Raw genomic sequence first — 68,909 nt, 5'->3', positions numbered from 1 at the left:
CATCTTTCTAACCCCAGTCTGTGTCTGGACCCATGCCCTCAGACTGCGCCCTCACACCTCCCCTAGATATTGTTGTGTCTGCCCCTAGGCCTGGTCTTTGCACTTTGCTCCTGTGCTGCGCAGGCTTTATGGGCCTCATCCCTACTTGATTTTCCTATTCCAGTTGGTTCTGGGGACTCCAGTGAACCCGCTCCTTTAATTTCCTCCTCGGTTGCCCGGGTGTCAGGGGACCCTGAAGCTTTAAGGATTGTTGCGGCCACTGTCAGCACGACTGCAAGGGCCGCAGTGCAGCGGGGCCCGGCCCGACCGGCAGCCGGGTACCTCCTCAAAGGTGGAAGCAAGAGAGAGATTTCCCGGGCTTGCCTGTCTGCAAAATGTCAATCTCACAAAGGTGGATGCAGCTTTTTAAATGCTTTAATAGGTAGTCAGTTCCCACAGCTAGCCAGCTCTTGGATTTTGCTTGGCACAGGGGCAGCTCTCGCTTAGCAGCTCCTCTCAGTAAAATCATTTCCATGGGGGGCTTCTTCCCTGCTCACCAAATAGCAATTCATGCAAAAGCAGCACAAACTGTTCTTCCTGTCCTCCTATCTTTGCCAGAGAGTGCCTTTCAAAGGGATAATAATTGGGAGCGAGGGGGTTTACATTTTCCATTGCAAAGGAGCCTCCTGCCTCCCTTAGCAGGCCCCTGTCTTTCAAACGAAGACACACACGGTCTCCTTTTGCACCTTCACTTGGCCCCAGCCACTCCTGATCATTTGAAGGAGCGGCTCAGAAGAAGGGGCTGCAATCCCGCAAGGCCTGGGCTGCTCCAGGCCGCTCCTGGTGCCTTGGGCTGTTGAAGGGGTGCCGGGGTGGCCTTTGTGACACAGGCACAGGGTGCTGGGGTGGCCTTTGTGACACAGGCACGGGGTGCCGGGGTGGCCTTTGTGACACAGGCACGGGGTGCCAGGGTGCCCTTTGTGACACAGGCACGGGGTGCCAGGGTGGCCTTTGTGACACAGGCACGGGGTGCTGTGATGGCCTTTGTGACACAGGCACGGGGTGCTGGGGTGGCCTTTGTGACACAGGCACGGTGCGTCAGGGCCCGTGGTGACGCGGGACCTTGCGGTGCCCAAAGTCCATTGTGACATGGCAGAGCCCCGCCCCGGCTGGGGGGTATATAAAGGGCTTGTGGGGCCTGGGTCAGTCCCAGGACAGTGGCTGTGTCCAGGTACCTGTGTGCACCAGAGGACTGCAGGCACGGAGGAGGAGAAGGCGAAGCCCAAGTCCCAGCCCCCCAGGCCCTGGCCCGGCTCACAGAGAGCCCAGGCCTTGAGGGAGCAGCAGGAGGAGGCTGAGAGGGCAAGCAGAGGGAGGAGAGGAGCCGTGGAGTCCTGTGCTGAGGAAGAGCCAGAGCCAGAGCTCTGCCGAGGAGAAATGAACAAGTTCCAGCAAGGGACTCCAGGGGAAGCCTGCACTGAGCCACAGCTGTCCCCAGGAGAAGCCCAGAGCTGCCAGGAGCTCTCTGAGTGGGATGAAGGCCTTGAGCAAGAGCTGGTCCAAGTATGGGGGAGCTACTGGCATTTGCGGGACTGGGATGAGGGCAGGGAGCAAGAGCCCTCCCCAGTTGTCTCCGAGTGGGGCGAGTGCAGGGAGCAGGAGCCGTGGCAGGCGGACAGCGATCACTGTCAGGAATTCTCAGATTGGGAAGAATCTCCTGAGCAGCGGCTGTCCCCAGGAGAAGGCACGAGCCGCCGGGCACTCTTGGACTGGGAAGCTTGCCGCAAGCAAGAGCTGTCCCAGGATGGCCAGGAGGTGACTGGAGGCAAAGCAAAGAGAAAATCCTCCAGGTCCAGCTGGGATGATGACAGTGATGGAGAGCTGGCTCAGGACAGCAGGGAATACTGCGACATCCTGTGCAGCCAGCTCAAGGCCTGGCAGCAGGAGGACGATGACTGGGATGAGGTGAGCGTCCTGGAGCTGCACGAGGAAGGAGAAGAGGCCAGGCAGCAGAGACTGGCAGATTTAGCCCAGGAGGGAATCCTGCTGCCTGTCCCTCGAGAAGCTTGGGTGGAGTGCCAGGAGCCCAAGCTGTGCCCACAAGAGCAACTGTGTGCCGGGCCTGGCCCTCTGGCAGCCCAAGCCACGGTGGAAGATGTCTCTTCTCCTGGGCAGCTGCTTCCCCACAGGAAAGGCCGCTCACTCTTGAGGTGGGCGCTGCAGGTGCTGCGGGGGCTGCGGGGGCTGCAGGGGCTGCGGGGGCTGTTCCGCTGCCCCTGCCTGGCGGCACAGCCACAGGATCAGTGCCCGCTGCCAGCAGTGCAGGGCTGCAGATGGCGGCTGCCCTGCGGCCTGCCCGGCGCCCCGAGGGAGCCGCACGGGCTGCCCCGGCCTGCGCTGGCCCTGTGGGCCGAGCCGGCCCCAGCCGCTCTGCAGCACCCCTGGGGCAGCTCCCCGAGGGCACACGGCAGCCCAAAGCGGCACCCGAAGGGGGACCCTCGCTGCCGAGGCTCAGCGCCGCATCCCGGCCCATCGTCCGGCCACGAAGGCACCTGGAAAGTCATCGGCTCCCAGCGGCAGCCTGGCACCGCCAGCGGCACCCCTGCACCGGGTCCCCGAGGGCCACAGCCACACGGCTCTTGGCCCTTTGCAGGGACACTGGCTCCAGCTCCTCCCTGCTGGACTCCAAGGCCATTTCCTCTCCTCCGGAAAGGACTCCATGCTGATCCTGGGGCACTTTGGCCATGAGGAATGGACACAGACAGGAGGTGTTGCTCCCAGGACACGACGGCGGCCTGCTGGACTGCAACACACACAGTTCTAACAAAAGAAAAGAAAGTTGTGTTTAGAAAGTAGTAGTAGGAAAGAAAAAAACCCCAACCCCCAACACCCCACCCCCCCACTAAAACCTGCATAAGACCCTCCAGAAACCAAAAAATGATAAAGAATAAGAATAGGAATATTAGGAAGAAGAGGTAGAAGCTGAAGTAGATGAAGACATAGTAGTACTTAAAACATGGAAAATTAAGAATAAGAATAAAATGTTGGAGTCTGGAATACAGAGTGTGTGCCCTTGTTTCTGATACTTAGTTATAAGATCCAGGTATAGGTTCCCCCAGGCAGGGCAGGTCCCTGGGTGTTGCCCCTGGCCCAGATAGTTTTCAGATGGGAAAAACTATCAGAGGTAAGGTTTTAGAAGACAAAATGTCTTCCCTGCTGACAGCACCGTAAGGAATAGCTGCAGGGCAGAGTTTAAAAACAGAGGTTGTCTTGACCTCTCTATGGCCTTGCATGGTGCTCAGCATGATAGATCAGGGGAAAAAATATTATAGTGGTGTGGCAGCAGCCTCAGGGAGACAAAGAGTTAACATTGTCCCACCCCAAACCCCTTGAGAAGGGCGGCCCAGGAGTTCTGATTGGGTTTGCGTCCCTGAGGGGTTCTCCCTTGGTGTGCTTCTACTGCTCCCTGACCCTGAACTCCACCCTCAAAGGTGGAAACCCTCGGGGGTTCTGTCCCTCAAAAACCCCTGCTGTGCCTCTGTTCAGAGCTCTCTGTTCTGGACCTGACTTTGTTCCCATGCTGAATAAATGGTTTCATGAACGGGAGCCCGTCTCGGTTGGTGTTTGATGCTGGTTCCCAGAATCCTGCTGCTTCTCTGGACGAGATCCTGGAGTTGCGGACTGCAATAGCAGGGTATTGGATGAAATACACAAATTGACACATTGGGGGATGCAGGATCTATGTGACCACTCCTTGAGGGAGAACATCTGCATAGGGGTTTATGATATAGCAAAGGCCATCACTCAGGGCTGTGTAACGTGTCAAAGGGTAAACCAACGAGTGATGACGAAACCCGTACCAGGGGGGAGGGAACTAGCGGAGAGACCCTTCCAAAATGTGCAAATTGATTTCACAGAAATGCCTCTAGCACAGGGATACAAACACCTGCTAGTGATCGTAGATCACCTGACCCATTGGCCAGAGGCTTTTCCCACTTGGAATGAAACAGCGAGAGTAGTAGTCAAAATACTTTTGGAACATATTGTCCCCAGGTATGGGTTAATCAATAACATAGACTCGGACCAAGGCCCCCATTTCACTGCCTGTGTCCTCCAGGAAACCACTGAAGCCCTGGGGATAAAGTGGAGGTTACACACCCCATGGCATCCCCAGAGCTCCGGTCGGGTAGAACGCATGAATAAGACCATAAAAACGACCTTAACCAAGCTGACTCTGGAGAGTAAATTAGATTGGATAAAATGTTTCCCTTTGGCTTTATTACATATAAGAACCCGACCTTGAGCAGATTTAGGGGTATCCCCCTATGAAATGTTATTTGGACTCCCCTTCCTAATTACTCCTTACAGCACTGCCCAGTATACTGAAGGGGAGGAAACCTCAAGGAGGTATTTGGAAACTGTTGTTAAAACTTTAGAAAACCTCAGGAAAAAAGGGTATCTCCCTCAAACTCCTCCCTTTGAGGTAGACACACACCATATTAACCCCGGGGATTGGGTATTGGTAAAATCTTGGGCTAACTCTCCTCTCACTCCAAAGTTTGAAGGACCCTACCAATTTCAACTCACCACACATACGGCTGTGAGAACCCGGGAAAAAGGGTGGACACACGTGACTCGAGTTAAAGGACCAGTGGCACCACCAGATGGGGAAGTAAACTCTGAAAAAGATCCCTCTAACTGGACTGTTGTCCCCAACACCAAGGACTTGAAAATAACCTTAAGAAGGAAACCCAGAGACTAAAGTCCCCAACCAGGAACTGGAATTACAACAGTTGTTGTTAAGTGTTCTCTTGGCTGCAATATTTGTGGTTAAGTGTTTCTTTAAAGTTTGTGAACTAATGTTAAAGTGTTTTCCAGTTGTGCTTAACTTGTAACTATATTATTATTATTATTATTTTAAAAAGTAAAATAACCCTCCCCTCCCCCCCGAATAAGGCTCCAATTTCCTAGCCAAGACTATATCCCTCCCTGGGCAACTTTTCCCAAGACCAAAACCGACAACAGTAAAAAGGAGAAGGACAAAAAAAATAATAAAGCTGTAAGCCTTGGACCCAGACTCCCAAAAAAGTGTGAGGAAAACCCCAAGAGGCAAGACCAGGGGAGATCAAACATGGTTCCTGCTGACCTCTTGGGAGTCACGGACAGGAGGGAGCCTAAAAGGATCATCACAAGGCTCATCAAGGTCTGGTGATAGCAATGCACCTCACCAATGCCATGGGGACAGACTCTTGCATGAAATGTTATTATCCCTTGTATGATGGGGAAAATCTAGGGTCCCTGGTAAGGGTCCACACAAATTTGAGTCCTTCTTGTTATAACAAATCACAATTAGAAGAATGCCAAGAAAACGGAAAAACATATTGGATTACCAGAAATACAGCCACTTTTAGAGAATGTCTTTTGGGAGACTGTCCCATGAGGGATACTTGGCTGTGCTTTGAAAAGAACGAACCAGTAAAAGGTGAACCTGATGTGGTAAAGGAGAAAAGAGTGGACATGAGCGTGGGAAATGAAGAATAGGAAAATTTGAGTGGGAAGAACTTGTTCATTGATTCAGCTGAAAAGATCAGCAAGGAATTAAATATAACTGATTGTTGGGTATGTGGGAGTACTAAAATGTCTGATATTTGGCCCTGGGAGGGAATTAGCTTAAAACCTCGAGAAATTTTAAGCATAAAACGAACTGGGGAAAACCAAAGAACACCAGGGTATAGGAGAAGGGAAAAATGGGAATTAAAGGCTAAGGTAATTGGGGAAGACTGTATTCTACAAACTGGAAAAAGATATAGAACCCTGGTGGGGCGGATGGCATGCAAAAGATATCTTATAATGAAGAATCTAGGAATTAAATGAGTTCCCCAAGAGCCCAACCAATATTGGTCCTTAGACAAGAGGGAAAAAGGGTGCATTCATCATGAAGGATATAACCTTTACGAATGTGCAGAAAAGGGGATCAATCCCTTCTGGGGAATTAGAAGCCTATCAAAGCATTGTTTTATAAATGCAAAGGCAATTTCGGGTTATATAAAAGAGAAATTTATTATAAAACAATAATAAATTCGAACAACGAGAAAAAACAACAATAAAATAAGCAGCGCAGCGCTGGGTGGACAGGGTCTATACACAAGGTATAGGTGCTCCCAAATCCACGCCTGAGAGTCACTTGGCCTGGGTTTTTATAGGAAGTTTGTGTCCCGAGGCCAAATTCCAAGCAGGCACCCTTCGCTAAGAGGTTCTTGATTGTTCGAAGAATAGATTTCCTGGCACCGGAGAATAGAGTCAATAGACGCTGGGCAGAGGCTCCTCATATGTAAAGAGGTCCAGGATGTCTTTTTGATATCATTTTGGTCCGGGCCATTAGGGTGGAGTGGTGGGACCCATCCTGGAGCCGATGGCTTATCTCAGCTGGCTCCTCTTCCTTTGTCTAGTTTTTTTTCCACTTCTCCAACACAGGCGGGCAGGGCGGAGGAGCTCAGGTCCGGCGATATCTCGTCCGGGCCCGTTCTTTTGTTTGTTCCATGGCCTGGGCTGATGTGCCTGCTTGTGATCGTTATCTGGGGGTTTGGCTGCAATCTGTTGCCTCACGGAGGAGAATCACGACCAGATCCGGAGAAGGACTTATTCCCACTACATGTTGTATTTTATGCCATTGGAATCACATATATATATATTTTATTTATACCCTTTACGAATTTTTACTCATAGATTAATTTATTACAGCATAGTATTAAAACAAAAACTACTTTAGTTTGTATAACCCAAAGACTGCAAAAGATAGCTGGAGATGCCCCCTACATTCAGAAACTATCTTACCCAGATGAAGACAGCAGTGACCAGAACTCTGGGGGAGGAATTTATTGCATTTCTGTTATCAGGGAATGTAAATCTCGTTGGCGCCAAGAAGATTGATCTATTGGGAAGGGGGCAAGAGAAAACTAAACAGAAGAACACCAAAGATCCTAAGAAGAATGTATGAATATGCATGAGAATTTATGGATATGTAGTAGGATTCTGTTTTTAAGGGACAATCCTTTGTTAGTAAGGTGTGCTCTCTTGGCTGAATGCAGAGACACCTGGCCGTATCTATGTACTTTATTTTTAGCTCCGAATCATCTTTTTATTAAACCTTTAAATTCTATAAGAAAAATATGTGAACCTCATTTTTCACAACACTGAGCTGTTTGGCCGGACATCTGAAGCTGCAGAGGCGCTCCTGTAGAGAAAGAAAGTGGCTGAGGCCCCCAGCTGCCGCTGGCACACAGGGACCCTCCTGCACAGCAGGGCCCAGAGCTGCCAAGGCTCCCCAGCACGGCTGGAGCTGCTGGCACAGCTTGGCCCAGCTGGACAGCTGCCCCTCAAGGCCCTGGAGAGCAGGGGATGGCTCTGGGCAGGGTCCCTGGCCAGGAGCGGGCCCCAGAGCACCTCTGCCTTACAAGGGCAATCTCGTCCCCGCTCTTTCTCCTGCCCACCTTGCTTTGCCTCTGCCCGCTGCTCCTGGGGCTGCTCTTGGCCAGGCAGCCTCAGTGGCAGCCAGCACTGGCTGCAGCCCCAGCGGGCTCCCCAGGACAAGGCCCAGCAATTAAGAGGCCAATGAAAGCCCTGGGCAGCAGCAGAACTCTCAGCAGAGTGTTTTGGGCAACCAAGGACTATCCACAGGTCTACAGCAGCTTCACTGGGAATGTTTCTATTCTACAATAACTTTCAAAAGAAGCTGTTTGAGGGAAAAATGAACGAAACACTCACCGTTTTGTCTTCCAGACATACCAGATTCCAACACAGCATAAAATGAAGACAAGCACCAAACAAAGCAGGCCTGCCATTAATTCTAGCCAACAGCGTGTTCCCTGACAGAAACCTCTTCCGATGCCCTTCTGGGAATTGGGAACACGTGTTGTGCCAGCTGCATCTGTGGGAGCAATGGGCAGCGTGAGGCCTGTGCTGTGCTCCACGGCTGAGCTGGCAGCACGGTGGGTATGTCCAGGATATTCCCTGTTTCCCCCAGAGCTGGGGCCTGCAGGCACCTTGCCAGCCCTTGGCACAGGCTGTGCCACCCAATAAAACCCAGAAAGCTGAGAGGAGAACCCAGGGACAGCACAGCTGCTTGGGCAGTGGCTCCTTCCAGGGACACGGTCCAAACCCATCCCTGAGCAGCCACTGCCACCCCTGACCCTCCCTGCTCTGTGACAGCTCCTCCAGCCCAAGGGGACAGAGCCAGGCCCTGTCAGGGGCCAGTGCAGCCCCTGCCCAGTTGGGAGCCAGGGCTGGCTGTGGCTCTGGGGTCATGGCAGGGCTCCCACTCGGGGCTGCTCCTGTGTCTTGGGCCTCTGGATGCTTAGGGCCAGCTCCAGGAGCAGCTGCAGTGGGATGGACATTGGTGCAGGAATCCCGATTCCAGGGACTGGGAATGAGCTCCAGAGGCCTGGAAGCCGAGGCACCTCCAGCTTTGGCTGCTGCCAGGCAGTGCAAGGAGAGGCCCTGTGGGAAGAGCTGCTGGCACACAGCCCCACCAAGGGCTGAGCCCAGCACAGCAATTACCTCCTGTGCCTGGGCCCGTGCCTGCAATTGCCTCCCTTCCTTCAGGAAATGCCGCCTTCCATAGAGCCTCTCTGTCCATCCCTTGAGAAAGGAAGAGGCACAGCTGGATCAGATGGAACCATTACATAGCAGGGAAGTGGCCTCTTCAGGAGGCAGTGCTTGTCAAAGACATGGAAGAGGATCAGGAAAAGGCCCAGGCTCTCTCTTGTCCAAACCACCACCTCTCCTGATCTGCTCAGAGACCAGGAAGTTGCAGAGGATCTCAAGGTGTGCATGGGCCATGGTGCAGTTTGGGTTCCCTGTCTGCTGATGCCAAATGCCTTCCTGCAGAGGCTGGGCAGAAACTGCATCCAGGCCAGGCTGGGAAACAGCCCTGCAGGGCTTGAAAGCAGCAGCAGGGCAGCGAGGCTGCCATGGATCCCTTCCCATGGTGCAGGGCATGGCATGTCCAGAAAAAAACCCTGACTGCTGAGTCTCAGGAAAGGCTGAAAGACATGGACCCACCACGCCCTTTGAGCAGTTCCTTCTCTATTTCTTTCAGGATGTGGTGTGACTCAAGTGATTCTTTCTGTCCTGTGGCTCTGTTCTTCCCTCTCAGAGGACCTTAATAAAAAATAGTTCCATTTCCCAGGAATGGATCCCAGAAAAGCAATGCTCAGCCTGTGGGTACGGCAGGGACACACCACTCACCCCTGCGAAGGGAGCCGGGCTTGCGGGCAGTGATCAGCAAAGGAGCTGGGAAAGTCCTCGCTGCAGACACACCTGTAACTCAACAGCCACAGAAGCTTCTGTCACCTGGTTCCTACCAGGTTGTCAATGATTATTCCTCGATGGGACACTGAGAACATACCTGCAGGAGGCTCCAAGGGCTTCAAAACTTTATCCAGCCAATCTAATGGAGAATCCTTCCTGGGAACCTCATCTGGAAGGGAGCACAGATCAGAACCATTCCATGGTGTGCTGGGATCGCCCTTCGGCCTTAGGGAACTGGGCACTGCCAGGGCGTTGGGTAAGACCATGGGAGCCAAATGTCAGTGGACATGGAGAAAGCTGTAGAGGGGCCTGGAATGCTCTGGGCTGGCTCCTGGTCACTCTCAACACTCTTCCCATGCCCTGTGCAACATCCCTCAAGGGTGGGCACTCCCCAGCAGCAGAGATGGCAGCTCAAGCCTCAGCAGGGCTCAGGCCCAGAGGCACAGCAATTACCTCCTGGGACTGTGCCTGGCATGGCCTCCCTTCCTGCAGCAGAGGCTGCCCATGAGCCACTGCTTCCTCCGGGAAACGCTGCCTTCAGCGCAGCCTCACCATCCACTTCTGCAGAAAGGGACAGCTGGATCAGATGGCAGCATTCCCCACTGGGTGAGGTGGCATCTTCAGGAGGCAATGCTTGCCAAAGCCTTGGTTAAGGACCAGGATATCATATAAATTTTTAGGATTGGCCAGGGCCCTCCTTTCTCCAAACCAACACCATTTCTGATCTACCCAGAGACCAGGGAATCCTACAAGACCTCAGGGTGGGCATGGCCTGTGCTGCCGTTTGGGCTCCCCGTCAGCTGATGCCAAATGCCTTCCTGCAGAGGCTGGGGAGAAGCTGCAGCCAGGCCAGGCTGGGAAACAGCCCTGCAGGGCTTGAAAGCAGCAGCAGGGCAGCAAGGCTGCCATGGATCCCTTCCTGCTGGGTTGGGCACTGCGTGTCCAGATATGCAGAGAAAGCCCCTGGCCGCTGAGTCTCAGGAGAAGGCTGAGGGACATGGACCCACCTTGTCCTTCCTGCAGAATTTTCTTCAGCATTTGCCTCATGGGTTTGGATGGCTCATGGGGTTTCATAACTCCTGTAGCTTTGGTATTGCCTCTTGGAGGACCTTAGAGCAAAATAATTCCATTTCCCAGGAATGGATCCCAGAATGCCAATGCTCAGCCTGTGGGGTCAGGAGGGACACACCACTCACCCCTGTGATGGGAGCCAGGCTTGTGTGCAGCAACCAACCCAGGAGCTGGGAGAGTCCTCCCTGCAGACACACCTGTAACTCAACAGCCACAGAAGCTTCTGTCATCTCTTCTGATCTGAACAGGCAGCACTGAGCCTCAGGAGTGGTGAGAGGATCACGCAGGGTGAGGGCACACACGTGCACGGCTCTGTCCTGGCACCTGCAGCGATGCTCTCCTGGCCAAGCCTTGGGCTCTGAGCTGGCAGCTCTCCCAGGGGGAAAGGCCTTCACCTACCCTCACCATCTTCCAGAGCCTCGGTCCTGGGTGTGGGGTGGGAAGCCAGATCACCTTCAGCAAGAGGCTTGGCTGAAAAAAAAGGTAGGACAGAACAGCTCCCGTGGCTCTGTAGGAGACCCTCAGGCTCCCTGGGGCTGGCAAAGGAGCCATGCAAGGCACAGCCCCGGGACACAGCCCTGGGCCCGGCCCCTTCCCTCTCTGCTCCTCTCCGTGGCTGCACAGAGCACACGGAAGGAGACACTGGCATTGCACACGGGAAGAAGATTGACAGCTAAATGCTCCTTCCTCCCACTGGTAGTGACCTGTGGGATCCCTCAGGGCTCTAGAAGGGAGCAGGGCGAGATTTCCAGAACCCATCAAGCCTGAGATTATGTTAAGAGATATGGCAAATGCTCTTGCCACCTTGTCATTTTGTGTTCTGTCAGTAAAGGGAATAGAAGAACTTGCCTCCAGCATTCTCCAAGATATTCAAAGTATCATTCAGTAGCACTTCCAAATAATTGAGGTTGCGTTCCAAATCTAGAAGGGAGCACAGATCAGAACTGTTTCCATGGTGTGCTGAGATCCCCTTCTACCTTAGGGAACGGGGCAGTGCAAGGGAGTCGCGCTAAGGCTGTGGGTGCCAGATGTCAGTGGACATGGCCACAGCTGCAGAGGGGCCTGGGGGCTCTGGGCTGGCTCCTGGTCACTCTCCACCCTCTTTGCAGGCCCTGTGCAGCATTCCTGGGAGAGGTGGCTGGAGCAGCCCAGGCCCCACTGGGGCCCTCTCTCTGCCACAGCTGAAAGAATTGTAAAAGCAATGGGGAAGAACTACAGCAGGCAGTGCCACAACTGTCCCTCAGGCCCTCCCTCCCTCCTGCCCACGTTCTGCTGGGACAGCTCTCCCATCCCATAGGGACTGGGCCAGGCTCTTTCAGGATACAGTGGAGCCTTGCCCTCCCCCTCTGCCTATTCCCCACCATGGGCACCCCTTTGCAGCTGCCGCCAGGATTTGGGACCTGTCTCCCATGGAGGGACCCCAGCAGGACTGCTCAGTAGCCAAGTGCCCTGAGCCTGCTGGGGATAATTCCACTGGGCTGTGCTGGTCTTGTCCGGGCTGTGCCTGCACTGCCCAGCAGCAGAGATGGCAGCTCAAGCCTCAGCAGGGCTCAGGCCCAGGGGCACAGCAATTACCTCCTGGGTCTGTGCCTGGCATGGCCTCCCTTCCTGCAGCAGAGGCTGCCCATGAGCCACTGCTTCCTCCAGGAAACGCTGCCTTCAGCACAGCCTCTCCTTCCGTCTCTGGAGAAAGGAAGAGGGATACATGCATCAGATGGGGCTGTTTGTTCCCCAACATGAAGGTGGCATCTTCAGGAGGCAATAGTTGTCAAAGATATGGGTAAGTTTCAGGAAGGCATCCAAACTTTGGAGCCAGGCCAGCCACATCTACCACAAGACTGGGAAACTGCAGGGGATTTCAGGGTGTGCATGGCCCATGGTGCAGTTTGGGCTCCCTGTCAGCTGATGCCAAATGCCTTCCTGCAGAGGCTGGGGAGAAGCTGCAGCCAGGCCAGGCTGAGAAACAGCCCTGCAGGCTGGGAAGGCAGCAGAGGGGCAGTGAGGCTGCCATGGATCCCTTCCTGCTGTGCCGGGCACGGCGTGTCCAGATGTGCAGAGAAAGCCCCCGGCTGCTGAGTGTCAGGAGAAGGCTGAGGGACGTGGACCCACCACGGCGTCTCTCCAGATCACTCAGCCTCTTGTCTCCTGTAGGTTTGTTCCTCCCTCTAGGAGGACCTTAACAGAAAGTATTTCCATTTCAGATGAATGGATCCCACAGAACCAGGGCTCAGCCTGTGGGATCAGCAGGGACACACCACTCACCCCTGTGATGGGAGCTGGGCTTGCTTGCAGCCACCAGAAAAGGAGCTTGAAATGTCCTCGCTGCAGACACACCTGTAACTCAACAGCCACAGCAGCTTCTGTCACCTGGTTCGTGACAGGTTGTCAGTGTTTATTCCTTGTTGCGACAGTGAGAACGTACCTGCATGGGGCTCCAGAGGCAGAAAATCTTCATGAAGCCAAGCTGCCTGAGAAGCCTTCCTACCACCCTCATCTGGAAGGAAGCACAGATCAGAACCATTCCATGCTGTGCTGGGACCCCCTTCTACCTTAGGGAACTGGGCACTGCAAGGGGCTCAGGTAAGGCTGTGGGTGTCAGATGTCAATGGACATGGCCAAAGCTGCAGAGGGGCCTGGGGAGCTCTGGGCTGGCTCTGGTCACTCTCCACCCTCTTTGCAGGCCCTGTGCAACATCCCTGGAAGGGCAGTGGGACCAGCCCAGGGCCCCTGAGGCCTCTGTCCCTCCCATAGAGAAAACCCTCCCTAAAGCCCTGGGGAAAACCATCCCCAACACTTCCCAGGGAGAAGGGAGCACTGTCCTGGGAAAGGGGACCGAGGCTGCCAGCTCACCTGCTCGCCCTGCTCGCCACGGAGCAGCCTGGGCAGCCCTGTCAGGCAGGGCCACTGCCAGGAGGAGCAGGAGGAGGAGGTGCAGAGCAAAGGCCATGGTGCCTTGCCCTCTGCCAGTCCTGCAGCTCTTGCTGCCACCACTGTCCTGACACCGCTGTCCCAATGTCAGCACCGCTGCTGCCGCCGCCGCTGCTGCCACAACAGTCGTGGTCAAGGACTGACTGCTCGGTCCTTGTGGTGCTGGGCAACCACGGGGCTCTGGGACCTCTGTGACCTCAGAGCCTGCTGTCACCTCAGCCTGCTGTCACCCCAGAGCCTTCTGTGACCTCATGGCCTTAGATGTCTGCCCCAAGTGTACTCCCATCTGTACTAGAGGACTGCTCTGACTGTGAATCTTTGACTTCATCAAAGGGTCATTGCTAAACAAAACCTTGATTTTGCCTGCTGACATTGCTGGACAGGCAGTGTCCCAGGAGATGCTCTTGATGGTTGCCTCTTTTCCTGGGCATGGCACTGGAGGAGGTCCAGGCCCAGGTGATGCCACTGAAGGAAATGTGCCCTCAGCCCAGGGATGCTCAACACAGACTCCCCCAGCCCCTTGGGGCCCTGCCTCTGGTCACAGCAGCCCCTGCCTGGCTCCTGCCTGCCCACACCGTGGTCAGCCCTGCCTGCTCCTGGACATGGAGCTCAGCCAGGGCTGGTGCTGTGTGGGCTGTGCTGGTGGTACCAGCCGGACACTGGGGTGAGAGCTCCATCTCTTTATTGGAACAGAAGAGCTGTGCTGGGCCCTGCCCTGGCAGGAGGGACCCACCTTCAGTCCAGGCCACAGAGCAGGGCGGGTCCCTTCAGGGACACAGGGCCTTGCTTTGGGTGGTGGCAGCATCTGCACAGCAGCAAGCTGGTAATGCAGCTGTGACAGGGACATCACGTATGGGCATGGAGATGTGAAATGTGTGGTGCAGGTGTCCCTGAGGGAGGTGTTTGGCCTTTCCTGTGAAGCTGCAGAGGGGAACCTGTTGAGAGAGGAGATGGCTGAGGCCCCAGCTGCAGCTGGCACACAGGGACCCTCCTGCACACTGGGAGATTCTCACTGTGCTCAAAGTTTCCCTCTGAAGACTAAGAGCTGAATGTGGATGGGCTTAGCAGCTGATCTGCAGGCCAAACAATTGAGGTAGCAAAAGGAGAAATTGAGAAAATACAAGTTTATCCATAGCAAGGAAGAAAGCAAGGCAGTTAGCATGGAAACCAATAAAAAGGGATATAAGGGGTATTTGCAGTTGTAATAAATGGAATTGGTTCGTGCTAACTAAATTGTAACTGTTATTAAAGTTATTATTAGAAACAATCAAGAATCAGTGTTACAAAGCAGATGTACCCCTTTGCAGATGTTACATGTCAAAATTAAGGTACAGGACGTAGTTTAGAAGATAAATGGTGTCTCAAGACCAAAATTGCCTTGAGATGGACCAAAATTAGAACAAATTTAGGCATTGGGCCTAAAGATTAGTAAACATAAGGCTAATTAATAGACTTACATAACACAATGCTCAGTATGTATGCACAAACCTGTAAGGTTATCCAAAGGACAACAAGGAAGAAGAGAAGCCTTCGCCAAAAGACCACCAAAAGAAGACTGAAGACCCCCTAACAACAAGTGAGGCATGTGCCATGAAGAAAAGTGATGTAAAGTCAGAAAAACTTGAGATAGGAGGGAACTTAGAGGAAACATTAAGGAATATGTATTAGGATACAGTATATAAGTTTAGCTTGAAGTGCTTTGTTTTGAACGTGAGGCAGGGTGGGAAGCCTCTGTACCCTGGTCAGTTTTGCTTATGCTTTAATCATACTTAATTACTAGCAGATTATATATATACATTTTAATTTTTATTAGACTGTAGTATTTTACTAAACTGTATTCTTTTATAACACATTACTATTCAATTTAGTAAATTGTATTCATTTTTAATTAAACTGCCATTAACCCAAGGGTCCTAGTTGTCAAAATTCTAATTTCATTTATAACAATATTTTAACAAAGAAGGCTGTTACAACAACATTGGTATTTACCAAACATGACACAACATGAGCTATATTAACAAAGAAGGCCCCTTACGGTGACAACATTCTACTGTTCAAACTGTAAAACATCTTTGTGTACTGATCAGGGGGTAACGATTTACTCTTTACAATCCTGATGGTGAATGTCTCCTGAGGAGGTCTGGTCACAGAGAAGAATGAGCCCCTTGTGGGCTGCCCCTGTTTGGACAACCTGCTCCTCACCCCAAGCCTCAGCATGTCTGACATCGCCCACCTGGGACTGACATCCCAAAACATTGAAAACATTTCTCTTTATAATTTTTCTTTATAATTAAAAACTAATTAATTAATAAAAATAAATTTTTAAGTTTATAATACTATTATTCTGAATTTTTATAACCTAATTTTTATATTTATATAAAAGAATTGATACATTTTGCGCAACTAAAAACATTATCGGTCCTTGGTTCCAAGTACCACAATTCCCTTCATTAATTAATTGGTCACTATTTCTCCCTCTTTATGCTAATTACTCCTATTTTTAGCCCGTTAATCGTAATTTTGAAATTATTCTCAGACAGGGTAAAAGGGGCCACTTTGGGGTCCATGGGGACTTTTCTGAGGAACATTTGGGGCAGTTTTGGGTCGGGGGACGGAACTTAGAGAGAACTTGGGGATCTGGAGGACACCTGGGGAGCCGGGAGGGCACTTGGAGCGGCATTTAGGGATTCTGTGAGACAATTCGGGGTTCGGGGGAGCACCTGGGGGTCCAGGGGGGCACTTGGAGGTCAGGGAGGGGAATCTGGGGGCCCTTCGGGGTCCGGGCGGGCACTTGGGGGGCTGTAACAGGGAATCTCTGGGTCGCGGGGGATGATGGGAGTTGTAGGCGCCGGTATAATGAGGCTTAATGGGGCCGCGGAGCATCACGGGAGTTATAGGCGCAGCTCCAATGGGTTCCGGTGAGGCGCGGGGCATGACGGGAGATGAAGTCCCGCCCGGAATAGCGCTCTATGGGCGCCGCGGAGCATGATGGGAGCTGTAGTCCCGGAAGTGGCTCGGAAGGCGCGTTCGGCGGTGTGGGGAAGCGCTTGGAGAAGACTTCTGCGTCCGAGCTGCAGGTGCTCTGGGCGAATGTACACAGCTCGGGAGCACTTGAGGGGAACCTGCGGAGCTGTAACCGGGCTCTTTAGGGTGTGGGGCACGGCAGGAGGTTTGGGCGCGGAACTGTGTTGTGGGATGATGGGAGATGAATTCCCAGGAGTGGCTGGAAGGGGAATCTGTGGGGTCGGGAGCATTCAGGGATCCAGGGACGCTTTGGGGGGCCTCGAACGGGCGCTGAGGGGGCACTCGGGGATCCTGAAGGTTCTGGGGGACACATGGGACATATGGGGGGCGATCCCGGGGTTCTGGGGAGTGCAGGGCATATTCCCAGTTCCTCACAACCTGGTCTCAATTGCCCCCTGGAGGCTCCTACTGACTGCCAGTCTGATCCCAGTCTGATCCCAGTATGATGTCAGTACACAGCCAGTGCAATCTCAGCCACTGCCAGGATGATCCCAGTATAAACCAGTCTCTGCCAGTGCTGCCACTCCTGAGATCCCCCAGCCCTCTCTGTGTTCCCCCCTCCCACATCTCCCCAGAGGAGCCCCAAGGGCTGGCAGTCCCCAGCCAGGGTCCCCAGCCAGCCCCAGGTTGGATCTGCAGCCCCCAATTTTCCCAGTTTCCCTCTCCTTTTCCCCAGGCCGGGCTCCCCCCGTCCCCAGCGGGTGGGAGCAGCGGAGAGCCCCGCGCTGCCCATCCCGACCTGTCCCGGCTCCATCCCCGCTCCTGCCGTGGGCTGTGAGGGGTTTGGGAACGGGGCACCGAGGGTGTCACTGCTCCTGGGGGAGGAGGGGGAGGGATGGAAGAGGAGGGAGGAAGAAGGAGAGAGAGAAGGGATGGAAGTAGGAGAAGGAGGTGGGGTTAGGGAGGAAGAGGAGGAGGAAGGATGGAAGGGGAGCAGAGGGAGGAAGAGGAGGGACAAAGGAGGATCACGGAAAGGAGAAGGAACCACAAGGTTGAGCACTCCTTGAATTCATAGCCCCCTCCTGTGGGATCATCACCCACCATCCCACAGGTGATGGGGGAGTGGGAGCTTTGCCCGGATATCCTGGGGGGGTCCCTGGGTTGGGTTTATTTTGCGGGGGGGGATGTTTGGAGAATGTGGAACTCCAAAGCTGAGCGAAAAATCATACTTGGGGGGACATTGGGGGGTCTCACCATCCCTAAGTGGGGAAATGGAAACAGGGGGAACTTTTCGGATTCCTGGCACTCCCAGCAGCCTGGGGATGGTAGGGACCGAGCAGACAGGTTGTCCCCAGTACAAGCTTGACTCCCAGCAGCTGGGACAGGCGGGAACCCTTGAACCTTCTCTCCTTGAAGACAGGGGAGACGAGAGATGGGGAACTCCTGGCAGGCATTTTCAGAGCTGAATATTGGTGTTTTTTGGAGGTTTTATGGACCCCAGATGTCCGGTGACTTCTAGAGATGAGCTTGGACAGAGGGACCTGCAAACTCAATGTCCTCATCCCTTGTATTTCCCCAAACCAGGATTTCCCATTCCCAAACCTTGCCTGGATGGAGAAGGAGGCTGTGAGGAAGAGGAAGATGTCCCAGGACACCCAGGCAGGTGAAGAGGAAGTCAGTGCCCCTTTCCCCCTCTCTCCTGCTCCATCTCCCAGCCCAGCAGGGCCCCCGGCTGCAGGACAACCCCGCTGCCGACGCCGTCCTGCCGGGGACGCACTGGGGGGATCTCCTTCCCCTTCCCTCTGGCACAGAGGCAAATCCCATCCTCTCCTTGTCCTTCCTCCCCCAGACCAGGAGCTGAGGATGGAGACCAGGGAGGACAAATCCCCACAGGAGAAGCTCATGGAAGAGGCCGTTTTGAGCAGCTCCACAGTGCAGGAATCCAATGGGAAGGAAAATCCCCAGAGATCCCGCAGGAGGAGGGGCTCCAAACCCATCCCAGGGTGCTCTGAGGAGGAAAGACCCACCCTGTGCCGGGAAGGCGGCCGGAGATCCAGCCAGGGCTCTGAGCTGGTGGTCCATGAGCAGCTTCAGGATGGGGAGAAGCGCTACAAGTGCTTGGAGTGTGGGAAGAGCTTCAGCCAGAGCAACAGCCTGATCTGTCACCAGATGATCCACACTGGGGAATGGGCCTATGAGTGTGAGGAATGTGGGAAGGGCTTCAGCTGGAGCTCCCAACTCATCATCCACCAGCGCATCCACACTGGGGAGAGGCCCTACGAGTGTCCCGAGTGTGGGAAAAGGTTTCAGAGGAGCTCCACTCTCCTCAGGCACCAGCGGATTCACAGAGATGAGAGGCCCTTCTGCTGCCCTGACTGTGGGGAGGGCTTCAAGCAGAACTACACCCTCATCACCCACCGGCGCATGCACACTGGGGAGAGGCCCTATGAGTGTGGGGAATGTGGGAAGAGCTTCAGCCGGAACTCCAGCCTGATCTGCCACCAGAGGATCCACACCGGGGAACAGCCCTATGAGTGTGAGAAATGTGGGATGACCTTCAGCCGGAGGTCCCATCTGACCATCCACCAGATGATCCACACTGGGGAGAGGCCCTATGAGTGTCCCGAGTGTGGGAAGAGGTTTCAGACCAGCTCCCATCTCCTCGAGCACCAGCGGATTCACACGGATGAGAGGCCCTTCCGCTGCCCCGACTGCAGGAAGGGCTTCAAGCACAACTCCCACCTCATCACCCACCGGCGCATCCACACTGGGGAGAGGCCCTATGAGTGTGGGGAATGTGGGAAGAGCTTCAGCCACAGCTCCAGCCTCAACACCCACAAACGCCTCCACACTGGGGAGACACCCTACGAGTGTCCCCTGTGTGGGAAGAGCTTCACCTGGAGATCTAGCTTGACCCAACACCAACGGCAGCACCAGTAAGGGAAGCTCTGCAAATGCCCCAAAGTACAGGAAGAGCTTTGTGCACTGCTCCAGCTTCATCCCCCCTTGGAAAATTCAAGTTTGGCAGAGACCTGGTGATCCACGTTCCCTGTGATCCATGCTGGGGAGACACCTGTACCTTTTCCTGCCTATGGCAATGACATGATGTGGGATCAAAGAACGTGAGGGTCTGGCCATGGCCCTTTTGTTATATTCAATCCCATCTCAGGTCATTGCCAGGGGCAGGTGTTGGGGGTTAGGTGTCTTTTTTTTTTTTAATTCTGGATTGCCTGTGGAATTTTTACCCATTAGTTGTGGGGACAGCCTAACTGTGGGTACTTGGTGGGTGATTGACAAAAGACAAAGAGTTTGGCCGGGCCCAGGGAGGGAAGGGGGGCAGGAAAAGAGGAGAGCGGGGACAGTTTGGGGGCCTTTCTTCAGCTTCGGAGAAGGACACTTTGGGTTCAGAGATGCTGCGGTGGGCACAAGAGAATTTCGCCATCACTCACACGGAGCTGCTGCTGCTTCTCCTTCTCCCCTCTTTGTTGGTGGCCTCGCACCCCCTGTCCTGCCGGGACGTGTGGCAGTGCCAGGCACTGCCGTGGAGCTGCTGATCCACCTCAGCCACCGGCCCAGGATCTCAGCTCATCCCTGCTGTTCCAGCTGAGTGTTCCTCAGAGCCCTGCAGGAGCACCGGGACTGCCCGCCCGAGGGGGTTTGTGAAACAAAGCCTCTCCTCTATCCCATCTCAGCCAAGAAAGCTGTCACAGGGCCCCTGGTTCTGTTTTCTTGTTAATGCTGTAGTTATTGTTGTTTGTTTGCCTGGTTATAAATTCTAATAAAGAACTGTTATTCCTATCCTCAGATCTCTGCCTGAAAGCCCCTTGATTTCAGAATTATAATAATTCAAAGGGAGGGGGTCTACATTTTCATTCCAGGGGAGGCCCCTGCCCTTTCTAGCAGACACCTGTCTTCCAAAACAAAGACAGATGGGGAGTTTCTCCATCCTCCTTACCCTTGTGGGGCCAGCAGTGCTCTTGGTTCCTCATGCTCTTTTTGTGGGGCCTTTTGTGTCTGTGCCCCTCCGACTTAGGGGGACAGGGGATATTTGCTGCCCCCTTTCTGCTTCTGGGAAGCCTGTGCGGGCTCTTTGTCCCTCTCTGATTTGGGGGTTGCCAGTGTTGTCACCATCCCAGCAGCCCCCGGCTGCTCTTTGTCCTTTGCCAGGCCAGGGATGTTCTCTGTCCCCTTGCAATTTGTGGGGCTGGCACAGGCACAATTTTCCTCCTCTTTGGGGGGCCTGGCAGTCTCCCCTTCCCCCTCTGACTTGGGGGCTGCTGTGGCCTCCATCCATCTCTTATTTTGGGTTGCCAGGTATTTATCTCCCTTCAGTTTGGGAGGCCCAGGGATCGCCTCCATCCTCCTCCAGTTTTGAGGGGCCTGGGAGAAGTCTCTGTCTCCCACCGATTTGGGGGGACTGGTGCAGGCTCCACCCTACTCTGATTTTGAGGGACAACCTGGAGGAAAGGCACCAAAATCTTGACAAAGGCTGAAGAGAACACTCTGGTTACCCCTTTTGCCAAGAGGTTCCCTTAGCTGAAGTTGCTAACAAGGACCAGACTCGCCAGCCCGCAGTGGGTTTTGTGTTGTTTTATTTCCAGGGCCCTCAGTGCTGCGTGGGACACGGGAACTGGGTGCTGCAGAGGCTGCGCCAAGGCATCAGAAATGGCCACCCAACACCCAGGGGTGGTAGAAGATCTGCTCCAGCACTGGCCGGTCCATGGGGTGCTTGGACAAACACCAGCGGATCAGATGTTGGCACTCTGGGGAGAGAAGGCAGAAAGCGGCGCTCACTTGCAGAAGGCTCCTGCCCAGCTGCTCCCGGCGCCTGCAGGAGCCGGGCCACGCTGCGTGTGCTGGGAGCTGCCCTTGGCGGGAGAGCGGCACGGCAGGACAAGCATCCCCTCCTTCAGCCAAGCGTGCCACACCCAGCCTGCCACGGGCCACCTGCTGCAGCCGGCCCTTGAGGGCACATGGACGTCCCGCGCAGCTGCGGGAGGGCCGGGCTGGGCTGCGCGGTGCCACCTGCCAAAGCCTGCCTGCTTCAGGCCGCGTACCAACCTGGAGAGACCTCCTGCGGGAAGAAGAGCTGCCCCAACACGGTATCACGCTCGTTCTCAAAGGGCAGGAACCCGCACACCATCTCCAACAGCCGGCTGAATGCCGCACCCCGCGGCCCAGGAGGGAATGGGGCTGTGCAGTGCCTGGCACTGGGAGCAGGGCCCGCGCTCTGGGCTCACCGGCAAACTGTGCAAAGGCCCGCTCCTGGAGGAAGGTGCCGCAACCGAAGTCCATCAGCTTCAGGTCGCCAGTCTCTGGGTTGACGAGGAGGTTCTCTGGCTTGATGTCCCGGTGCAGAACGCCTCAAGCCGTGCAGTGCCATACGGCCTCTCCGAGGGATGGAGGCTGTCAGAGATAGTGGAGGCTCCTGGCACCATGGACGTTCTCTGACAGCCTGAGCTCCTTGCACGGATGGCGGGTCTTCTCTGCTGTGCCATCCTTGCAAGGCTTGAGGCTCTTCCAAGGATGGTCAATCTTGCTGGGAGCATCCTCCTGAAGGGATGGCGGCTTCTGGAGAAGCTGGGCAAGCCACAGCAGGGCAGGTGGCCTCACCTCATCAGCTTCTCCAGTTCTTTCCACAACGCCAGCCACATCCCAAAGAAGAGCGGCACAGATGTCCCATTGTGTGCCCAGTGCCGGATCATCACTTCCTGCAGCTCTTGGGCCACTGCCATGCAGGGACCGCAGCTGCTGGAGCTCTCCAGAGGGCTTGCGGGAGCACCTGGCCGCTGGCGAGGGGTGGCCCAAGGCCTGGAGAACCTGGGAGCCTCAGGGGCTGCTCGGTTCCTCCATGGGCCTCTGGGCCTAACCCTGGGGCGCTTCCTCGTCTGCCGCCTCCATGGTTTCCAGTGGCCACCGGCCCAGCAGACAGCCACAGCGGCCAGCAGCAGGACAAGGGCAGCCATCAGGACGCCACCGTCACCCATGGCTACGGCACGTCCCATGGTGACTGCACGGGCAGCTGCGGGGGCTGGCCCGGTTTATATAGGGCTGGCGTGGTGATGTCACAGTGCTGTGGGCAGGACAGCTGTGTGACATCACGGCCCTGCATCACACCAGAGCTTAACCCCTTTGTGACATCACGGCCCTGCGTCACCCCAGCCCTCACCAGTTCCACGGGAGCGAGGAAGGGGCTCCCTGTGGGCACTCGAGCACCCTCTGGAGCAGAGGAGAAAGAAGATTCCTGTCTAAATAGGACACGGTGATGAGGAGGGGAATGGTGATGGTGTCACCTCCTTGCTGGCAGAGCATGTGACATGGATTGTCAAGTTTGGGATTGCAAAGTCCATGGACAGGACAAGCCCTGCTCAGCAACATGGAAACCATCGGTGTGCTGTCCACTACATTCCCATGCTGAATCCGAACTTGGATTCAAATCCAGCTCTGTGCCTCTTACTGGGATTTAAATGGATGTTATCCTATTGAAAACCAGTACCTTTAAAACTTTAGGTTTCTCTGACTTCAGGGAATTGAGGTGCAAATAAAATGAAAGGGTATGATGGAGTTTGTGTCCACCTAAAATTAACACTTTAATGAGAAATAAAATAAGGACAACGCCCATAAACTGTGCGCAGTATAGGGACAAACTGCAAAGACCAGGACTACGGGCAGACACAGAAATATACAGGGTAGGTCTGAGGGCAGAGTCTGAGGGCATGGGTCCAACCACAAACTGGGGTTAGAAATATGCAAAATACTGCAACAAATAACAACCAATCAGGGGAGAGAACCAGGAACATTCTAGAAACATAACCTTATAAGGGGTGAGTCGATTAACATATTAACTGCCATAAGCCCTTTCTCTTTGCCACATCTTAATCAAATGCTTCCCAAGGCTTGAACTTAATCCCTCTTTTTTTTCTGGGTGAAATTCGGCTGGCTTGGATCCCCAGTGAGACCCATTCCCATATCACATTAGTCTGTTCTTCACCCAACACTCCCTGTCCCCGTTCATTTCACACTGGGATTTCTGCTCCAGAAGGATTCTGTGAGGGGCACAATTAAAAGTCTCTCATGGAATGGGAGGATCCAGATTTAACAAGTGGGAAAGAGTTTAACCCCACTATCTGTTTAACTGGTCCCAAGGGTGGAGACCTGAAGGAAACTCATGACTGGATTCAAGTCATAGATCTGCAGGTGCCAAGGAGATATTAAATTATCCTCCTTGGAATTAAAGCTGGGAATTTTTCTTTCTCTGGAGCAGTAAATTAGGATGTTGATGGGCCCCCCTTCTCTGCTCGCTCTGACCCTCCTGCCCCAGCCTCACTCGGTTCCATTCAGGTTCCTCCTGTCAGGGAGACTCTCCACACAGATCATGGCTCGGATTCCTTGGATCCTCAGCACTGTTTCTCCTGGATTTTAGCCAGGGCTGTCCCTGGTTTTGGGGCGGGCTGGAGTGTGTGGAGCTTTCTGCAGCCACCGTTAGGGGTGTGTGTCTCCCTTTTCCCCAGCAATTTCCTTCTGTCTTCTCCTTCCTGACGTTTCTCCTCTCCACCTCTTCCAGCTCCATGCCATGTTGACAGGAGCTCAGAAAGAGCAGGAAAACAGAAACAAGCTCCACAGTGAATTCCTGGAAGAAAATCCATCGATGGCAGGGAGGCTGCTGTGGCTCCTTCCTGAAAATCGGGGCTGTTGGGAGCACGGCACAGGGTGTCCCAGGACTTAGAGCTGGACACTGAACCCTCCTGGATCTCATTGGCACCCATCCCTGGTCAGGATGGTCCTGGATATCCTCCTGGATCTGCCCCAGGACGGTCCCTGCTCCCTGGGGTGGGATGGGATGGGTAGAGGACAAGGAATGAAGGTCAGGAGAAGAGTACAGAGATGCTTCTTGCCACTGCAGCAAGAAATTTGGTGCACTGAAAGCTCAGCTGGAGATGAAGGTGGCCAAAAATGTGAGGCACAATAAAAATTGACTTGTTAAATCCATTAATAAAAAAAATTAAAAAATAGAAATTACATCATCCCCTTCCAGGATGTGGATGGTCCCCTGACAAACACGGACACAGACACAGTGCAGGTTTTCTAATGCATTTATTGCCTCTGTCTTCAACACTCACCCCTCCCTTCCCAGAGGAAAACATGCATTGTACCAAGGGACACTGCAAAGTCCTTGAAGAGGGCAAGCCCTGCTCAGCAGAAACCAAACCACCCCAGACTGAACCACAGCATTCCCATCTTGAACCCAAACCTAGCACGTGCCAGCTCTTGGGAAGAGAGGAACCCCATGGCAGTCAAAACCAGAGCAGTGGGACAAGCATGAGCGCTCTTTGGAATATCCGGATTTATAGAGCGGAGGCTCTGCAGAAGTTGGTGAGCTGCTATGAGAAAACTCTTGCAGTCCTCACCAGCCATTTCAGGAGAGCTCCCCAGAGACAGAGGAACTTCACCTCCCTTTGTCTCTGGGGGATCTTCTCTGGCACAGAGTAGTGGTTGTTTGAAGTTGGTGCCACTGCAGCGTCCTGGGAGCCAGGGCTTGACACAGGTGGCAGCAGCACTCTTCCTGATGTGCTGCCACTTGCTCCAGGGAAGGATTCATTGCAAGGGGCTGAGCTCCGGTTCTGATTTCCAGGCGTTTCCAGGCCATGTTCATCTTCAGGGATGAGCCAGGGCTGTGATCCCTGAATTGGGTGGGGCCGTGATGTCACAAAGGGGCTGAACGCTGGGGTGATGCAGGGCCGTGATGTCACACAGCTGTCCTGGCCACAGCACTGTGACATCACCGCGCCAGCCCTATATAAACCAGGCCAGCCCCCGCAGCTGCCAGTGCAGTCGCCATGGGACGTGCCGTAGCCATGGGTGACGGTGGCGTCCTGATGCCTGCCCTTGTCCTGCTGCTGGCCGCTGTGGCTGTCTGCTGGGCCGGTGGCCACTGGCAACCACGGAGGCGGCAGACGAGGAAGCGCTCCAGGGTTAGGCCCAGAGGCCCATGGAGGAACCGAGCAGCCCCTGAGGCTCCCAGGTTCTCCAGGCTTCGGGTGACCCCTCACTGGCAGCCAGGTGCTCCCACAAGCCCTCTGGAGAGCTCCTGCAGCTGCGGTCCCTGCATGGCAGTGGCCCAAGAGCTGCAGGAAGTGATGATCTGGCACTGGGCACACAATGGGACATCTGTGACGTTCTACTTTGGGATGTGGCAGGCGTTGTGGAAAGAACTGGAGAAGCTGATGAGGTGAGGCCACCTGCCCTGCTGTGGCTCTCCCAGCTTCTCCAGAAGCCGCCATCCCTTCAGGAGCCTGCTCCCAGCAAGATTGGACATCGGTGGGAGAGCCTCAAGCCTTGCAAGGATGGCTCACCAGAGAAAACCCGCCATCCGTGCAAGAAGCTCAGGCGGTCAGAGAACGTCCATGGTGCCAGGAGCCTCCGCTATCTCTGACAGCCTCCATCCCTCGGAGAGGCTCAGCCAGACCTGTCAGCCTGCAGAAGGTGCAGAGCCCAGGGACAGGTCTCCCAGCTTCCTTGGACCCTTGGACTTCAACAACATGGGCGCATCCCTGAGCACTGACATGGCCAGGGAAAGCCCCCAGGTCCAAGTGGGAGCCCAGCCTGATCCAGGGGAGCCATCTCAGGAGCGGGTGGAGGAGCAGCAAGTGTCCTGGAGCCAGCAGCTGCCGGACCACAGCTCCCAGGACACAGTGCTGGACGTGCCAGCTGGCAACAGCCCGTGCCTTGTGGAGGAAAAGATTCCCGGGGGACCAGGGAGTTTCCTCTTTCTCCAGGAAGCTGCTCCCATAGAGCCACCAAATACCAACAAGGCTTCTGTACCGGCAGGTGAGACCTGAGGAGCTGACTGAGGCTGCCATGGGGCTCTGGAGGGGCATTCGTAGGCCAGGCCAGGGCTTCTGAGAGCAGCCTAGAAGCAGGTCAGAGCAAGGTGGCGGCGCTGGCTGGGGCTGCTGCACTGGCGGGCACTCGGGGGGTTCCTGGGATCATCAGGCCCTGTGATGGAGGCATTGTCTCCTCCTCACAGCCCGACGGCACCTGTGTTCCACTGGAGATCGTGCTGATGGAAAAGGTGTGCTTTGGCTGCCGCAGAATCATCCAGTTCCTCAACTGGCTCCAGCTGCCTGACAGCTTCGTGCTGGTGATGAAGTGTCCAGAGCAATCTCGGGATCTCTTGCATGTCCTGCAGGAGCAAGAGTTCCTGAGCGAGGAGGCGGCACGCTGGCTTTTCTGGCAGGTGCTGGAGGCCGTGTGGCACTGCACCGCCTGCGGCGTCCTGCACCGGGACATCAAGCCAGAGAACCTCCTCGTCAACCCAGACACTGGCGAGATGAAGCTGATGGACTTCGGTTGTGGCACCTTCCTCCAGGAGCGGGCCTACACAGAGTTTGCCGGTGAGCCCAGAGCGCGGGCCCTGCTCCCAGTGCCAGGCACTGCACAGCCCCATTCCCTCCTGGGCCGCGGGGTGCGGCATTCAGCCGGCTGTTGGAGATGGTGTGCGGGTTCCTGCCCTTTGAGAACGAGCGTGACATCGTGTTGGGGCAGCTCTTCTTCCCGCAGGAGGTCTCTCCAGGTTGGTACGCGGCCTGAAGCAGGCAGGCTTTGGCAGGTGGCACCGCGCAGCCCAGCCCGGCCCTCCCGCAGCTGCGCGGGACGTCCATGTGCCCTCAAGGGCCGGCTGCAGCAGGTGGCCCGTGGCAGGCTGGGTGTGGCACGCTTGGCTGAAGGAGGGGACGCTTGTCCTGCCGTGCCGCTCTCCCGCCAAGGGCAGCTCCCAGCACACGCAGCGTGGCCCGGCTTCTGCAGGCGCCAGGAGCAGCTGGGCAGGAGCCTTCTGCAAGTGAGTGCCGCTTTCTGCCTTCTCTCCCCAGAGTGCCAACATCTGATCTGCTGCTGTTTGTCCAAGCACCCCATGGACCGGCCAGTGCTGGAGCAGATCTTCTACCACCCTTGGGTGTTGGGCGGGCATTTCTGATGCCTTGGCACAGCCTCTGCAGCACCCAGTTCCCGTGTCCCACGCAGGACTGAGGGCCCAGGAAATAAAACAACCCAAAACCCACTGCGGGCCTGGAAGTTTTGTCCTGGTTAGCAACTTCAGCTAAGGGAACCTCTGGGCAAAAGGGGTAATCAGAGTGTTCTCTTCAGCCTTTGGCAAGATTTTGGTGCCTTTCCTCCAGGTTGTCCCTCAAAATCAGAGGGGGGTGGAGCCTGCACCAGTCCCCCCAAATCGGTGGGAGACAGAGACTTCTCCCAGGTCCCTCAAAACTGGAGGAGGATGAAGACAATCCCCGGGCCCCCCAAAATGAAGGGAGATAAATACCTGGCAACCTAAAATAAGTGATGGATGTAGCCCAGAGCATCCCCCAAGTCAGAGGGGGAAGGGGAGACTGCCAGCCCCCCCAAAGAGGAGGGGAATTGTGCTTGTGCCAGCCCCACAAATTGCAAGGGGACAGAGAACATCCCTGGCCTGGCAGATGGCAAAGAGCAGCCGGGGGATGCCAGGATGGTGACAATACTGGCACCCCCCAAATCAGAGAGGGACAAAGAGCCCGCACAGGCTTCCCAGAAGCAGAAAGGGGGCAGCAAATATCCCCTGTCCCCCTAAGTTGGAGGGGCACAGACACAAAAGGCCCCACAAAAAGAGCATGAGGAACCAAGAGCACTGCTTGCCCCACAAGGGTAAGGAGGATGGAGAAACTCCCCATCTGTCTTTGTTTTGGAAGACAGGTGTCAGCTAGGGAGGGCAGGGGCCTCCCCTGGAATGAAAATGTAGACCCCCCTCCCTCTGAATTATTATAATTCTGAAATCAAGGGGCTTTCAAGCAGAGATCTGAGGATAGGAATAACAGCTCTTTATTAGAATTTATAACCAGGCAAACAAACAACAATAACTACAGCATTAACAAGAAAACAGAACCAGGGGCCCCGTGACAGCTTTCTCGGCTGAGACGGGATGGAGGAGAGGCTTTGTTTCACAAACCCCCTCGGGCGGGCAGTCCCGGTGCTCCTGCAGGGCTCTGAGGAACACTCAGCTGGAACAGCAGGGATGAGCTGAGATCCTGGGCCGGTGGCTGAGGTGGATCAGCAGCTCCGCGGCGGTGCCTGGCACTGCCACACGTCCCGGCAGGACAGGGGGTGCGAGGCCACCAACAAAGAGGGGAGGAGGAGAAGCAGCAGCAGCTCCGTCTGGGTGATGGTGAAATTCCCTTCTCCCCACCACAACAACTCTGCGCCCGAAGTGTCCTTCTCCAAAACTGAAGAAAGCCCACCAAACTGTCGCCACCCTCCTTTTTTTCCTGCCCCCTTCCCTCCTTGGTCCCGGCCAAACTCTTTGTCTTTTTTCAAGCACCCACCAAGTACCCACAGTTAGGTTTTACCCCAAACTAATGGGTAAAAATCCTATGGGCAAGCCAGAAATAAAAAAGAAAGACACCTAACCCCCAACAGTCCCTGAGACTGGGGCTTGGCTTTCCTCGTGGAGAGGTGCATCAAGGAAGGCTGCAGTGTGATGGAGACTGTGATGGGCTGGGAACTCACTGGGGGAAAGGAGGGAGCAGTTGTGAAGTAAAAGGCAGGTGGGGGACAGAACTGTTCAGAGAAGGGCTGAGCTACAGCTTGAGCAAGCTGAAAAATGTCATTTGGGGTCATCCCAGATGGATTTCATTTCAGAAGTTATGGAACAAGTTTAATTTTTGGGAGGTGTCATGTTTTCCCTTGGTGGTGGACACTGTGCAGACTTGAGCTGCATTGCCAAAATGCTCAAGTCTCTGCTGCAGGTCACAGCGTTTCTTCTTTGGCTGATCCCGGCCCGGTGCTGAGCCCAGCAGAGCCCTGGCAGAGCCCAGAGCAGCCTCAGCATCCGCAGAGCCCGGCTGCAAGGAGAGAAAGCAGAAACCGCCCGTCAGCTGCAGGCTCCTGTCCCCTTGTCCCAGCCAGCCGCGGTGCCCAGGCCATGCTGGCCGTGCTCAGAGCTGGGCCCAGAGCTGCCCATCACTGCTGCCTTGGGGAGCAGAGCAGGAGGGCAGGACATGTGCCCAGCCTGCAGCCAGCCACGGCAGATCCAGCCCCTCAGCAGCTGCCCAGAGCGGGATGCTCCTGTGCCCGCTGCCATCTCCCAAAAGCTCTTGTCCCACCCATGCCAAGGAGATGAGGACCCACCTCACACCATCCGCTGCCACAAGAAAAGCTGGTCCCAAACGATGTCCTCAGTCTTCTCCAAGGGCACGGCCCATCCACGCCACAGCTGGTCCCAAGCACTTCCTGATCCAGACTGGACCCCACCTGGAACGCTTCCTTTAGAAAAACAAACAACAAATTAATGAAAATAGGTTACAGACAAAAAGGGGAAACAAGAAAAATGGTAAAAAATCTTATGTCTGTCAGGAGCTTGAGGAAGGCCCAACCCCTACATTCTGGGGAAAAACCCACCCATGGCTGAGGGAAGCCCATGCTTTCTCCCTTCCCCCCTGCACTGTCCCCCAAAATCACGGTGATCCCAAAGCAAAGCAGGGGAGTGGAGCAGCCCAAGCCCTTCCTTGCCTGCACAGCAAAGCAGCCGTGCTCAGGTTCTGGAGTCCCACCTGTGCTCCTGCCATGGGGGTTTGTTTGTGTCGGGCTGGCTGCCCCAGCCCCAGCCCGGGGCACGGTGGGTGCTGGGGGCTGTTGGCAGGGCCAGGATCCCACTCCCATTTTGTAACCACCCCAGCCCACGTCCCCAGCCCTGCCAAAAACCAGCTGGGCAGCCACTGAGGAATCAGTTGCATCTGCCCCAGCAAAGGGGAAACCTTTGGTTCCCGGCCAATGCACAAATCTGGGAGCATCCCCCTGGGTCTGGACTTACCTGAAAATTCCCTGTGGAGCCTGGCTTTGAAGAAGGTGCCAGAATCAAAGTCCATCATCGCCAGCTCCCGCTGGCCAGGTGGAGGAAGAGGTTGTCATCCTTGCTGCTGTCCTCCATGTCTCCAGCAGCAGCAGCAGCCCCACCTGGTACAGCTTCTCCAGGGGCTCCTTCTTCCCTGGGGTGACACCAGGCTGTCAGGGTTCTGCCCAGGGCCCGGCTGTCAGTGAAGCAGGACAAGCAAAACCAGCTCAGATGGTGCCCACCAGTGCTGGGCAGAGCAGCTCAGCTCCAGCACAAGGGCTGTGTGTTCCCATTCGATGACCCCAGTGCAGTGACACAGGCAGGACAAAAAAGTCTGGGTTTCTTTGCTGCTGATTGCCAGGGCATGTGTGGAGCTGTAACTTACCAGGTCCCTGCATCACTGTGCCTGTGGCTCTCTCCCTTCTTCTAGGGCTGATGAATATCCTGCATCCAGGGATCACAGGACAGGTCTTCTAATGAGGGCCTGTCCAAGGAGTTCAGGGATAAACACCACCTGATCAGAATCTGGCAGTCTGGGGAGAGAAACCACAAACCACTGGTCAGTTGGAGAAGGCTCCTGTCAGCTTTGCCCCACTATTCCCGTGCCCAGGCCACGCTGGATGTGCTCAGAGCTGGGCCTAAACTTTTTCATCAATTCTTTGCTTTGGAGGAGAGCAGGAGAGCAGGACATGTGCCACCTCCTCAGCAGCTGCCAGAGCGGGATGCTCACGAGCCCGCTGCTGTCTCCCAACACTGGTGTTCCCCCCGTGCCCAGAGATGAGGATCCACCTTGGGAGAGCCGTTGTGGCAGCGGGAGCTGGCCCCATCTGATGTTCCTGCCCCTCCTGAAAGGGTGCTCCCCGCAGACCATCTCGTGCAGCAGGATGCCCAGGGACCAGACGGTCGCTGCCTCGCCATGGTACCACCCGAAGTCGTTCCATTCCGGGGGGCTGTATGACGGTGTTCCTATGGAATATGGATGGAGCTCATCAGGGGGATGCTGCTGCTCCCAGAGCCTGGCCCCAGCATCCCTGGGCATGTGGGGGCTGCCCCAGTGGCACACGGGGTGACCTGCTGCCCTCTCCCAGCACCTGGGACTTGGGTACAAACTTGGGGTTGGAAAAGAAGCCACTGGTGCTGGAAGAGGGCAGCAGAAACCCTGGCAAGGCCCGACCATGACACACAAAGGGAAATACCCACTCAGTGCTGGGGAAAAACCACACCCACATCCTCCCTGCTGGCATTGCCCAAAAAATATCTTGAACCAAGGCAAACCAGGTGAGCAGAGCAGTCCAAGCCCATTCTCACCTGCACACCAAACCAGCAGGTGAACAGGTTCTGGCTGCCCCTCTCTGCTATCCCCACCCATGGGGGTTTTGTCAGGCTGGCTGCCCCAGCCCCAGCCCCAGTCCTGGGAGAATCCCTGCTGCCACACCCAGGTTGGGCCAGGAGATGCCAGGACCAGGATCACCACCCCTGTGTGGGCTCACCTGCAAATTGAGTGTAGGCTGTGTCCTGCAGGTAGGTGCCACAGCCGAAGTCAATCAGTTTTGCCTCGCCGGTGTCCAGGTCTACCAAGACGTTCTCAGGTTTGATGTCTCGGTGCAGGACCCCGCAGCTGGTGCAGTGCCGCACGGCCGCCAGCACCTGCTGGAACAGCTCCCGCGCCTCTTCCTCGGACAGGAACCTCCGTGCCCGAATGAAACGCCGCAGGTCCTGACACCGCTCCGGGCGCTCCAGCACCATCACGATGGTGTTGGGGAGCTCAAGCCATTCCAGCAGCTGCACCACACCGGGGAAGCCTGTGGACACCTTGTCCAGCAGCACTATCTCCAGGGGTGCGCTGGTGCCGTCGGGCTGCGGGAGGAGCACGGTGCCGTCAGTGGGGCTGAGGCCGTGCCAGGGCTCGGGAAGCCCTCAGCCAGCCCGGGATGCTCTGTGCCCTCCGCTGGCCCCACGCCCGCTCTCCCTGCAGGTGTCCTGGCGGCTCCCACCCTGCCGGGCCCCGGCTCATCCCCGCCCGGCACGGCCCGGCTTCTGCCGCTGGCCCCGCTCACTCACCAGCTCGCCCCAGTGCCGGACGCGGTTCCGTGGCACCTTTTTGATGGCCACCTGCAAGCCAAAGGGAACAGCGGATTCAGCTCACCGCCCACCGTGTCCAGCCCCATCCTCCTCCTCCGCCCCCTCCTCCTCCTCCGCCCGCCGCCGGCCCCTCTGCTCACCGGGAGTCCGTCCGAGAGCCGAGTGGCCGCAAAAACTCTGCCAAAGCCGCCGCGCCCCAGCAGTGAACCCACTCGGTAGCGCTGCTGCAGGGCCTGCTGCGCCTTCCCTGGGGAAGAGACGCGGCCGTCAGTGCTCGGCCCGGGGCCAGGAACGGCCCCCGAGCGCTCCCCGAGCTCCCCGGGCCGGGCACCCGCAGGCGTTCCCTCATTGGAACGCGACAGCGGCGGAGCTCGGGCCGGGGAAGCCGCAGCGGAGGCGGCGGCAGCGGCCGCACCGCCTGTGTCCTCCGCGGGCCCCGGGAGGAGCCGGGGCCGGGGCCGGGGCCGGGGTCGGCCCAGGCGGAGACAGAGGGCGGCAATGCCGCCCCAGCCCCTGGCACTGATGCCCGCCCAGCACAGCCAGAGCCAGGCGAAGAGGAGACCTCGGCGGGATGGGCGGAGACGGAGACGGGGCCGGGGCCGGGGACGGGGCAGCCCCACCCGGGGCCGGGGGCGGACCGGGGGCATGGCCCGGGCGGGCACGGGGAGAGGGAACCTGGAAGAGAAGGGGACACAGGAAAAGGGAGACGGGGATGGGGTGCGGGACAGTGGGAGAGGGAGAGGAGAATCGACGGAGTCAAGAAATTCGCTTTTTTTCTGCTTCCACTGCTGCTGCCGCCGCTGCTGCCGCTGCTGCCGCCGCTGCCGCTGCAACTGAAGCCCCGGGGCCGTTTGTCCCCGTGTCCGTTTGTCCGTTGCCCGCTCGGCCCCGCCCCGAGCCCCGCGCTCCCCGGGCAGCCCCTGAGCCTGGCCAAACACGGCAACTTTGCCCTGCTGAGCCAAGAGCCAGAGTCTGGACTCCTGCACAGGGGCACAGCAATGCCCTTGGCTGCTGCTGTGCCTTGTCCCTGCTGAGGCTCAGACACCGTCTGAGCACATTCCCTGAATGCAGAATTTGTACCTGAGCCAAGCACTGCACTTGTGTCTCCAGCATTGCTTTCCAAGGAAAACAGGGCAAGGCAAACTGGCTATAGCTCAGGGTATTTTACAGTGTCTAAAACTTGCCAAGTCTCAAATCTTAGAGGTGAGAGCCATTTGGAATGAATGGGATGGAGAAACAGTGCAAGATGGAAAAGGGGAACATAAAAATAAATAGAGAAAAATAGTAAAAAAACTTAGTGGTTGTTTCTTTGGATTTTATTTTAATTTCTTCACAAAGCTATTTCAATTTTCCCAGAATCTTCTCCCCAGTCTCGTCTGTTCTTTCCAAAAACCTGTCCTGGAGAACAAGGCACAGCTCCTGTCACAAGATGTGCCCCCAGCTGCAGCTTCTCTTGGCTTCCCACACTGTGAGTGCAGCACAACTCTTGCAGCAAAGCAGGACAAATGTTTGAAGAACTTGACAACTTGTTCTTTCTTTTCCTTGTGCACAGGGGAGCTGTGCCATTGGTGAGGTTTTCATTGTTCCTCTTCTACCCAAAGAAAACATGATGGGCTACCAGGAACTGTTGGAGAATACAAGCCTGGCTGAATGTGGAGAAAGAATCTCCAGAGCCTGCAGCCAGCAGTGGAGAGCTCATCATTCCAACAGCCCCCTGGACATCTGGAAAGTGATCTGGAACATGAAGATGGGCTGACAGAGGGAGTTTGTTTCTGTGTTCAGTTGAGATGATTCTACATCTCTTGCAGTGGGAGAAATCAAGAGCACAATCAGGTGATGATAAGCAGCAGAACATGATAAGCTGGACCTGTCAGTGGATGAGAGAAAGAATGTGAAAAGGAGAAATGCAGGGAATGACTTGGTGAACTTTGTGTGTAAGAAGGGTCATTTTTTCCTAATAATTCCCAATTCATTCCCCTTGCTTTTATCCTTTTAACAAGGCCAATTGCATCTCAGATTCCCCAGGAAATGAGAACCCTGGGCTTGTGGAACTGCCTGAAAGGTGCCCTGTTCCTTTTTCTTCTGCTGCTCAGAAGAAACAATGAAGCGAGTTGGGGAGTTCTGGTTTTTCTTTCTCCTGGTGGTTTTTTTCATTTTATTTGCCACTGCAGAGGCAATTTCTGTGATGACCTCTGCCAGTTGATTCTATTTCAGCAGCAGCAGCAGCAACAGGGCTGTGTTTGAGCACTGCAAATGTGATCTGTGTGGCTTTAATTCCCCTCGACTTAGTGCTGAGGGACTTGGGAGCATTTTGATCTCTACTGATCATGATGCCTGAAACAAAAATCCTGAGTTCCCTGTGATAAAAGCACAGTGGGTAGCACTGATTGAAAGAGGCAATTGCAGCTGTACTGCTAAAATTCAAGTGGCAAGCAGAAGAAGGGAAGAGCAGCCGGGATCTACAATTGCCAAGGCCAGGGCACCAACAGCCTCCTGCTGTCACCTCAGGGTGAGTAAAACAGGGCTGAAAACAGCGCTGGAACCCGATCCTTTCTTCCTCTGAGGTCTGGCTGAGGGCAGCAGAGGCGGGCCTGAGGAATCAGGGCTGTTTGCGGGGGATTGTTGCTGTAGTCCAGCATTGCCCTGGCAAAAGCCCTGGGGAGCCGAGGCAGGAGCAGGTGGGAAGGGCCGGCGCTGCTGCTGCTCCTGGCCGGGAGCCCCGGCCGGGCCGGGCCTGCGCCCGCTGCGCTGCGGCTGCTGCTGCTGCCAGAGCCGGGCGGGACTCGGGGACAGGGAATGGACACGGGGGGACAGCAAAGGCCTTGGGGGCTGCAGGGATGTTGGTGCTGGGGCCAGCGCCAGCACAGAGCTTCAGCCCGCAATGAACCCCGAGGGAAACGCTGGGGAAAGGCTCCATTCAGCCTTTCTTTACTCGGCCCTGTGAAGGGACCGAAATAAAAGGAGAGTGAGCAGGGCCCGACCCCTTCTCCTTTGGGAGGAGCCCCTGGGGCTGTGAGGGGCTGTGAGGGGAAATGAGAGGTTCTGTGGGGCCATGAGAGGTTCTATGGGGCCATGAGAGGTTCTATGGGGCTGTGAGGGGAAATGAGAGGTTCTATGGGGCCATGAGAGGTTCTATGGGGCTGTGAGGGGAAATGAGGGGCCATGAAGGGACATGAGGGGCTGTGAGAGGTTCTATGAGGCCATGAGAGGTTCTGTGAGGCCATGAGGGGTAGTGAGGGGACATGAGGGGCTGTGAGGGGCCAAGAGATGTTCTGTGGGGCCATGAGAGGTTCTATGGGGCCATGAGAGGTTCTATGGGGCCATGAGGGGCTGTGAGGGGCCGTGAGGAGCCTCAGCCCTGGCAGGAGGGGTCCCACCATGTCCCCAGGGCAGAGCAGCCGTGAGGGGCCGCAAGTGCAGATGTGGCAGCAGAGAGGGCTTGGGGCACCTCTGGGAAGGGATGAGACTCTTCCCCAGCTCCAAACCACACTAAACCCACCATTAAAAGGATTTTCCATCTTTAGAATCCACTGGCAACTTGGAAAAGACAGTACAGTTTAATCCTGGTGGGAAAAGCAAGGGAATTTTCCCAGTGAGAGACATCCAGCCATTTTTATTCATGTCTAAGATTTAAAAGTCTTGACAGTGAAAAGTAATACTAATAAATAATAATAACAACAAGAACAAGTTTATTTCTTGAATAATAATTCTTCTGAATCCCAACAATCAGCTCAGAAACATGTTTTTGTTTGTAATAGATTAGTAGTAAAGAAATAAACTGAAAAAGATTTCATTTGTAATTCAGATGTGTTTCATCCTTCTCCCAGTTTCTGGTCCCCTTCCTCCAGGGTCATTTCCTTTACTCACCCACTTTCTAATAGGTAGAAGGGAGTTAAGCACATTGGAAAAGACAGCAGCTCCTGTTTCAAAGGGAAGCAGCCACCACTCCAGGGAACCTGAATTGCCCCCAGGCACGTGTGTGCACTTGAAGGGTGAGCAGGTGTTGGGGACAGAGATCTCAAACTCCTTCTAAGGCTGTGAGAAACCCACCAGTGGCAAAGTATCATTGTGGGTCAGCTCCTGCTGAAATTCCATTCCCCCACACCCTCCAAATGGGCAGGCAGGGCTGGGCTCTGGCAGGGTTCAGTTTTGAGTGCCTTGTGCTCCCTGGCATGGAAGTGATCCTATGAACTCTGGTACTGATGGATTGTGGAATGGCTGCTGAAAGAGGAGGGGGAATCTCAGCAGACAGGAAAGTCTCTTCTTCTCCCTTCTCCCTGCAGAACCCCTTCTCCAAAGAGAAATGCCTGTGCTGGGTTTCCATGGCACCCCTTCCCTCAGCCCAGTGTCTGAGCCACTGTGTGCTCTGCAGGACCAAAGCCAGAGGAGTCCCAATATCAGTCACCCCACGGTCCCCACACAGCAGGAGAAAGCACTGCTTGCAGTGGGGCTGCTGATCTGTGACTCGTCCTGGTTCCATCCACCCCACTCCTCTCAGCCACAGGCACCAGAAGGATCCCAGGAAAGCCACAGTGCTCTACCAGATGCCAGGAGCACTCCCTGCTGTGGCCTCAGGGATGCTGGGTGACCTCGTGGATGAGGATCTGTGGCTGGTGATGGAATGTGTGGATGGAGGCCCTTGACAGGAGGTTGTTGGAGACACGTGTGGGGCTGAAGGAGAGATGGCAGCTGTCAGTGGGGAGGGCAGGGACCCCACTTGTGAGTCCATTGCCTTGGACACCCTCAGCCACAAGATGTCCAAGGAGTTACACAAGGCTTTGGCACTCTCAGCCTTCTTTCCCCCAAGTTCCTGCTTTCTGTACATTGACAGTAGAGAACCTTGCTTGTTTCTACAACTAGAATAAAGGTCCAAGATGGAACAAGCCTTGCTGGTTTTAGTCAGAAGCATCAGTGACCAAAAGTTGTATTTCCATTGGTTTGGTCACATCTTTGTTCCTTCTCAGTGTTCAGGCTGGGCTGTGGGGTGTCCTCATTTGCTGCATTTTCTGAGTTCCTCTTGGATCCCTTGAGCAATAGGTTGTGCCCTCTGAGGATCCCTTGTGCTCCTTGGTGACCCAGGAGAACCTTGCAGGCGGTTTTTGGGGGAGCTGCTGCTGTGATGTCACAGGAACGTTGCCGTGTCCTTGTGGTGTTCCCGTTGCTGTGGGGCACAGAGGCCTCAGTGTCAGAGCGGCTCTGGGCACCTGCTCATTGCCTGAGGATCCTCCTGCCCGAGGCATTCTCAGCAGCCAGCCCAGCCCCTGACGGGTGTCCTTCTGTCCTGGCAGGGGGACAGACAGTCTGCAGATGTGTGCAGCACAGGCAAAATGATCCAGCAAGTGGTTGTTGCAGTTTGCACTCTGCACTCTGGGGCTTCTGATGGGTATTTTTTAACCCACTGTGCCCCTAAGTCGAGGATTTCCCCAGGTGCACCATATGTGCCTTTGGGATTGCTGTGGGCTTTCCATTCTTCCTTTGGAACAGAGGTGATTTTGAAAGAAAATTGCCATTAAGATGCCATTTATTTGGGAAAGCTCCTGCCAACAACTTCTTAGAAAGGGGTTATTTTTGGCCAGCAGGGTGTGCACAGCATTTGGAATGGAGCCTGGGGGGGTTCTGTTCCCCAAGAGGAAAGTCTGTGGCAGTGAACCCTGGCATTCCCTCTGTTTGCTGATCCAGCCAAAAACTGGACACAGCCTTGTATTTTGTGCTGTTCTCTTGCTTGCTGTGTGATCCAAAAGGACTGTGGCTCCAGGAGGGAAGTTGTGAAAGCAAAATGCTCTCTTGGCATTGACTTGTTGTGTGGGATTTTCCAGCAGAGGCAGCTTTTTCTCCTAACAGCATCTGGTTCAGGTGAAGGTCCGCTCACACATGGATACTGGGAAGCTCCTTCGTAAGTGAGCAGCAAAGGAACCTTTGGTGTTCAGAGATCCCAGTTGTTCCCTTTCAACACCAGTATGAGCCCAGTAAGCTCCAGTATGATCCTTGTCACAAGGCAGCACTCCCAGGATGGTCCCAGTTGCCTCTGGCTAGATCAACCCAGTTAGTCCCAGGATGATGCCGTTGGCTCCCAGCGTGCTCCCAGTTGCTCCCAGTCACCCCCAGTATGGGGGATGATGTGCATGGTATGTTCCCAGTCACTCTCAGATACTCCCAGAATGAGTCCAGTCACTCCCAGTATGATCCAAAATTGGATTGCTGGGAGTCCTCATGGAATCCTGGAGACCATTGTGACACTCTAGGGCCCCATGGAACCGTGGTGACACCAGGTTGGCTGGGAGTGTTGATGTGCTGCAGGGTAGGAGGGCTCTGCACAGGGAGCTGGACAGGCTGGATCCAGGGCCCAAACCCAACAAGGTGAGGTTTAACAAGTCCAAGTTCCAGGTCCTGCACTTTGGCCACAACAACCCCTGCAGTGCTCCAGGCTGGGGACAGAGGGGCTGGACAGCAGGCAGGCAGAAAGGGAGCTGGGGCACTGATGGACAGCAGGCTGGGCATGAGCCAGCAGTGTGCCCAGGTGGCCAACGAGGCCAATGGCTCCTGGCCTGGATCAGGAACGGTGTGGCAAGGAGGACCAGGGCACGGATTCTTTCCCTGTGCTTGGCACTGGTTGGGCAGCATGGAGGGGCTAGAGCATGTCCAGAGAAGGGCAACAAGGCTGGTGAGGGGTCTGGAGCACAAGTCCTTTCAAGAGTGGCTGAAGGAGCTGGGGTTATTAATCAAAAGGAATAGGAAGAAATCTGGATCAGGAGGAGTAAAGAAAGCAAAGGTGAAGCAAAGGAAATGCTCAGGGCCATTTGGGGGTGGCTGCCAGGCAGCCCTGGCTCTGAGCAACAACGTCTGCAGTGGCACAGGAAACTCACAGCTCATGGGAACAAACTTTCTGTGTGACTTCAGAGGCTATGACAAACCTGAGTGGTTTCCCTCCCGTCCCCCAGCCCTTCCTGGCCCCAGGGGCTGATGGCATTTGTGCCCCCTCAGGTTCATCTCCCCACAGCAGCACCATGGGGGTGCTGACGCCTGCTCTGGGCAGTGCAAACAGGGGCTCCTGAGCCAGTGCTGCCGTGTCTGTGCCTGCAAGGATGCGGCACCTCTCTGAGCTGGGGGAGAGGCCAGGGCTGCACAGGGGGGATGTTGTTGGTAGCTCCATGAGGACGCTCTGGGACGCTGCCCTGGGGTGTCCAGCGCAGTGGGGATGGATCAGCCCCTGCTCTGCTGCTCCTTCCCGTCTCCCCCAGGGACCTTGCAGAGCCCCAGCCATGCTGTTTGCCCCCAGCCTGCCCACGGCCAGCCTGGGGCTGCTCACGGGGGTTTTCTGTGCTGAGCTTTGGCCTGGCCGTGTTCTTGAGAGAGCCTGGGCAAGGAGCCTGGAGCCCCCAGGCCCTGCCCTGAGGCGTCAGCGCTGCCCCAGCAGTGCCCATGGCCTGTCCCTGCTGCAGCCCCGGCACTGCCACCCCCAGGGCTGTGCCCGGCCCCGAGAGCACTCAGGCCCTGCAGCAACACCAGGGCCAGGAGGGCAGCGGGGCAGTGGCACGGGAGCAGCACTGGCAACACCAAGTGCTGCTGCTCCTGGGCACAGCTGCTGTGCCAGCACTGATCTGCCCCCAGCTCTGCACACAGACACTGCTGCTGCAGCTCCAGAGAAGGGAACAAAAAGGGCATCTCTGGAGAAAACTTTCCTGGGAGATCTTTTAATTCCTTTAAAACCACCAAGAGTGCAGCGCCTCATTGACATAGTCTTTGGCCACAGGGAAGGTGGAGAGAAACAAAATGAGAAATGGCACAGAAAATGACATTTTTTGGAGGACAAGATTTAAAAAGTAAAACAAAAAAGAAGAACCTCCAAAATGAAACCACTAAGAATTATCAAACATGACTTTTATTACATGTGATTTGCAGGAATTGGCCAGCATTTTAATGTTTTTTAAATTGTCCAGTCATCAGTGTCCACACTGCAGCCTTGAGCTCCTGGTTCCTCAGGCTGTAGATGAGGGGGTTCAGGGCTGGAGGCACCACCGAGTACAGAACTGACACTGCCAGATCCAGGGATGGGGAAGAGATGGAGGAAGGCTTCAGGTAGGCAAATGTACCAGTGCTGATGAACAGGGAGACCACAGCCAGGTGAGGGAGGCAGGTGGAAAAGGCTTTGTGCCGTCCCTCAGAGGGGATCCTCAGCACAGCCCTGAAGATCTGCACATAGGAGAAAACAATGAACACAAAACAGCCAAAATACAGAAAAGCACTTAGCACAATGAGCCCAAGTTCCTGAGATAGGATTTGGAGCAGGAGAGCTTGAGGATCTGAGGGATTTCACAGAAGAACTGCCCCAGGGCATTGCCATGGCACAGGGGCAGGGAAAATGTATTGGCTGTGTGCAGCAGTGAATAGAGAAAGGCACTGGCCCAGGCAGCTGCTGCCATGTGGGCACAAGCTCTGCTGCCCAGGAGGGTCCCGTAGTGCAGGGGTTTGCAGATGGACACGTAGCGGTCGTAGCACATGATGGTCAGGAGGAAATACTCTGCTGAGATGAAGAACACAAAACAAAAGACCTGTGCAACACATCCTGTGTAGGAGATGTGTCTGGTGTCCCAGAGGGAATTGTGCATGGCTTTGGGCACAGTGGTGCAGATGGAGCCCAGGTCAGTGAGGGCCAGGTTGAGCAGGAAGAAGAACATGGGGCTGTGCAGGTGGTGGCTGCAGGCTACGGCGCTGATGATGAGGCCGTTGCCCAGGAGGGCAGCCAGGGAGATGCCCAGGAAGAGGCAGAAGTGCAGGAGCTGCAGCTGCCGTGTGTCTGCCAATGCCAGCAGGAGGAAGTGGCTGATGGAGCTGCTGTTGGACATTTCTTCACTCTGGCCATGGAGTTCTGTTGAAGGAGGAGACAGTGACAAGTCAGGAGAGACTTTACTGAGCTATAGATGCCCTTCTTCCAGCCCTGTCCCTGCTGCTCAGTACCACCCAATTTTCCTTTTCTCAGAGCTTTTCCTTCAGCCCCGTGCCTGGAGCTCTGCTGGGATCTGGCCCCGTAGCTGTGATGAGAAGGGGCTCTGCCCATGGACAGTGAGGAGTCAGCTCTGCTCTGCAGCAGTGGGGTCATGGGAACGGGGTCAGGGGCCAGTCCTGGGGTTGGACTGCATCATCCCAAACTGCTCCTGAGGCAGAGGAGCCTGGCAGCATCTCCTGTCCCAGGGGTCAGGAATGGTGATGGCCAAAGGCAGTTTGAGAGGGTTTGGGTGTGCCCAGAGAGATCAGAGAGAAATGTGCAATGCAGGAGCATTGGCTGTAACTCAGTGGAGGGTGAGGGGAGCTGCTCTGTCACTCCATCTGTCCCCAGCTGCCCTTTCTGAGACTGAAGGCAGGCACTGTGTTTCCCTGGAAATCAGCCTGACACAGCTGAGAGCAGAGGGACACACAGTAGAGCAAACTGGTTCAGCCTTTCTCAGAGTCTCAGCCCCACTCCTGGCCAAGGACACTCCTGTCCCCAGTGTCCCCTGGAGACAGCTCACAGCTTGGGTGGCATCCCAAGGACACACCAAGGGTCCTGTCCATGGCACTGCTGGAGGAGAGTCGGGTCATTCCCAGCCTGCCAGCCTGCCCTGCCCAGAGCTCCTGGGGCAGAGGGAGCTGGGACATCCCATTGCTGTGCCCAGCCTGCACAGGAGGAGCCCAAGGGCTGGGCCTGCCCCTGCAGCTGGAGCTGCCATTCCCAGAGAGCTGTCAGCAATGCCAGGAGCACCTGGGCAAGGCAAGGAGAGAGAGCCAGGCCCTGAGGAAAAGCCTTTCCTTGCCCAGCCCTGCCCAGCCCCTGCCAGGCAGCACCAGTGCAGGACAGTCACCCTCAGGTATTTGCATTGAGACATTTGCTGTGTCTTGGCATGGGGATCTGTATAAAAGTAGTCATGAAATAGTTAGGTTGGGAGAAGACTTTAAATATCCCAGCACAGCTTGGTGGCAGTTTCCCCCCACTGCCTGCCCAGGGCTCTGCTGCCTGGAGCTGTCCCTGCCAGCAGCTGCTGCCCTGTGCCCAGGGCTGGACCCTGCCAGCACTGCCCCAGCCCAGCCCAGCCCTGGGGGCTCAGCTCTGCCCTGCAGAGCCCTCCCAGCTCAGGGCACTGCCCAGGGGCAGCTCTGGCTCTGCAGGCTCTGATGGCAATGGCAGAGCAACCCTGAGGAGGCTGGAAAAGGACACTGATGCTGCCTGTAAGGGGCCCTGTGCTGATTTCTGTCAGTGCCTGGTTAAGATCTGAGAATTTACTTTTTTTAATTTATTGCAACCTGTCATCAGAGGTTGAATAGAGAAATGAAATGAGAGCTGAATATCAATGTGCAATTTCCCATCCAGGCAACCCAAAGCACTAGATTAAAAAAGCACAAACTTCCCTTTCATGCAGCCCCTGATTTGCTGTAGTCCCTGTATAATTTACATGGTGAAATCCATGGGCAGAAGGGCTGAAAACACATTAGGAATCTCCTGTGAACCTACTGATCGCTCAAAGTAACAGTTCAGATACCTCAGGCATTGACAAAATTCACAATACCTTTAATAGTTATCCCTCCTCCCTGCCATTCTGAAATAGTAGGAAACTGAATACAAAGTCTTAGAAAAATGTCCTCATTTTTATCAAAATCCTTGTCTTGGAAATATTCTGTGACTGATCAGAAACCCTCAGCATGTCAGAGCTTTAGGAGCATTCACCTCCCCTCCACCAGAAATACTCTGAGCTGTACTCACAGAGTCTGTAGGCACTGGGGTGTTCCAGCTTTAGGAGATGCCTCCAGGAGCTGCAGCTGCATTGTCCTGCAGCCAGAGGCTTCCTGTGCCAAGGGCTGGCAGGGATTCTGCCCCAGGCACTTCTCAGCCCCTTCCCAGCCCTGACTGATTGAAGCTCTCTGTGCCTCTGGGCTGTGCCCGGGGTGGCTGCAGGCAGTGCCCCAGCCCTGCTGGGCTGGCAGAAGAGCTGCTCAGCAAGAGAAATGTGCTTTTGAAGCTCTTCTTGGTTTCCAGGAGCTGCCTCTGTGCCAGGAGCCCGGCCCAGCTCAGCAGCACAGACACAGCAGCAGGACTTTAATGAGCCTCTTGGGGCTTTGTGCTGAGGCCCTGAACATCAGTCCCTGACAGGGAGGGGAAGAAAGCTCTCAAGAACTCCAAGTCAGAATCCAACTCCAAAGTTTCTTTCACTTTTAATGGGTCCCACTGAGGGATGTGACTGAGAAAGTGTCCCCAGGCCCCAGGCAGAGCAGAGAACTGGAGGCACTGATGACAGCTGGGGACAAAGAGAAGCCAAGGCTTGGTGCCCTGGGCCACAGCAGCCAATGCTGTGCCAGCAAGGGCTGTGAGGAGACACCTTGTCCTGAGGCCCTGGGGCCTCCTGGCACAGCCCCAGCAAGGCTGGCCACTGTCACCCCCTTGGCCTGCCCTCAGCATCCCCCCTAGCCCACATGCCAGTGGCCTCAGGGATCTGCTGGAAGGAGTCCCTGGGGAGCCTTGCTCAGGAATGGCCCTGGGGGGCTCCTTCATGCTCCCAGGGACTGCAGCTTTTTCAAAGGACTTTGGCTTTTGCTTTGGAGTCTCTGAGAGCTTTGTGCAATCCTGGCCTCCAATTATCTGCTGTAATTAGTCCCTTGAGAGCCTTTGTCAGTAACAACACTCAGTGGGGCTCATTAATGCTTCAAGGTACTTCAGGTTCTTAAGGTACTTTCCTTTTTCCTTCCCACCCTGAGTCTCTGAGAAGTTTGTGCAATCATGGCCCCAATTATCTGCTTTAACGAGTCCCTTGGGAGCTTTGCATTGACACTTAGTGGGGCTCATCAATACTTTGAGATACTCAGGGCTTTTTCAGCTACTTTGGATTTTCCTTCCCACACTGAGTCTCTGGGAGGTTTTTGTGCAATCCTGGCCTCCAGTTCTCTCCTCCAAGGAGTCCATGAGGAGCCTGTGTTGGGGACAGACCTCAGTGGTACCCATTAATATTTGGAGACACTTTGGGTTTTTCTTCTGAGTTTGACTCCTGGAAAGGTTTGTGCAATCTCCTCTCAGGCCCTGAGGTTCAAGGGCTCAGCTCCAAATGCACCACAGGACTCATTAGGATCAAGCAAATCCTAACAAACCATGGCTGTGCCTTGATTTCCCTCTGGTCAGGTGCAGTTTCTAGGAAAGTTTCCTACAATACTTATGAAGAAATAGTTCAAAGAGCTTCTAAGAAATATCTGTTCCTATTTTAAAAGGTGTCTTTTTTTTTTACTGTTCTCTTTAGAGCAGAGGTGATTGCAGCATTCAGTGATGGATATTGATCCAGGGTCTCTCCTAAGGAGGTCTGGCCAGCTCAGAGAAGCTGTGCCTTGAGGTCTGACCCAGTGGGGACAACCTTGCTCCACATTCCCCAGCCCCATCCTGTCTCTCCTCACTCCCCTGGGACCTGCTTTGCTCACAGAACTGGCTGCACTCAGGCAAAGAGGGGTTTTCCTTCTTTGATTTTAGCAATCTAAAACTGCTGAGTTTCCCCATGGAAAACAGACACCCTCCTCAAGTGTGTGCCAAGGCCAAGGTGCCACCAAGGAGGTTCCCCTTCCCCAAGGCAGAGCCACACAAGGAATGTTTCAGACACACAGGGAGTTCTACAATAAACACAACCCCAGAGTTGGCTGAAGGCGGAATTAGAGCAGCTGCTGAAGGACAGACAAGCTTTGAACTCCTTGCAGCTGAAAGCACCAAGTGGGTTGTTGGGAGGTGTGTGAGTGAGGCAAGAGTGAGGGAAGGGAAATGCAGAGAGCCCTGGAAGTGTTTCTGTGCAGACAGGCTGCTGCAAGGGCAGCATTGGCCTTCTCTGGGGGGAACTGTGAGGGAGGTTGGGGCAGAGTGACCTCCCCAGTGACCTCGAGATGTCACACAGCCACCTGGGATGCCACAGCCCACTCAGTGGTGTCACACAACCTGCCCTGGGATGTCACACCACCATTCTGTGATGTCACATCTCTTCCTATATGCCACAAAAACACCTTGTGATGTCACATAGCCTCCTGTGATATCACACAGCCACATTTGATGTCATAGCTCACTCTGTGATGTCACAGTCAGCACTGTGATGTCATACAACCTGTCCTGAGATGTCACATGGCTCTTCTATGATGTCACTGCCCACTTTAGGATTTCATATCACCACCATGTGGTGTCACAGTCTGCTCAGTGATGTCACAACCCTCTCTGTGATATTCTCTATCTAACCTCTGGTGTCATAGTCCTCTCTGTGATGTCACAACCCACTAAATGATATCACCCAGGCCACACTGTGATGTCATGCAGCCACACTACAATGTCACAACCTGCACTGTGATGTCACAGATCTCCTCTATGATACCGTAGCTGCTCAGTGACCTCACACAACAAACTCTGTCATGTCACAGCCCCAGCTGTGACCTCACACAGCCCACTCGGAGATGTCACACAGCCACTTTCTGACATCACAGCTGCTCTGGGGCTCCAGGACACAGCCACAGAGGTGCTGCTGGGACACAGCCCCCTCTGGCACATCCCACAGCCCCTGCCAGTGCTGAGCCCCTGGCAGCTCTGTCTGGGCCTGCTCTCTGTGTCCCTGAGCTGCCCTGGCAGGGCCCCAGCCCTGCTGGGCTGTGCTCAGGAGCTGCTCCTGGCCAGAGCTGTCTCCCTGTTGTTATGGTCTGTTCCCATGGCAACATCTGCCCCATTGTTATGGTCTGTTTCCATGGTAACCATCACAGCCCCTGTTGCTATGGTCAGTCCCTTGGCAGCTCCATGGAGACCCCATGCCATGGGTGGTTGCCATGGACACCAGCTCAGGCCTGGAGCCAGAGCCCCTTGCCATGGCAACCATTTGCAGGCCCATCCCCAGGCTCATGGGATCACAGAGCCACACAATTGGCTGAGTTGGGAGGGACCCATGGGGATCCTCCAGTCCAACTGCTGGCCCGGCATAGGACACCCCAACAATCCCAGCCTGGGCCTGGCAGCGCTGGCCAAACGCTGCTGGAGCTCAGCCAGCCCTGGAGCTGGGAGCCTTCCCTGGGGAGCCTGTTCAGTGCCCCAGCAGCCTCGCGGGAAAAACCTTTTCCTCACATCCAGCCTAAACCTGCCCACCTCAGCTCCAGCCGCTCCCTCCACTCCTGGCCCTGGGCACCAGAGGGAAGAGGTTCCCGCAGCCCCCAGCCAGGGACCCGCTCCCAAGGCTGCTGCCATGGCAACCAGGCCTGGCACCAGCTGGGATGCTCGGTTTCCACGGGCTGGGCTTCAGGAATGGCATTCCCCAATTTCCTGCTCCTGCTGAAACCGCGCTGCTGCTCGCTTCCCTCCCACCTCCCATGGAAAGCACAAAAGGCAAAGATCCCAGGCTGGGATAAGAACAATTTATTGAGAACAGCAACGAGATAAGGCAAAAACAGGAACAGAAACAATTTTGGTAACAGAAAGGATAAGACAAACCATTCACAGGGAAAACTAAAACACCACCGACTGACTCTTCCTGAACATGCATTTCCTCCTGCCAAGAAAGGATACCCTTCTACTCTGGTGAGAGAGAGGGAGTCCTTTTCCTGCCCCTGGCAATGACCTGAGATGGGATTGAATATAATGGACCATGATCACAGTCTCACATTCTTTGATCCCACATCATGACATTGCCATGGGCAGGAAAAGGTACAGGTGTCTTCCCAGCATGGATCCCAGGGAACACGGATCACCAGGTCTCTTCCCAATGTGGATTCTCCATGGGCAGATGAAGCTGGAGAAGTGCACAAAGCTCTTCATGTATTTTGAGGCACTTGCAGGGCTTCCCTTACCGGTGCCTCCGTTGGTGTCTGCCAAAGTTAGACCTGTCTGAGAAGCTCTTCCCACACTGGGTACACTTGTAAGGCCTCTCCCCAGTGTGGATATGTTTGTGGGTATTGAGGTTGGATCTGTGGATGAAGGTCTTCCCACATTCCCCACACTCGTAGGGCCTCTCCCCAGTGTGGATGCGCCGGTGGGTGATGAGGTGGGAGTTTCGCTTGAAGCCCTCCCCACAGTCAGGGCAGCGGAAGGGCCTCTCATCCATGTGAATCCGCTGGTGCAGGAGGAGATTGGAGCTGGTCTGAAACCTCTTCCCACACTCGGGACACTCGTAGGGCCTCTCCCCAGTGTGGATGCGCTGGTGGATGACAAGTTGGGACTTGAAGCTGAAGCCCTTCCCACATTCCCCACACTCGTAGGCCCATTCCCCAGTGTGGATCATCTGGTGGCGGATCAGGCTGTTGCTGTGGCTGAAGCTCTTCCCACACTCCAAGCACTTGTAGCGCTTCTCCCCATCCTGAAGCTGCTCATGGACCACCAGCTCAGAGCCCCGGCTGGATCTCCGGCTGCCTTCCCGGTACAGGGTGGGTCTTTCCTCCTCAGAGCACCCTGGGATGGGTTTGGAGCCCTTCCTCCTGCGGGACCTCTGGGGATTTTCCTCCCCGTTGGATTCCTGTGCTGTGGAGCTGCTCAAAATTGCCTCTTCCATGAGGTTCTCCTGTGGGGATTTGTCCTCCCTGGTCTCCATCCTCAGCTCCTTGTCTGGGGGAGGAAGGACAAAGAGAGGATGGGATTTGCCTCCGTGCCAGAGGGAAGGGGAAGGAGATCCCCCCAGTGCATCCCCGGCAGGACAGCGTCGGCAGCGGGGTTGTCCTGCAGCCGGGGGCCAGGCTGGGCTGGGAGATGGAGCAGGAGAGAGGGAGAAAGGGGCACTGACTTCCTCCTTACCTGCCTGGGTGTCCTGGGGCATCTTCCTCTTCCTCACAGCCTCCTTCTCCATCCAGCCAAGGTTTGGGATTGGAAAATCCTGGTTCAGGAGAAAGCAAGGAATGAGCACGTTGAGTTTGAAGGTCCCTCTGTTCAAGTCCCTCTCTAGAAGTCACCAGGAATCTGGAGAGTCTTGGTTTGAAAGGAAAGGTGTTTGCTAAGGAAGGCAGAAACCTACACTGAAATAGATAAAAATGTAAGCAACCTTCCCCCTCTTAATTATTATAATCTTGATATCAAAGTGATCTCAGATAAAGATATAAGAATCGGAAGAATAATTCCTTACTAAAGAAATTAAAATGAAAATCAGCAGTACAAAACAAAAAAAACAACAAAAAACAACTCGCTGAGACAGTCAGAATACAACCTTACACCCCGTTGGTCAGGGTGCTGGTAGCAGTCTGATTAAATGGTGGCTGCAGTCCTCCTGGAGTGACTGATGTGGTTCTGTTGAAGCAGTGATCCCATAGGAGATTGTAGCTTACCTCTGAAGTTCCAGTGCTGTAGATGGGTCTGGTCTCTCCTCTGGGAATCCAGTGAAGAAAGACAGCCTGTGGTGCTCTGATTCCCAGATTATATCCATGCAGGAATGCTTGGCTCCTCCCCCTGGCTGGAGCATCTCACAATGGGATGATGTCATTTTATCAGTCCTGCAGTGAGACTCAATGGCCCATTAACGGAAGATATCCCCCTGGAGGAAGGATGGGTGGTGGAAGAGATAAAGAGCACTGCCCCACCTGGTTTTAACAGCTGGCCCATTAACAGAAGATATCCCCCAGTTATGTGGGAATGGGTGATGAAAGAGATAAAGAAAACTGCTCCACCAGGTTTTAATGGATCACGATAGAATACATACTTTTGGTTACATCTTGCATTGCAACCCAGGACATGGAGTCCATATAAACCTCCCAAACACCAAAACCCAGATTCAGCCCTGAAAATGCCTCCCAGGTGTTCCCCATCTCTGGTCTCTCCTCTTTGGTGTTCAGGGGTTCCTCCCTGTCCCAGCTGCTGGGGGTCACGCTTGTACTGGAGGTCTCCCTCTACTCAATCCATGCCCTACCCAGGCTGCTGGGAGTGCCAGGAATCTGAAAACTTTCCTCGGCTTCCATCTCCCCACTTAGGGATGCTGAAAGTTTTTGAGGTCCTAGGATCCCTGCTCCCCTTATTCTCTTCTTGGGGGTGCAGGGGGTCCATGGAAACCCACCTGCCCCTCTCCAGGCTGTTGAGGGTCCCGTAAATTGTGGCACTCCCCCTTTCTGGGCTCCCCACTTTGGGGTCCTCGGGGACACAGGGCTCTGCTCCTCCAGGCTGCCTCTGACAGCAGCTGCCACTGGGAACCTCCAATGTCCCTCTAAGGGGCATTTTCCACTCAGCTTTGGAATTCTTCATTCTCCAATCATCACCCCCCAAAAACCCAACCCAGAACCCCCTAGGATATCTGGGCTGGGCTCCCCCTCCCTGGTCACCTGTGGGATGGGGGGGTGATGATCCCACGGATAGGGGGTTGTGAATTCAGGGAGTGAATCCCAGCTCGACTGGGATATACTGAGCCTGAGATCATACTGGGATAATGTCTAGTTAAAGGACTTTTGGATTGGGTTCTTTTTCCCTTTGAACTGAAGATTGACGAGAGGGAGGCAGTTTTCTCTCATTCGGTCTCAGTTGTTTATTTTTTCTTATCAGCATTACAAGGTACAAAGAGCTACGTGCACTAAGATAGAAAAGAGGTAAAATGGCTGACAAAGATCTTCTTCAAGGTCTTTTATATGTCCATTTACCCAATTAAGAGATGCCAACTAAATTATGCTTATTAGTGACCCAATGACCCAACACCTGTGTGCTGCACTGTGGCATTTTTTACCCAATCACTTACTACTACCCAAAAACCCCTAGGAAAAGAACATGAAGAAGAAAGAAGAAGGACAAGAGACAACACCCTAAATCCTCCATCTTGTCTTTTGTTTTCTAAACTACTTTTTCACCCAGTGATTTAAAAAACTTTCTAATTTACACACTTACATTTTTCCTATCTAACTTTAGCATTTGTTTCCATGTATCACCATGAAAACATGCTCATGAATTTCATATTATATGAAATTCAGTGGTTTTTTTGAATCCTATAACTAAGTATTAGAAACAAGCGCACACAATCTGTATCTCAGACTCCAACAGCATAACAAGCACTTGACTGGGATTACTAGGACTGTCTGGGAATGGCTATGGACATGCTGAGGGCAACTGGGATATACTGGGAGTGTCTGAAACCATACTGGGGATGACTGGGAACACACAGGGAACAATGGGAACCATGCTGGCGACAACTGGGACCCCATGCTGGGGATAACTGGGAGTGACTGGGCCTGCACTGGATGCAACTGGGCATGACTGGGATCATGCTGGGAGCGGCTGGGATCATCTGGGGAGGGACTGGGACTATACTAGGGGGCAACTGGGTGAACTGTGATCACACTGGGAGGAACAGGGAGCAACTGGAACCATGCTGAGGACAACTAGAATCCTACTGGGATCACAGTGGGAGCAGCTGGGCTATGCAGGGCAAGACTGGGACCATACTGGCAGCAACTGGGACTGCACTCAGGGTGACTGGGAGTGGCTGGGAGCAACTGGGATCAGGCTGGAAGCACCTGAGGAGTGACTAGGAGCAACTTGGATAGACTGGGAGAGACTGAAACCACAGTGCAGGTAAATGGGAACAACTGGAACCACTCTGGATAATCCTGGGAGCAGCTGTGCCCATGCTGGGGTCATACTGGAATCCTACTGGAACTAGCTGGGATCATAATGGGAGTGATAGGAAAGGTGCCACCTCATGCTGGAGGTGACTGGGAGCAATTGGGCCCATCCTGGAAGTGCCAGGGAGTCACTCTGGCCGTGACTGGAATCATACTGGGAGGGCCTGGGTGTGACTGTAACCATACTGGGGGTGGCTGGTACAACAGCTCATACTGGGATTGACTGAGATTGTAGTGGGAGTGACTGGGATCATCCTGGAAGTGTCTTTCTGTAGATCTTCTGTCTTTCTGGTCTCTTTTTATTCTCCTTCCTATCCTACGTACCTGGAATATTTTTGGATATCTTAATGTTACCCAAAATCTTAAGGGTTAACACTTTTTAGGTTAAATGAGCTAACGTTGCAATGTTAATGCTTTGGTAAGAGTTTTATGTTCAGTTGGATGTTGTATTAAACCCTATGCCAAAGTTCCTTGATCGTCTATATTTTGCCAGTAGAATTTTGTGTCATTTTGACCTCTTAGCTCAGTTGGTCAGAGAATGGTGCCAGCATCACCGAGGTTGTGGGTTCAATCCTTGTGTGGGCCATTATATTAAGAGTTGGACTTGATGGTCCTTGTGGGTCCCGTCCTACCAAGAATATTCTTTGTATCTGTCCATGCTGAGAAGATCTGGTTGTTGTTTCTCCTGTGCACCAAATTCAAGCACAGGAACCTTTGGTTACCACCAGCATTGAAGTGTTCTGGGGTGTTACAGCCCTGCAGGCTCACAGTGGCCTCTTGTTTCCATGAGGCCCCACAGTGTCCCACTGGTCCCTTGGTTCCATGGGCCCAAGAGTGCCACAACGATCCCCTTGGTTTCACAACTTCCCACGGTGTTCCACTGGCCCCTTGGTTCCATAAGGTTCTGGAGTGTCACACAGGTTTATGGCATTTGTCCTTGCTGCCCCTCACATCCCACTGCCCCACAAAGAGCCCCGAGCCACCCGTGAGGGACAGGCCCTGCTGGGCCAGGCCTGGGCTCAGGGCTTGGCCTTTCTGCTTCCTCCAACCCAGCCAGGGCTGGCTCAGCATTGCAGTTCCCTGCTCAGAGCCTTTGGCTCCCGGCAAGCCTGGCCTCCAGGATCTGTTCTCACCAGTCCCTGGGGAGCCTTGGGCAGTCCCTGCCCTCAGTGGGGCTGATTGAAGCTCCAAGGGACTTGGAGTTTTGCTTCTGACTCCTTGAGCAGCTTCTTCAGCCTGAAGGAAGGACAAAGGAGGATCAGGGAGAGGAGAAGGAAGCATGAGGTCAAGCACTCCCTGAATTCACAGCCCCCCCCACCTCTGGGATCATCACCCCCCATCCCACAGGTGACCGGGGTGGGGGAACTTGGCCCAGATATCCTGGGGGGGTCCTTCTTGGGTTGTGCTTTTTGGGTGGGGATGTTTGGAGAATGAAGAACTTCAAAGCTGAGTGGAAAATGCCCCTTGGAGGGATACTGGGGGGTCCCAGCATCCCTAAGTGGGGAGATGGAAACAGGGGGAACTTTTTTGATTCCTAGCACGCCCAGCAGCCTGAAGAGCTCAAGGACCGAGCAGACAGGGGACCCAAAGTACAAGTATGAACCCCGGCAGCTGGGACAGGGAGGAACCCCTGAACACCAAAGGAGTGAGACCAGAGATGAGGAACTCCTGGAAGGCATTTTCAGGGCTGAATCTTGGTGTTTGGGGGGTTCATATGGACTCCATGTCCTGGGTTGCAATGCAAGATGTAACCAAAAGTATGTATTCTATCACCATTTGTTAAAACCTGGTACAGCAATTTTCATTATCTTCTCCATGACCCATCCCTCATAACTGGGGGATATCTTCTGTTAATGGGCCAGCTGTTAAAACCAGGTGGGGCAGTGTTCTTTATCTCTTCCACCACCCATCCTTCCTCCAGGGAGATATCTTCTGTTAATGGGCCATTGAGTCTCACTGCAGGACTGATAAAATGACATCATCCCATTGTGAGATGCTCCACCCAGGGGGAGGAACCAAGCATTCCTGCATGGATATAATCTGAGAATCTAAACACCAGAGGCAGTCTTTGTCCACTGGATTCCCAGAGGAGAGACCAGACCCATCTACAGCACCAGAACTTCAGAGGTAAGCTACAATCTCCTATGGGATCATTGCTTCAACAGTACCACATCAGTCACTCCAGGAGGACTGCAGCCACCATTTAATCAGACAGCTACCAGCACCCTGACCAACGGGGTGTAAGGTCCTGACTTTGTTGGTGGGTTGTTTTGTTGTTGTTGTTGTTGGTTTTTTTCTTTTATACTGCTGCATTTTCATTTTCCTTCTTTAGTAAAGAACTTACATTCCTTTTCCCATAACGTTACCTAAGAGCACTTTGGTTTCAAGATTATAATAATACGGAGGGCATGGGATGCTTACATTTTTATCCATTTCAGTGGTGATTTCTGCCTTCCTTAGCAAACACCTTTCAAACCAAGACACCTCAAATGCCCAGGTGACTTCTAGAGATGGGCTTGGTAAGAGGAACCATCAAACTCATTGTGCTCATTCCTTGTATTTTTTCCCAAACCAGGATTTCCCAATCCCAAACCTTGGCAAGATGGAGAAGCAGGCTGTGAAGAAGATGAAGATCTTCAATGACACCCAGGCAGGTGAGGAGAGATTCAGTGCCCCTTTCTCCCTCTCTCCTGCTCCATCTCCCAGCCCAGCATGGCCCCCGGCTGCAGGACAACCCCACTGCCGACGCCGTCCTGCCGGGGATGCACTGGGGGGATCTCCTTCCCCTTCCCTCTGGCACGGAGGCAAATCCCATCCTCTCCTTGTCCTTCCTCCCCCAGACAAGGAGCTGAGGATGGAGACCAGGGAGGACAAATCCCCACAGGAGAACCTCATGGAAGTAGCAATTTTGAGCAGCTCCACAATGCAGGAATTCAATGGGGAGGAAAAGCTCTGGAGATCCCACAGGAGAAGGGGATCCAAACCCATCCCAGGGTGCTCTGAGGAGGAAAGACCCACCCTGTGCCAGGAAGGTGGCCAGAGATCCAGCCGGGGCTCTGAGCTGGTGGTCCATGAGCGGCTTCAGGATGGGGAGAAGCGCTACAAGTGCTTGGAGTGTGGGAAGAGCTTCAGACAGAGGAAAACCCTGATCTGCCACCAGATGATCCACACTGGGGAATGGGCCTACAAGTGTGGGGAATGTGGGAAGGGCTTCAGCAGGAGCTCCCACCTCATCATCCACCAGCGCATCCACACTGGGGAGAGGCCCTATGAGTGTTCTGAGTGTGGGATGAGGTTTCACAGCAGCTCCAATCTTGTCCTGCACCAGCGAATTCACACGGATGAGAGGCCCTTCCGCTGCCCTGACTGTGGGGAGGGCTTCAAGCAAAACTCCCACCTCATCAGGCACCAGCGCATCCACACTGGGGAGAGGCCCTACGAGTGTCCCCAGTGTGGGAAGAGCTTCTCAGACAGGTCTAACTTGGCCAGACACCAACGGAGGCACCGGTAAGGGAAGCCCTGCAAGTGCCTCAAAATACAGGAAGAGCTTTGTGCACTGCTCCAGCTTCATCCGCCCATGGAGGATCCATGTTGGGAAGAGACCTGGTGATCCATGTTCCCTGGGATCCATGCTGGGAAGACACCTGTACCTTTTCCTGCCCATGGCAATGTCATGATGTGGGATCAAAGAATGTGAGACTGTGATCATGGTCCATTATATTCAATCCCATCTCAGGTCATTGCCAGGGGCAGGAAAAGGACTCCCTCTCTCTCACCAGAGTAGAAGGGTATCCTTTCTTGGCAGGAGGAAATGCATGTTCAGGAAGAGTCAGTCGGTGGTGTTTTAGTTTTCTCTGTGAATGGTTTGTCTTATCCTTTCTGTTACCAAAATTGTTTCTGTTCCTGTTTTTGCCTTATCTCGTTGCTGTTCTCAATAAATTATTCTTATCCCAGCCTGGGATCTTTGTCTTTTGTGCTTTCCATGGGAGGTGGGAGGGAAGCGAGCGGCAGCGCGGTTTCAGCAGGAGCAGGAAATTGGGGAATGCCATTCCTGAAGCCCAGCCCGTGGAAACCGAGCATCCCAGCTGGTGCCAGGCCTGGTTGCCATGGCAGCAGCCTTGGGAGCGGGTCCCTGGCTGGGGGCTGCGGGAACCTCTTCCCTCTGGTGCCCAGGGACAGGAGTGGAGGGAGCGGCTGGAGCTGAGGCGGGCAGGTTTAGGCTGGATGTGAGGAAAAGGTTTTTCCCGCGAGGCTGCTGGGGCACTGAACAGGCTCCCCAGGGAAGGCTCCCAGCTCCAGGGCTGGCTGAGCTCCAGCAGCGTTTGGCCAGCGCTGCCAGGCCCAGGCTGGGATTGTTGGGGTGTCCTGTGCAGGGCCAGCAGTTGGACTGGAGGATCCCCATGGCTCCCTCCCAACTCAGCCAATTCTGTGGCTCTGGGATCCCATGAGCCTGGGGATGGGACTGCAAATGGTTGCCATGGCAATGGGCTCTGGCTCCAGGCCTGAGCTGGTGTCCATGGCAACCAGCCCTGGCATGGGGTCTCCATGGAGCTGCCAAGGGACTGACCATAGCAACAGGGAGACAGCTCTGGCCAGGAGCAGCTCCTGAGCACAGCCCAGCAGGGCTGGGGCCCTGCCAGGGCAGCTCAGGGACACAGAGAGCAGGCCCAGACAGAGCTGCCAGGGGCTCAGCACTGGCAGGGGCTGTGGGATGTGCCAGAGGGGGCTGTGTCCCAGCAGCACCTCTGTGGCTGTGTCCTGGAGCCCCAGAGCAGCTGTGATGTCAGAAAGGGGCTGTGTGACAGCTCCGAGTGGGTTGTGTGAGGTCACAGATGGGGTTGTGACATCCCAGAGTTTGTTGTGTGAGGTCACTGAGCAGCTACGGCATCATAGAGGGGACTGTGTGACATCACATAGATGGCTGTGACATCATGACATGGCTTTATGACATCATAGACCTGTTTTTGAGGTCAAAGTATGTGCTGTGACATTACAGGGTATCTGTATGACATCACAGAGATGGTTGTATGACATCACTGATGGGTTTATGACATCACAGAGCTGGCTGTGACATCATAAAGATGGTGTGAGACCATTGAGCAGAGACTGACATCATAGATGGTGACATCACAGACCAGGATATGACATCACAGAACAGACTGTGACATCACAGGTTGAATTTTTGACATCACAGTCTTCTGTGACATCACAGTATATGGATGCTAGCTTTGGAACAAGCTGCAGGGAGCTGCAGAAATTACAGGCCGCATGGCTCCTCGGGCTGCCTGAGAAAATAGCCTGGGAAAAATATGAGAAGGAATTAAAACAATTCTCAGGGACGCTAAACAGCCTTGCAGGTGTTGTTTTGCAGTCTTGTTTTCCCTTGCAGGAGAAGGTCAGGGGGGTAGAGTGCCCCTGACCAATGATGGTGATGTAGCACTTTGCTAACCAATAAGAGTTTCCTTTCTGTACCTTCCACGTACCAGTCTATAAGACAAGCCTGAAGCAATAAACCAGAGAATTCTCGTGTTGAAACTCCCTTGAGAGTTTATGTCGTTCTTTCTAGCCGTTCCCAATTGGAACGACAACAGTACAGCTGTATGACAACATCCCAGAGTTGGCTCACTTAACAGAGCACAAACTTAACAGGACTTCAGTTATACCTTAACCTTAACTGAAACCTCAAATGTCATAATGTAGCAAAACAACAGCATTTACTGTATTTAACCCAACTTACAACCTATGACTTATCCAATTAGCAGAGGAATAATACTAAACAGTATTTAAATTAGCTCATAATTTATATTAAACATAACAATGGAGCAAAAGAAGAACACTAGGCAGCATTGAACTTTGCTTATACCATGTGACTGAACCCTCACTCACAGGCCTGCCTGACTCAGATCTCCAAGGCACTCCAACCCCTTCCAGAGCAGCATTTCTGCCCCATTTGCCAGGGCACAGCACTGGTGTGTGCACACAGACACAAAGAGGCAGTGCAAGGCAGCTGTGAGAAATTCCCCTGCAGGGCAGGGAAATGCTCCCTGCGGATGCTTTGGCATCTCCCCAGCGGGCCAAGGGCTGAGCCTGGAGGAGTGGGGGGATCGGCCCAGGCTCCGTCCTTGTTCGGGGGTGCCCCGAGTGCAGCAAACGGGAGAGTTCCCGGCTCACAGAGGCCCCACTCCGAGGGAGGTGGCTGGCCCAGGAGAGCTGCAAGGGGCTCCTTTTGGAGCGCTGTTTGTAGGGCCCCAAGAGAGGGGCTTCAGGCACAGCAATGTTTCATCCTGGCCACACCTGGCATCAACAGCTTTCTTTGCAAGGCTGAGAACAGGGATGTTGTGCCACGCAGGGAACAGGAACAGTTCCCAGGGCTGCTCCTGAAGCAAGCAGGAGCTGCTTGGGCAGCAGCAGTGCCTGGGAGCAGACAGTGTTTCTGATGAGCTGCAGAGGAGCTGAGCCCAGGGGCTGTTGGCCAAGGCCCAGGCCCAAGGAGCATTTCTCAGCTGGCAGGGCGGCCTGAGAAGGGGAGGGGGGAATGCACCAGCACAGGGCCCCATGGAACCAAGGGACCATTGTGACACTGTGGGGCACCATGAAATAAACAAAGCATTGTGACACTGTGAGGCCTCATGGAACCAGTGAGATCATTGTGGTCCCCACAGAACCAAGAGGACCATTGGGATCCTGTGGGGCCTCATGAAACCAAGAGGCCTTTGTGACACTGCAGGGCTGCATGGATCCAAAGGTCCAGGGTGACACTGTGGAGCCACAGGAGACCTTTGTGACACTGCAAACCGCCAAGGTCCATTGTGACATTTCAGGCCTCATGGAACAGAGGAGTCATTGAGGGGCCTGTGGAACCACAGAGACCATTGTGACACTGCAAGGCCTCATGGAATCGCTGGGATCATTGTGACACTGCAGGGCCTGATGGATCCTGAGGCCATTGTGACACTGTGGTACTCCATGGAATCAAGAGTCCACTGTGACACTGCAGGTCTTCTTATAATCAGTGCTCCACTATGACACTGCTGGATCCCATGGAATCACAGCACCATTGTGACACTGAAGGGCCCCATGGAAGTAAGGGTCCATTGTGACTCTATGGGGCCCCATAAAATCAAGGGAACACAGAACAGGTCTGGCTGGTTTGGCCTCCCAGGGGCACCTGACTGGTCCAACTGACCTTGACATGTTGAGGGTCTCTTCTCATCTGCTACTGAAACACTGGGGAAGGCACTGTGAGTTCCTTCCCATGGGAAAGAACTGTCCTGCTTCTCCAGGCATCCATGGCCAAAATTTGGATTCCACCTCCAATATTCCCTACATCCAAAGCCTGCTCCCAGATGAAGTCTGCCATTACTGACAAGTCTGGCTGGCCTTGGCCTCCTGATGTCCAGCTCTCACCTGCCTTCCAAACCCTGGGGCTCTGTGCTTTCCTTCCTGTGGAAAAATATTGTCCATCTCAGCCAGGTGGCCATGACCAAAATTGGAATTCCACCTCCAGCTTTGCCTATTGTGAGAGACTGGAGGAGATTGTTGGCTCGAAACAATTTGTGTTTCAAAGGGGAGGAAGGGTCAGGTCCAGCCTTGTCCTGCCCTGTAACCCCAGCACTGCACTGCCCTGGAACCCAAATCCCCCCAGAGCCTCTATCCCAGCCCTGCAGTGTCTGCCAGTCCCTGGCACACCAAAGGCAATGCTCCACACCCACCTCTGGAGCCCCCAGCCCAGCTCCTAAGTGACCAAATGATGGGAAATCCCACCTGGGGAATGGGCCCAGGAAGACCAAGGGGATCTTAAGGCTGACTACAAGGCAAACACACATCTTGAGCCTACCTCCTCTTGGAATTTCTATCTGAATGCTGCTGGAATCCAGGAGTTGGTATCTCTGTGTGTGTTTCTCTAAGGCTTTTTTGTCTTTCTTTCATTTTGTGTTTCCTATTTCTGTCCTCTTGCAAACTTTGAGAAACTTAAAATGAACAGGCTTAGAGTTTGTGGAGTTGAATGGGCCAAGTTAATGCTTTGAGAAGTTTTTTGTTTATTGACTGTCATATTAAACCATTTGTCAAAGTTTCTCTGATTTTCTATAGTTGCCAGTAAAGGCTGTTTTGTTGTTTTGAGCTCCTCAGAATCTCTTGCTGGTATTTCTCCAGTGCATCCAACTCAGAAGACACAAAAAATTGTAATTCCTTTTAAATGTCTCCTTGAGAGAGTTGTCTGGGTGACGAGGGTACTGCTTGGTGTCAGCCCTGCATTTCCCTCCTCCGGTCTTTGTCTCCAGCACAGCCATGGAGGCTCTTTGGGCTCTGAACTTTTCCTGCAGCCACCAAGAGAGGCTTAGTCCTGCCTTTGGCACAGCCAGCCCTGGCCAGCACAGGCCATGGACAGCAATTCCTTTTCTGTGCCTGGCCTTGCTGCCAGCCCTGGCAGCAGCTCCATGGCCCCTTTGTGCCCCGCTGGCCCAGCCATGGTGCCCCAGCCCCTGTGCAGGCCCAGCCCAGGGCAGGAGCATTGCAGGTGGGCACGGCCCCTGTGCCGTGGTGCCCACAGCAGCCCTGGGGCTCTGTGCCCCATGGCCTCCCTGCTGGGCAGCCTCTCCCAGCTCCTGCAGAGCCTGTGGCACCTGTGGGCCTGCACACACAGCCCTGCCCCGGGCTCTGCCAGGCTCTGGGCCAGCACAGAGGCTGGGCAGGGCTGGCCATGGCCAGCAACAGGCCCTGAGCCCACAGGAGGATGGAGCTGGGCCACAGCCAAACTCAGCACAAGCCAAACCTGGGGTCAGCAGCCAGGGCTGCCAACACCTGGGGACAGAGCCTGGTGGTGACAAATGTCCTGGGTCCCCTCCCTGCTCTGCTCATGCCACCAAGGGCACAGAGCAGCCTCCTCTCTCAGCCACTTGCCTATTTTCAATCCCTTGCCCTGTAGGCACTGGCCCTGCCCCACAAGGCCTGGGCTGAGTCCTGCCCCTGCACGCTCACACAGGCTGAGATGGACACTGCTGGTTTCTCTGGCAGGCTCTCTGAGCCCAGCCCAGCTCCCTCCAAGCTGTCCCAGCTGCCCTGAGCTCTCAGCAGCACCCAGGGCCTCTCCCCAGCACAGCCCAGCCGGCTCTGGCCCCACAGCTCTGCTCAGGGCCGGCTGCTCTGGGCACTGCCCCACGGCCTCAGCCCCTCTGCAGGGCACAGCAGCAGCTGCAGCTCAGAGAGGCCTCAGCCATGGGGGAAGGTGCTTGGCCAAGGGAAAAGGAGGCTCCCTGGGTGCCCTGCTCCCCTCTCCCTGAGGTGCTGAGAGCTCTGCAGCCCCTCCTGCCATCCCATCTGCCCAGGCCAGCACAACAGCCCTGGTCTTGGGGCCCTCAGGAGCTGCTCCTGCTCCAGGCCCAGGGCCCATCCCAAAGCTGGGATAGCCAGAAAGCTGTGCCCATTTCTGTTCATTCCTGTTCTAAGGAGGACGGATCCTCAGCCACCTGGAGAATGCTAATGAATTTTGCTACTCCAGAGGCCACCTCTTCCTTGGGCTCATGGAACCAAGAGGCCCCTGTGACACCCCAGCGCCCTGTGGAACCATGCAGAGCATTGTGACAGAGCAGAACCTCGTGTCATGATGGGGCCATTGGGACACTGCAGGGCCCCATGGAACCAAGGGGACAGTGTTGCTCCTCAGGGACTCATGGAATGAAGGAAACTTGTTTGAAACTGTGGTGCCCTTGGGACCAAGAGGCCATGGTGACACTGTGGAACCAAGGAGAGCATTGCTGCACTGAGAGACCTCATGGAAGCAAAGATCCACTGGGACACTGTGGGGCATTGGGGGACCAAGGTGCCATTGTGACACTGCAGGGCCCAAGAATCCAAGGGACGTTGTGACACCAAGAGGTCCCATGGAACCAAAGGGACATTGTGACCCTGGGAGGCCTCATGGAATCCTGGAGACCATTATGACACTCTAGGGCCCCATGGAACCGTGGTGACACCAGGTTGGCTGGGAGTGTTGATGTGCTGCAGGGTAGGAGGGCTCTGCACAGGGAGCTGGACAGGCTGGATCCAGGGCCCAAACCCAACAAGGTGAGGTTTAACAAGTCCAAGTTCCAGGTCCTGCACTTTGGCCACAACAACCCCTGCAGTGCTCCAGGCTGGGGACAGAGTGGCTGGACAGCAGCCAGGCAGAAAGGGAGCTGGGGCACTGATGGACAGCAGGCTGGGCATGAGCCAGCAGTGTGCCCAGGTGGCCAAGGAGGCCAATGGCTCCTGGACTGGATCAGGAACAGTGTGGCCAGCAAGATCAGGGCAATGATTCTTCCCCTGTGCTCAGCACTGATTGGGCTGCTCACGGGGGTTTTCTGTGCTGAGCTTTGGCCTGGCCGTGTTCTTGAGAGAGCCTGGGCAAGGAGCCTGGAGCCCCCAGGCCCTGCCCTGAGGCGTCAGCGCTGCCCCAGCAGTGCCCATGGCCTGTCCCTGCTGCAGCCCCGGCACTGCCACCCCCAGGGCTGTGCCCAGCCCCGAGAGCACTCAGGCCCTGCAGCAACACCAGGGCCAGGAGGGCAGCGGGGCAGTGGCACGGGAGCAGCACTGGCAACACCAAGTGCTGCTGCTCCTGGCCACAGCTGCTGTGCCAGCACTGATCTGCCCCCAGCTCTGCACACAGACACTGCTGCTGCAGCTCCAGAGAAGGGAACAAAAGGGAAAAAAGTTTTCTCTGGAGAAAATTTTGCTGGGAGATCCTTTAGTTCCTTTACAGGAACTTTACACCAAGAGCATAGCTCCTCATTGACACAGTCTGTAGCCCTAGGGAAGGTAGAGAGAATCAAAATGAGAAATGGCACAAATAATGACATTTTGTTGTGGACAATATTAAGGAAGTAAAAACAAGGAAAAGAACTTCCAAAATGAAACCACCAAGAATTTTCCAAGATGACTTTTATTACAAGTGATTTGCAGAAATTGGCCAGCAGTTCAATGTTCCTGAAATGATCCAGTCATCAGTGTCCACACTGCAGCCTTGAGCTCTTGGTTCCTCAGGCTGTAGATGAGGGGGTTCAGGGCTGGAGGCACCACCGAGTACAGAACTGACACCGCCAGATCCAGGGATGGGGAAGAGATGGAGGGGGGCTTCAGGTAGGCAAATGTACCAGTGCTGATGAACAGGGAGAGCACAGCCAGGTGAGGGAGGCAGGTGGAAAAGGCTTTGTGCCGTCCCTGCTCAGAGGGGATCCTCAGCACAGCCCTGAAGATCTGCACATAGGAGAAAACAATGAACACAAAACAGACAAATACCAAACACACACTGACTGCAATGAGCCCAAGTTCCCTGAGGTTTGAATGTGAACAGGACAGTTTGAGGATGTGTGGGATTTCACAGAAGAACTGCCCCAGGGCATTGCCATGGCACAGGGGCAGGGAAAATGTATTGGCTGTGTGCAGCAGTGAATAGAGAAAGGCACTGGCCCAGGCAGCTGCTGCCATGTGGGCACAAGCTCTGCTGCCCAGGAGGGTCCCGTAGTGCAGGGGTTTGCAGATGGACACGTAGCGGTCGTAGCACATGATGGTCAGCAGGGAAAGCTCTGCTGAGATGAAGAACAGAAAGAAAAATACTTGTGCCTCACATCCTGTGTAGGAGATGTGTCTGGTGTCCCAGAGGGAATTGTGCATGGCTTTGGGCACAGTGGTGCAGATGGAGCCCAGGTCAGTGAGGGCCAGGTTGAGCAGGAAGAAGAACATGGGGCTGTGCAGGTGGTGGCTGCAGGCTACGGCGCTGATGATGAGGCCGTTGCCCAGGAGGGCAGCCAGGGAGATGCCCAGGAAGAGGCAGAAGTGCAGGAGCTGCAGCTGCCGCGTGTCTGCCAATGCCAGCAGGAGGAAGTGGCTGATGGAGCTGCTGTTGGACATTTCTTCACTCTGGCCATGGAGTCCTGTTGAAAGAGGAGAAAGTGACAAGTCAGGGGAGACTTTACTGAGCAATGTCCAAGTCCCTTCTCCCAGCCCTGCTCCTGCTGCTCTGTGCCACCCAATTTTCCTTTTCTCAGAGCCCTTCCTTTAGCCCCGTGCCTGGAGCTCTGCTGGGATCTGGCCTTGTTGCTGTGATGAGCAGGGGCTCTGCCCATGGACACCAAGGAGTCAGCTCTGCTCTGCAGCAGTGGGGTCTTGGGAACGGGGTCAGGGGCCAGTCCTGGGGTTGGACTGCATCAGCCCAAACTGCTCCTGAGGCAGAGGAGCCTGGCTGCATCTCCTGTCCCAGGGCTCAGGAATGGTGACAGCCAAAGGCGGTTTGAGAGGGTTTCCTGCTGTGCCCAGGGAGATCAGAGAGAAATGTGCAATGCAGGAGCATTGGCTGTAACTCAGTGGAGGGTCAGGGGAGCTGCTCTGTCACTCCATCTGTCCCCAGATGCCCTTTCTTAGATCAAGGGCAGGCAATGTGTTTCCCTGAAAATCAGCCTGACACAGCTGACAGAAGAGGAACCCACAGCAGAGCAAACTGGTTCAGCCTTTCTCAGAGTCTCAGCCCCACTCCTGGCCAAGGACACTCCTGTCCCCAGTGTCCCCTGGAGACAGCTGACAGCTTGGGTGGCACCCCAAGGACACACCAAGGGTCCTGTCCATGGCACTGCTGGAGGAGAGTCGGGTCATTCCCAGCCTCCCAGCCTGCCCTGCCCAGAGCTCCTGGGGCAGAGGGAGCTGGGACATCCCATTGCTGTGCCCAGCCTGCACAGGAGGAGCCCAAGGGCTGGGCCTGCCCCTGCAGCTGGAGCTGCCATTCCCAGAGAGCTGTCAGCAATGCCAGGAGCACCTGGGCAAGGCAAGGAGAGAGAGCCAGGCCCTGAGGAAAAGCCTTTCCTTGCCCAGCCCTGCCCAGCCCCTGCCAGGCAGCATCAGTGCAGGACAATCACCCTCAGGCATTTGCATTGAGACATTTGCTGTGTCTTGGCATGGGGATCTGTATAAAAGTAATCATGCAATAGTTAATTTGGGAAAAGACTTTAAACTTTAAACTTTAAACTAAAATCCCAGCACAGCTTGGTGGCAGTTTCCCCCCACTGCCTGCCCAGGGCTCTGCTGCCTGGAGCTGTCCCTGCCAGCAGCTGCTGCCCTGTGCCCAGGGCTGGACCCTGCCAGCCCAGCCCCAGCCCAGCCCAGCCCTGGGGGCTCAGCTCTGCCCTGCAGAGCCCTCCCAGCTCAGGGCACTGCCCAGGGGCAGCTCTGGCTCTGCAGGCTCTGATGGCAATGGCAGAGCAACCCTGAGGAGGCTGGAAAAGCGACACTGATGCTGCCTGGAAGGGGCCCTGTGCTGATTTCTGTCACTGCCTGGTTAAGATTTGAGAATTTATTTTTTTTAATTTATCGCAACCTGTCACAAGATGTTGAATAGAGAAATGAAATGAGAGCTGAATATCAATGTGCAATTTCCCATCCAGGCATCCCAGAGCATTAGATTAAAAAAGTAGGATCTTCGCTTTTATGCAGCCCCTGTATAATTTACTTGGTGTAGTCCATGGGCAGAATGGCTGAAAGCACATTAGCAATCTCCTGTGAACCTACTGATCACTAAAAGTGTCTCAGGGACTTGTCAAAATTTGTATTACCTTTATAATTCAGAATACCTTTAATATTTTAAAATTAAGAAATAAAAAGAAACAATAATAATAAATTATTATGAAATAATTTAATATTTATCCTCCTCCTCCCTGCCATTCTGCAATAGTAGGAAACTGAATACAAAGTCTTAGGAAATTTCCTCATTTTTATCAAAATCCTTGTCTTGGAAATATTCCATGACAGATCAGAAACCATCAGCAGGTCAGAGCTTCAGGAGCATTCACCTCCCCTCCACCAGAAATACTCACAGCTGTACTCACAGAGTCTGTAGGCACTGGGGTGTTCCAGCTTTAGGAGATGCCTCCAGGAGCTGCAGCTGCATTGTCCTGCAGCCAGAGGCTTCCTGTGCCAAGGGCTGGCAGGGATTCTGCCCCAGGCACTTCTCAGCACCTTCCCAGCCCTGACTGATTGAAGCTCTCTGTGCCTCTGGGCTGTGCCCAGGGTGGCTGCAGGCAGTGCCCCAGCCCTGCTGGGCTGGCAGAAGAGCTGCTCAGCAAGAGAAATGTGCTTTTGAAGCTCTTCTTGGTTTCCAGGAGCTGCCTCTGTGCCAGGAGCCCGGCCCAGCTCAGCAGCACAGACACAGCAGCAGGACTTTAATGAGCCTCTTGGGGCTTTGTGCTGAGGCCCTGAACATCAGTCCCTGACAGGGAGGGGAAGAAAGCTCTCAAGAACTCCAAGTCAGAATCCAACTCCAAAGTTTCTTTCACTTTTAATGGGTCCCACTGAGGGATGTGACACTGAGAAAGTGTCCCCAGGCTCCAGGCAGAGCAGAGAACTGGAGGCACTGATGACAGCTGGGGACAAAGAGAAGCCAAGGCTTGGTGCCCTGGGCCACAGCAGCCAAAGCTGTGCCAGCAAGGGCTGTGAGGAGACACCTTGTCCTGAGGCCCTGGGGCCTCCTGGCACAGCCCCAGCAAGGCTGGCCACTGTCACCCCCTTGGCCTGCCCTCAGCATCCCCCCTAGCCCACATGCCAGTGGCCTCAGGGATCTGCTGGAAGGAGTCCCTGGGGAGCCTTGCTCAGGAATGGCCCTGGGGGCTCCTTCATGCTCCAGGGACTGCAGCTTTTTCAAAGGACTTTGGCTTTTGCTTTGGAGTCTCTGAGAGCTTTGTGCAATCCTGGCCTCCAATTATCTGCTGTAATTAGTCCCTTGAGAGCCTTTGTCAGCAACAACACTCAGTGGGGCTCATTAATGCTTCAAGATACTTCAATTATTTTAATATACTTGCTATCTCCTTTTGATACAGACTCTAAGAGAAGTTTGTGCAATCCTGGCCCCAATTATCTGCTTTAACGAGTCCCTTGGGAGCTTTGCATTGACACTCAGTGGGGCTCATCAATACTTTGAGATACTCAGGGCTTTTTCAGCTACTTTGGATTTTCCTTCCCACACTGAGTCTCTGGGAGGTTTTTGTGCAATCCTGGCCTCCAGTTCTCTCCTCCAAGGAGTCCATGAGGAGCCTGTGTTGGGGATGGACCTCAGTGGCACCCATTAATGCCTGGAGACACTTTGGGTGTTTCCTCTGACTTGGACTCCTGGAAAGGTTTGTGCAATCTCCTCTCAGGCCCTGAGGTTCAAGGGCTCAGCTCCAAATGCACCACGGGGCTCATTAGGATCAAGCAAATCCTAACAAACCATGGCTGTGCCTTGATTTCCCTCTGGTCTGGTGCAGTTCTTAGGAAAGTTTCCTACAATACTTATGGAGAAATAGTTCAAAGAACTTCTAAGAAATATGTATTCCTATTTTAAAGGGTGTCTTTTATTCCTGTTCTCTTTAGAGCAGAGGTGACTGCAGCACTCAGTGATGGATATTGATCCAGGGTCTCTCCTAAGGAGGTCTGGCCAGGTCAGAGAAGCTGTGCCTTGAGGTCTGACACAGTGGGGACAACCTTGCTCCACATTCCCCAGCCCCATCCTGTCTCTCCTCCCTCCCCTGGGACCTGCTTTGCTCACAGAACTGGCTGCACTCAGGCAAAGAGGGGTTTTCCTTCTTTGATTTTAGCAATCTAAAACTGCTGAGTTTCCCCATGGAAAACAGACACCCTCCTCAAGTGTGTGCCAAGCCCAAGGTGCCACCAAGGAGGTTCCCCTTCCCCAAGGCAGAACCACACAAGGAATGTTTCAGACACACGGGGAGTTCTACAATAAACACAACCCCAGAGTTGGCTGAAGGCAGAATTAGAGCAGCTGCTGAAGGACAGACAAGCTTTGAACTCCTTGCAGCTGAAAGCACCAAGTGGGTTGTTGGGAGGTGTGTGAGTGAGGCAAGAGTGAGGGAAGGGAAATGCAGAGAGCCCTGGGAGTGTTTCTGTGCAGACAGGCTGCTGCAAGGGCAGCGTTGGACTTCTCTGGGGGGAACTGTGAGGGGGGGTCGGTGCGAAGAGACCTCCCCAGTGACCTCACAGTACACACTGTGATGTCACACAGCCACTTGTGATGTCACAGCCCACTTGCTGATGTCACACAACCTGCCCCTGGTTGTCACACCACCATTCTGTGATGTCACATCCTGCTCTGTGATGTCACACCATCTCTTACATGTCACAAAACCACCTCGTGATGTCACATGTCCTCCCATAATGTCACACAGCCATGTTTGATTTCACAGTTCACTCGATGATCTCACAGTTGGCACTTTCATGTCATACAACCTGTTCTGAGATGTCACATAGCTTTTCTGGGATGTCACTGCCCACTCTAGGATTTCATATCACAACCATGTGGCTTCACAGCCTGGTCTGTGATGTCACACAATCAATCAGTGATGGCACAGCCTGCTCTGTGGTGTCATGTATATAATGTCTAATGTCACAGTCCTCTCTGTGATGTCACAGCTGTTGCTGCTAAAGATCAATAGATCACACGGACACAGGTTGAGGTGTGGTGCAAGAAAGAGCAGAGTTTATTTTTCCTCCCAGGATTTATAGGCTTCTGACCATGGCCAGGGATTGGATGGTCAGGATAACACTTTCCCCCTGCACTGGCCATGAGAGATGCTCATCACAAGACGTGTAACAGAAAGAATGTACACATATCTATGTTTACAGTTACTGTCCTGGGAAAGTCTTTAGAAAACTATGTTAGCAAGCTCAGAATCTGAGTTTTCAGGGCGACACACAGCCTTCTCTGTGATGTCACACAGTCCCCTCTATGATGCCGTAGCTGCTCAGTGACCTCACACAACAAACTCTGTCATGCCACAGCCCCCTCTGTGACCTCACACAACCGACTCGGAGCTGTCACACAGCCCCTTTCTAACATCACAGCTGCTCTGGGGCTCCAGGACACAGCCACAGAGGTGCTGCTGTGACACAGCCCCCTCTGGCACATCCCACAGCCCCTGCCAGTGCTGAGCCCCTGGCAGCTCTGTCTGAGCCTGCTCTCTGTGTCCCTGAGCTGCCCTGGCAGGGCCCCAGCCCTGCTGGGCTGTGCTCAGGAGCTGCTCCTGGCCAGAGCTGTCTCTCTGCAGCGCTGCCCTTGCCAGGAGCTGCCTCTGGGCCAGGAGCCCGGCCCAGCTCAGCAGCACAGACACAGCACCAGCACTTTCATCACCCTCTCAGGCCTTTGGGGCTCTTGGCATCACACTCAGTCCCTCAGAGTGTGCTCCAGAAACTCCTCAAGAGCTCCAAGTCAGATGGAAACACTGAAGTTTCTTGTAGTTGAAATGAGAGACACGAGTGAGAAAGCATCCCCAGGTTCCAGGCAGAGCAGAAGACTGGAGGCCCTGATGGCAGCTGGGGACAAGCAAGGGAAAGGTGTCTGTGGTGCTGAGCAAAGCTGGATGTGTTTCAGGAATGGCAAGGGCCAAGGGCTGAGCCCCAGCCCCTGGCAAGGCAGATGCTGTCCCTCCCTCATTGCTCAGGGCTCTTCCCGGGCCACTGGCATGTGGGGATGTGCAATGCCAAGGGCAGCACCATGGGGCGGCCCCTGCCAGGCTGCTGAGCAGGGACAAGGAGGCAATGAGGCCCCAGGGCTGCCAGGGTCACTTGTCCCCTGCTGGCCTCAGGCCCAGGGCCAGCAGCCATGGCCAAAGGGCTGCACAAGTTGCCTCAGGCAGGGCCTTGCAGCTGCTGCCCATCCCTGTGCCCTCTCCAGCCCAGGCTGCCCTGTGGTGTCCATGCCCTGCGCCTCTGTCCCTGCAGGCTGTCGTCATTCCCCGGCTGCCCCACCTCGCTGGCCCTTTCCTTTGCTGACAGCTCTGCGTCCTGCCTGCCTCTGCCTGGCCACACAAAGCCTTGGGCTGCTCCAGACTCCTTCTGGGGGATGTGTTGCACCACAGCCCTGTCCTGGGACACAAATTCCTTTCTCCTGGTGTCCACTCTGGGCCTCCCCAGCTGCACTTGGCATCAATTCTTTCTTTCTCTGGCTCTTTTCCACTATGTCAAAAAGATCCACAGTCTCTGAAACTGCTCCTTAAACACTCTCATGGCTCTCCTCCACTGTCCTCAGTCTCCACCCCATGGAGCACAGAGCTCCTTTGTCCCTATAGAGTGGTCATGTGCCTGAGGCCTCAAAACCCCACCTTGGGAGATCTCTAGGCCCTCTCCAAGGGGTTTTCAAATGAAAACAGACTGCTTATAGTCT

At 54.7% G+C, this 68,909-nt stretch overlaps 3 protein-coding genes across 3 annotated transcripts; all 3 read right to left on the bottom strand.

Annotated features, from left to right (window-relative positions):
• Positions 1–6,013: 6,013 nt before the first annotated feature.
• LOC147646649 (uncharacterized) lies at positions 6,014–13,428 on the bottom strand. Its single transcript, XM_086873223.1, has 13 exons — positions 13,210–13,428; positions 12,782–12,853; positions 12,622–12,693; positions 11,935–12,042; positions 11,209–11,280; positions 10,759–10,830; positions 10,485–10,556; positions 10,296–10,397; positions 9,742–9,849; positions 9,386–9,457; positions 9,226–9,297; positions 8,536–8,616; positions 6,014–7,906 (listed from the first exon to the last, which is right to left on the bottom strand). The coding sequence occupies exons 1-13, from the start codon at positions 13,304–13,306 to the stop codon at positions 7,740–7,742; spliced, it is 1,167 nt and encodes a 388-aa protein (XP_086729349.1). The 5' UTR covers positions 13,307–13,428; the 3' UTR covers positions 6,014–7,739.
• A 14,652-nt stretch (positions 13,429–28,080) lies between these two features.
• LOC147646648 (serine/threonine-protein kinase pim-1-like) lies at positions 28,081–53,167 on the bottom strand. Its single transcript, XM_086873158.1, has 7 exons — positions 53,156–53,167; positions 31,603–31,969; positions 30,902–31,078; positions 30,498–30,645; positions 30,092–30,308; positions 29,410–29,544; positions 28,081–29,123 (listed from the first exon to the last, which is right to left on the bottom strand). The coding sequence occupies exons 1-4, from the start codon at positions 53,165–53,167 to the stop codon at positions 30,539–30,541; spliced, it is 663 nt and encodes a 220-aa protein (XP_086729284.1). The 3' UTR covers positions 28,081–29,123; positions 29,410–29,544; positions 30,092–30,308; positions 30,498–30,538.
• An 8,520-nt stretch (positions 53,168–61,687) lies between these two features.
• Positions 61,688–62,620, bottom strand: LOC147646647 (olfactory receptor 14J1-like). The gene has a single exon (XM_086873148.1). The coding sequence runs from the start codon at positions 62,618–62,620 to the stop codon at positions 61,688–61,690; it is 933 nt and encodes a 310-aa protein (XP_086729274.1).
• Positions 62,621–68,909: the final 6,289 nt, after the last annotated feature.

This window comes from Cyanistes caeruleus, unplaced genomic scaffold (genome assembly GCF_971803275.1).
Source record: "Cyanistes caeruleus unplaced genomic scaffold, bCyaCae1.hap1.1 HAP1_SCAFFOLD_89, whole genome shotgun sequence".
Lineage (NCBI taxonomy): Eukaryota > Metazoa > Chordata > Aves > Passeriformes > Paridae > Cyanistes > Cyanistes caeruleus.
The sequence above is the reverse complement of the archived record's forward strand: the minus strand, read 5'-3'. Positions and strand labels throughout refer to the sequence as shown.

Coding starts and splice junctions, on each gene's coding strand:
- LOC147646649 (XM_086873223.1), bottom strand. CDS start 13,306: ATGGCCTTTGCTCTGCACCTCCTCCTCCTGCTCCTCCTGGCAGTGGCC. Junction 12,043..12,621: donor GCCCAGCTCCCATCACAGGG/GTGAGTGGTGTG, acceptor TCCTTTCTCCAG/AGACGGAAGGAGAGGCTGTG. Junction 9,298..9,385: donor GCCCTTGGAGCCTCCTGCAG/GTATGTTCTCAG, acceptor GTTGAGTTACAG/GTGTGTCTGCAGCGAGGACT.
- LOC147646648 (XM_086873158.1), bottom strand. Junction 31,079..31,602: donor AGCCTACACTCAATTTGCAG/GTGAGCCCACAC, acceptor CATATTCCATAG/GAACACCGTCATACAGCCCC. Junction 30,646..30,901: donor GCCACAACGGCTCTCCCAAG/GTGGATCCTCAT, acceptor TTCTCTCCCCAG/ACTGCCAGATTCTGATCAGG.
- LOC147646647 (XM_086873148.1), bottom strand. CDS start 62,620: ATGTCCAACAGCAGCTCCATCAGCCACTTCCTCCTGCTGGCATTGGCA.